General features: G+C 41.8%; 3 protein-coding genes across 5 annotated transcripts in view; 1 reads left to right on the top strand and 2 right to left on the bottom strand.

Annotated features, from left to right (window-relative positions):
- Positions 1 to 23,648: 23,648 nt before the first annotated feature.
- GTSF1 (gametocyte specific factor 1) lies at positions 23,649 to 41,195 on the bottom strand. Its single transcript, XM_035002470.1, has 9 exons — positions 41,108 to 41,195; positions 38,950 to 38,994; positions 33,034 to 33,134; positions 30,528 to 30,654; positions 29,998 to 30,081; positions 29,479 to 29,542; positions 28,181 to 28,275; positions 27,234 to 27,266; positions 23,649 to 24,676 (listed from the first exon to the last, which is right to left on the bottom strand). The coding sequence occupies exons 2-8, from the start codon at positions 38,963 to 38,965 to the stop codon at positions 27,250 to 27,252; spliced, it is 504 nt and encodes a 167-aa protein (XP_034858361.1). The 5' UTR covers positions 38,966 to 38,994; positions 41,108 to 41,195; the 3' UTR covers positions 23,649 to 24,676; positions 27,234 to 27,249.
- Positions 41,196 to 59,623: 18,428 nt separating this feature from the next.
- LOC118008461 (gametocyte-specific factor 1-like) lies at positions 59,624 to 60,278 on the bottom strand. Its single transcript, XM_035002003.1, has 2 exons — positions 60,186 to 60,278; positions 59,624 to 59,913 (listed from the first exon to the last, which is right to left on the bottom strand). The coding sequence occupies exons 1-2, from the start codon at positions 60,276 to 60,278 to the stop codon at positions 59,761 to 59,763; spliced, it is 246 nt and encodes an 81-aa protein (XP_034857894.1). The 3' UTR covers positions 59,624 to 59,760.
- Positions 60,279 to 65,732: 5,454 nt separating this feature from the next.
- The window catches only part of NCKAP1L (NCK associated protein 1 like), a 41,247-nt gene continuing 35,430 nt past the window's right edge, over positions 65,733 to 71,549 (top strand). For all 3 annotated transcript variants that reach the window (XM_035002468.1, XM_035002467.1, XM_035002469.1), the window contains exons 1-3: positions 65,733 to 65,888; positions 66,944 to 67,054; positions 67,990 to 68,082. In XM_035002468.1, the coding sequence (XP_034858359.1) occupies positions 65,787 to 65,888; positions 66,944 to 67,054; positions 67,990 to 68,082 (306 nt within the window). In that variant the 5' untranslated portion in view covers positions 65,733 to 65,786. The remainder of the gene's footprint in view (positions 65,889 to 66,943; positions 67,055 to 67,989; positions 68,083 to 71,549) is intronic.

Genomic DNA, 71,549 nt, shown 5'->3' with positions numbered 1-71,549 from the left:
TGGGATTGCAGGAAAAGAAGGGAATCAGGCCACATGACCCAGGTATATACAGAGGGTGGGGGTAGAGACACAGCTTCCTGGAGTTATTGTCTTTTCCTATAATAATAGCCTATGGTATTATTATATATACTGTATAGTATATACGATTATACATATCATAATACACACTATTCTGAGAGCTTTACATGTATGAACTCATTTACTTGGTACTGCGCCATGTGAGGGAGCTGCTGTAGATCTTTTTTTTTTTTTTAAAGATTTATTTATTTATTTGAGAGAGCGAGAATGAGAGAGAGAGAGAGTACATGAGAGGGGGGAGGGTTAGAGGGAGAAGCAGGCTTCTCGCCGAGCAGGGAGCCTGATGCGGGACTCGATCCCGGGACTCCAGGATCATGACCTGAGCCGAAGGCAGTTGCTCAACCAACTGAGCCACCCAGACGCCCTGTCTATCTGTTAAGATGAGGGAACCGAGGCACAGAGAGTTTAAGTCACTAGTTCCAGTATCCCTGGAAGAGCTGGGATTCAAACCCAAGCAATCTGGCTTCACTTTAGGAGAAACCAATCCACTGGCTTTGTCCGTGGAATACTTGAGCCTCACTGGCAGGGGCATAAGGAATGCCCAAGTGGCTTCTGGGGTGGTGATGCTCACGGAAGCTGCCAGTCAAATGTGACCCGTTATGGACCCTTGGGTATTTCCATGGATTCAGACTAAACACTCCCAGAGAGCCACTGGTCCATTTAAAAAAACCAAAAAGCAAAAAGCAAAAAATATATTGGTTGAGTGACACACAAATGATATGCGGGTTAGCACAGAAGCCAAATAAGTGTGACTGAAGGGTTGGGGGGTGGTGGTGGTGGTGGGGATGCAAAAAGGGGCCGGAAATAAGAGCTAGGGACAAGATGGAGTAATGAAGAAGAAACCACAGGGTGTGTGTGGAGGGACCTTCTTGAGCCCTTTTCCGGCCCTTGCTTATGTTCCAGGCATTTAAAAATAGTGATTTATTCTATCTACTGAGGTGGAGAAAAGAAGAGGAGGCTGAGAATTCTTCTAGCCCTGACAGCAGACAGGGGACACCCTGGGATGGATCCAGGTATTTGACTTGTAAGTTCCAGCTTGAGTACAACTCTGCCCTTCTCTGGCTCTCAGTTTTGTCTTTCCCAAACCAAAGGAATTGAATGAGATGGTCCCTGAGTTTCCATCTCCAACACATTCAGATTCCTATGTAAGAACTCAGTGGGGGAAAAAAAAGAACTCACTGGGGAAAACCAGCGTGGGGGCTGGAGTCCTTCTGTGTGTGTGGGTGGTGGTGGGGGGGGTGGGCAGGACTAAACAAACACTTGGTAACTAGGATGAGCTCAGGGCTCTCAGGGAAAGGCTCTGCAGGGGGTGATGGGAAGAAAGCCAGGCCAGGCGAGGCCAGACCCCAGAAAAGTGAATGGAAAATGGACTCACTCATTCATTCAACCGTGTACCTTCAGAAATTAAAACCTAGGAATCTGAGCTTCCCATCCAAGGAGGCTATAATGAGACTAGGAGCTCTAAATGTCTAGGAAGGGCAAACTTTCAGGTCCCTCCCCAATTTTTGAGGTATCGTGGGAAAAATTAGCTAAGTTACCAAGTACCAGGTACAGATCTAAGCATTATGTATATATTACCTCATTTAACCTCAAAATAATCTGAAGAGGCAGCACTTTATATCTTTCAAATCCCTTTCCCTCTTTCATCTTCCTAATAACCCTCTAAAGTTTACAAAGCCATTTGACTGATGAGGAATCTGAAAAAGCAGGAAAAGGCGAAATGAGATTTCTAATAGGACTTTTCTAACTGGTAAAGGTGGGACACCCTGGAAGGAGTTATGGGGATTCTCACTTCCTGTGAAGATCTTTTCTACTCTGGGTTTCAGGATTGGCTTAGCTGAAGGAAGGCGGGGTGCACTTTCCAGTCCTTGACAGGCTGGAGATGGGGTTATGCACCAATGTCACCTGATATGTTACTGGTTAGGAATGAGAAAATTGCACCCTGATACCTTAGATTTGTTCCTAAGAAGTCTTTAGAGATAGAAACAATCACAGAGTTGGGGAATTACTTTAAATCTGCCAAAGGAGCTTGAGAGGCCAGAGGCTGAATTCTGAGTGAAGTAGCTGCCCTTTGTTTCACCAGCTACTGGCTCGATAGCAGGATAGAAGGAAATTAGATATACAGAGGGACTTCCCTATTGTTTGGGTTGATAGGGGAATCTTGCCTCCTGTGCGTGATTGTAAAGTTAATAGATTCTTCCATCACCAGTCAGCAGGAGGTGGGGGTATGAGTGGTAGTGGTGGTGGAGAGGGGGGATGGTAGTGGAGATGGAGTGGTTCCTCTAGATGACCCCTGACCAGTTAGAAGAGCCTGAGATTTCTGAGGAAGAGGAGGAGGAAATTTGCCAAAAGGCCATTTGAGGGGAGGGTCCATGTGTTGGGCTCCAGCCTGGGGTGAACTCAGAGACATAAATCACACCTCCCAACTGCCCATTTCCGCTTTGAGCTCGGTTCCCAGCCAAAAGCCCAGCTATCCTGCCAGAGGAGACGGAGTGTGGGGATGGGGGAGGGACCAAGGAGCTGGGAGTCAGTGGCTGGGAATGGGAATCAGCTGGGAATGAGCATCTGGTCTCATCGTGAGGGCTGGTAGGGCAGGGAGCCCTTAACAGACTTTAACAGAGCTGGGTTGTAGATCCCTTATTCTACTTCGGACACACCCACAGCCACACCCAGTCTTCCGAATTCTCCTCTCCCACAAACCAAACAATTGTGACGGGCCTCAAGGCACTGACACCTACGTAGACCCACCCCCACTCTTTTCCCATCCAGCTGTTTCTCACTTTTGTCAGAAAACCCCAGATCTTCCGGTGAACTGCACTAGGAGAAAGAAGTAGGGGGTGAGAGAGAGAAGAGTATCCCGGATCTTCATTAAGATCTGGAAACATCCTCCTCTAGTGATTCAAAGGCCTGCCTTTCTCATCTCTTTGGCCCTTCCCCACAGGGGACAGGTCTGGCTGATCTTCCGTCTCACTTTAGGGGAACCTTCGGGTCTCCTGTCTTCTTGGTGTGCAGTGCCTCCAAACCAGGAGGTAGAGCAGGAGGCCTGACCCTGAGTATGCCTCTTGGGTGAGGTAGATGTTTGAGGGCAGGAAGTTGAGAAAGCAACTGAGACAATGGTGTTTTCCACTGGATGGGGGCCAGGTTGCTGGGTTCTGTCTGACCCTGAGAGCGCCTCCTACCTCTTCCTTTGGTCAGCTTTCCACACAGTGCTCATTTGTGGGGGGAGATAGGAGAGGCAGAGTTCCATGGGAGGAAGGGCCTTTTCCCTTCTGTCAGCCCTTTTCCAGGTGACTGTACTGGGTTGATGAGGGATTTGGGGGTATAAGTAACCTTGTCTAGCCTGGGACCGTCCCATCCATGCCTGGTGTTCTCTTCCGTGTAAAGGAGTTTGCCATGACCCTTCTATGGTATAGCATACATCTAAGGGAAACTATTATGAGGTGCCTAGCTGGCTCAGTCAGTAGAGCATGCAACTTTTTCTTTCTTTTTAAAGATTATTTATTTATTTATTTATTTGTCAGAGAGAGAGAGAGCACAAGCAGGGGGAGCGGCAGGCAGAGGGAGAGGGAGAAGCAGATTCCCTGCTGAGCAGAGAGCAGACATGGGGCTTGATCCCAGGACCCTGGGATCATGACCTGAGCCAACTGCAGATGCTCAACAGACTGAGCCACCCAGGTGCCCCTGGAATATACTTTTTCCTAGAAAAGGGGAGGGGGTGAGGCCACAGCTACCAGGGCCACTTAAATGAGGGATAAATTGACATTGAAGCTTCCTTCCTCCGTTACCTGTGAGGAGCAGAAAAAGCCTCTTCCCAATACAACCTCTGTCAGTCACTTGAGGCTCAATGATTCAGTGTTGTTTCACTATGTGCCCAATTTATCTTTAGTTTTCTCCTGTGATTTTAGGGTTTGGGATGCACTGTCCTCTGTATCATTCATCAAGGCCTGCATGCACTTCCCCAGCTATTCTAACTCTCAGTAATGCCCCACTCTTCTGAATTCTTGCACTCACAGTATGAACTTACACAGTCTAGCACTTAATTATGCAGGGTATTTATAAAGCCCTTGTGCAGTTTAGAAAGTGAATACATTTGGATGTATATATGATAGAAGCAATTGTAAATATCTTACAAGAGCATATTCCATAGAATTTTTAATGCTAATGTTTGCTTTTTGTTAATGTGCTTCTAATCTGCACAGGAAAAGTATATGTTATACTGGAAAGATGACCTGGGTTTGAATGCTGCCTCTCTCACTTACCAGTTATGTGACCTTGGCAAGTTCCTTAACATCCCTGAGTCCCAGTACCTTCATCCGTAAAGCAGAGCTCATACCTTCCTTGATTTGTTGGGAGAATGAAATGAATACAGTGTTTGTACAATTACCTGCCACAGTGCTTGGCTGCAAATAGTAAAACCTCATTCAGTCCAGCTGATGAATCTGAAATCTATTCAAAGTCTGATAAGCTCTTTGAATGAAATAGAATGTATTTTATTGGTCAGTTCTCAGCACAGATGTTACTTCCTCCAAGGAACTTTCCTTTTTTTTGTAATTGTATTTATTTATTTTTTATTCACATATAATGTATATTTTATTTCAGGGGTACAGGTCTGTGATTCATCAGTCTTACACAATTCACAGTGCTCACCATAGCACATACCCTCCCCAATGTCATCACCCAGCCACCCCATCCCCCCAACTCCCCTCCCTTCCCCTCCAGCAACCCTCAATTTGTTTCCTGAGATTAAGAGTCTCTTATGGTGGGGCGCCTGGGTGGCTCAGTCGTTGAGCATCTGCCTTCGGCTCAGGTCATGATCCCAGGGTCCTGAGATGAGCCCCGCATCAGGCTGCCTGCTCAGCGGGAAGCCTGCTTCTCCCTCTCCCACTCCCCCTCTCCCACTCTCCCTGCTTGTGTTCCCTCTCTCGCTGTGTCTCTCTCTGTCAAATAAATAAAATCTAAAAAAAAAAGTCTCTTATGGTTCGTCTCCCTTTGGTTTCATCTTGTTTCATTTTTCCCTCTCTTCCCCTATGATCCTCTGTCTTGTTCCTCAAATTCCTCATATCAGTGAGATCATATGATACTTGTCTTTCTCTGATTGACTTATTTCACTCAGCATAATACCCTCTAGTTCCATCCATGTCGTTGCAAATGGCAAGATTTCATCTTTTTGATGGCTGCATAATATTCCATTGTGTGTGTGTGTGTGTGTGTGTATAAATATATACCACATCTTCTTTCTCCATTCATCTGTTGATGGACATCCAGGCTCTTTCCATAGTTTGGCTATTGTGGACATTGCTGTTATAAATATTGGGGTGCATGTGCCCCTTCAGATCACTACATTTGTATCTTTGGGGTAAATACCCAGTAGTGCAATTGCTGGGTCGTACAGTAGCTCTATTTCCAAGAAGCTTTTCTTAATTCCCCCACCCAGTTTCTCAGGTCTAGTCACGGCACTATATCTTCTTGTTTAATTGTCTCCCCCACTAGGCACAGCTCTGTGAGATAAGGTCTTGTTAATGTCAGTTTTTCCATCGCCTAGCACATTGCTCAGATCAGTAAGTATTATTTGAATAAATTAAGCCTTTTACAAAAATCAATGGTAGGGGTACCTGGCTGGCTCAGTAGGTAGAGCATGTGACTCTTGAGCTCAGTGGTGTGAGTTTGAGCCCCACACTGGGGGTAGAATTTACTTAAAAAAAAAAAAAAGCAATAGTAAATATAACAGTGATATTACAAAATTAATTTCTGAACTCTGACAATTTTTTTAATAAGATAATCTTATAGCAAGATAACACTTCTTGCTATCGTGCTTTTGATGTACATGCAATTCTTTTTTTTTTTTTTTAAAGGTTTTATTTATTTATTTATTTGACAGAGAGAAACACAGCTAGAGAGGGAACACAAGCAGGGGGAGTGGGAGAGGGAGAAGCAGGCTTCCCGCCGAGCAGGGAGCCCGATGTGGGGCTCGATCCCAGGACCCTGGGATCATGACTGGAGCCGAAGGCTGACGCTTAACGACTGAGCCACCCAGGTGCCCTGATGTACATGCAAATCTTGAAATGTATCTGGAGACATGGTCCTACTGCCGGTTAACTTTGTTCACCTGACAGAACCATATTTTGTAGGTGTGGCAGAGACCACTGTTGCTCAGCATCCACTTTCCTCTTCTTTCTTTTAGTAATATGACCCCTCCCCCCTGCCACACACACACTGAATTTTAGCACAGTACGTGGCTGCCAGCTAGATACTACTCTGTCCAGCCTCTCTTATAGTAGGGGTGGCCACATAACTGAGTTCTGGTTAATGGAATGTGAATGAAGCAATGTGTGTAACTTCTGGGTCATGTTCTTAAAAAGGAAAGCTGATTGCCCTCTACTTCCTCCTTCTTCCTTTTGCTTGCTGAGACATGGTGACAAACTAAGCAGCTACCTTTGACCAAGGTATACAAGCCTTCTCCACCAGTCAAGGACTGTCTATACATGTCCTTCTGGTCTATTCCTTTATTTGAACTATTCTGTTTGTGGGTCTCTTTGTTATAGCAGCATGGCCTATGTTCTTTGAAAAAAGATTAAGGGTGTCTGGGTGGCTCAGGTGGTTAAGGGGTTGCCTTCAGCTCAGGTCATGATCTCAGGGTCCTGGGATCAAGCCCCACGTTGGGCTCCCTGCTCAGTGGGGAGTCTGCTTTTCCCTCTCCTTCTGCCCCCACCCCTGCTCGTACACTGTCTCTCAAATAAATGAATTAAATCTTTAAAGAAAAAAGAAAAAAGATTAAGATCACCATGAAATCATGAAATCTCAGCCTACTTGGAAGAATGTTTTCAAGAAGTTCCAAAATAAAATTGAACCAATTTCAAAGAAAATAGAATCTGCTGATGTCGTTTATTTAATGGCATTTTGTGAAAAACTATGGAATTTGCTCTATCATGAGCATATTCAAATTTCTTGCAGGTGTATAAACATCCTACCTCTTCTATTTAGCATAATATATTATTTATGATAACTTTGAAGCCCTAGACAGATTATGGGGTAGTCAGTCTCCGAGATGGTGTAGTGATCTTCAGCTCATGGTGTTCAGGCCCTTGCTATGTCCCCTTCCTACATGAATCATGGCTGGCCTGTGTAAGCAACACAGTACTGTAGAAGTGATGTGTGTAACCTCCAAGGCTAAGTCATAAAAAGACGTTGCAGTTTCCAACTTGGTCTATCTCTTGGATCACTTGCTCCGAGGGAAGCCAGTTGCTGGTCATGGGGATACTCCAAGCAGCTCTGTGGAGAGGAACTTGGGCCCTCCCCAAAAGCCAGCATTGACTTGCCAGACTTTGAGTTCATTCATGTGAGTCACCTCACAGTACAAGGTGGCCAACCCGAGCCAAGCTTTTAGAAAACTGCAGTCCCAGTTGACATCTTGACTGCAACTTCAAGAGAGACATCAAGCCAGAGCCATCTAGCTGAGCTGCTCTTGAGTTCCTGACCCACAGAAACTGTGTGAGACAATAAACGTTTATTTAAGTCACTACATTTTGGGGACAATTTGTTATAATAGATATAATTTGTTATAATAGATATCCAATGTAGATTATAAATTCCTGGAAAGTCGGATTTATGAGTTAAACCTATTTTACTTCAAGTTACTGCATGAACTACCTGCCTACTTCCGCCTTGGAGATTAGAGCATACTAAAATATCTGGTGAAATGTGAGAGGTGAAATGACATTCCCCTTGAAACTCAGCATAATGCATCTGAATGAGGAAAAACAAGATGTTAATCAATCTATTTTGACCATTTTTAATTTTCTGAGGGTAGTTAGGATTCCCCAGGGTGGAGGTGAGGACAAAGGAGTAGAACTCAGGTCTCAGGGTGAGTATTGGTATTTGTCATTCTGGAATCTCCCCAAATTCTCTGTTCTCAATTCTTAAGTGGAATATGTTCTTATGCCTGGGTATATAGGGAGGCTTTGGTAAATGGGGAGTTTCCAGTATTCTGTGGAAACTCACCTGGACAAAGGAAGTAAGACAATGCCTAGAGGGAAAGGAAAGGGTTGCCTCTCTTCACAGGATAAATTCAGGCACAGGTTCTTTCCCAGGGACCAGGGGAACACTGCACAGATAGCCAGAACCAACAGACTCAGCCCACTGTGAATCTGAATGGGCAGGAGCAGGCCTGAGTGAGGAAGGGCAGCTCTGTGGGCAATACAGCAATCGATCGGAGACAGACCTGCATTAGACCCAAACTCAACGTGTTTAATACAGAAGTCCCCCTTCATCTGCGGAAGACACATTCCAAGAACCCCCACTGGATACCTGAAACCAAGATGGTACTGAGCCCTATATACTGTATTTTTTCCTATACATACATACCAATGATAAAGTTGAACTTTTAAATTAGGCACAGTAAGGGGCGACTGGGTGGCTCAGTCATTAGGCGTCTGCCTTCGGCTCAGGTCATGATCCCAGGGTCCTGGGATCAAGCTCTGCATCAGGCTCCCTGTTGGGTGGGAAGCCTGCTTCTCCCTCTCCTGCTCCCCGCTGCTTGTGTTCCCTCTCTCGCTATGTCTCTGTCAAATAAATAAATAAATAAATAAATAAATAAATAAATAAAATCTTTAAAAAAAATTAGGCACAGTAAGAGATAGACAATAGTCTTAAAATAGGACAATTATAACAATATACTGTAATAAAAGTTATAAGTGTGGCCTCTCTCTCAAAATATCTTACTGTACCATACTCACCCTTCTTTTTTTTTTTTTTTTTAGATTTTATTTATTTAAGAGAGAGAGACAGATAGTGAGAGAGAGAGCGCAAGTGGGGAGGAGAGGGAGAAGCAGGCTCCCCACAGAGCAGGGAGCACGATGCGGGACTCGATCCCAGGACCCCGGGATCATGACCCGAGCCCAAGGCAGACGCTTAACCGACTGAGCCACCCAGGCGCCCCCACCCTTCTTCTTATGATGATGTGAGGCAATAAAATGCCTCCATGATGAGCTGAAGTGAGGTGCATGACATATGTTACTACTGACCTCCTGACATATTGTGAGACACTCATCTGCTTCTGGACCGTGGTTGACCGCAAGTAACTCAAACTGCAGAAAGTGAAACTGCAGATAAGCAGGGTGGGGGCGGGGCTACTGTACAATTGATGTCCCCCAGATGAGCATCACTTTATTTTTGACACAATAGTTCTAGATTCTTTTAGTTACAAGGTTGACTAGAGCCTCCAGCCTTCTAGGTACACAGATTAGGATGTCTGGACCTATGATCTTCCAATCCCTATGGTGGTGGATGCCCAGTGTGGGAATAGAGTTAGCAGGAGTAGGGACACTGGGAACTCAGAACTTTCACTTCCCCACCTCTTCTAGTACATGGTTCCCTTGTTTAGACAAAGCTTATGCCTGGGGTCACACAGGGTTCTGTGGGTGCGATACTGGTCACCCTCAAAAAGGGAAAGTAAATCACTTCTCAAAATTAAAGAGCAGATACTGAAGGAGGAAGATATTCTAGATACCATCTAGCCCAATGTCCTTATTTTACAGATAAGGAAACTCAGGCCCAGAGATATGAAATGACTTGCCCAAGGTCATACAGCTAATGTGGGATAGAATCCAGGTATTTTTTTTTTTTTACATGTAAGAAATCATCTTTATTGACTGGTGGATTTTTTTTTTTTTAATTTTCTTATTGTTATTTTAATCACCATACATCATTAGTTTTTGATGTAGTGTTCCATGATTCATTGTTTATGCGTAACACCCAGTGCACCATGCAGAACGTGCCCTCTTTAATACCCATCACTAGGCTAACCCATCCTCCCACCCCCCAGAATCCAGGTATCTTTATACTAAGGTCTTTCCATCAGGCCACACTGGCCTTCACTCTACTAATTCCCATTTATCCTACTAACTCCTGACTTCAAGTTCTGGGTCATATTCGGAAAGGTCCACTTTCATACTTTTTTTTCCAGTGGAGGGGTGAAGATGAAGAGCCTCTGCTACTGCTCTTAGAATCTTATCCCTTTTCCCTGTCTCCCTTTCTCCTGTTGCTCTCAGTGAGGAACTGAGTCTATTTCTCCATATCCAGGAGGGCTCTCAGAAGTTCTAGGCTCCATTCAGTTTGTGGCAGGGGAAGCTGATGGGCACAGTGCCCTGGGATGCCCTCTACTTTGGCAGGCTGATTGTATCCAACTGGTGGTCATGGCCTAGTGCCCACTGGCAGGGAGGGTGCCCACCCGTGCATTAACTTGGTGCCTGGCATCCAGAGATGCCAGATGGCTGGCTGGCTACCTATGCTGCATCTTCCCGGGTCTGCTGGTCCTGGTTTGTGTCATTTTTAGATTTGTAGATGTGTGGGAATTTTACAAGGGTGGTCTCTCCATGGATTTAAGATACTGGCATCTCCAGATTGGCAGGAAGGACACCTCACTGCCAGCCTAGAATCCGAACTAAACAGCACAGACCTGGACTTCAGAAAACTCCTTCACATGTCTTTGTGATTCACCTTTTCCTATCTTTCCCCCACCGTAGAGTTTTTTTGTATCCCCCCTTCCTAGCCTCGTATCGGAAGCTGATGATAGCTCTTGGGGGCCTGGCTGGCTCAGTGAGATGAGTGTGCTACTCTTGATCTCAGGATTGTGAGTCCGAGCCTCATGTTGGGTGTAGAGATTACGTAAAATAAGTAAATAAGGGGCGCCTGCCTGGCTCAGCCAGTACTCTTGGTTTCGTACCAGCTCAGGTCATGACCTCAGGGTCCTGGGATGGAGCCCTGAGTTGGGCTCCATGCTCAGGATTCTCTCTCCCTCCCTCTTCTCTCTCTCCCTCCCCCTCTGCCCCTCCCTCCACTCCCTCACTCCCTCACTCTCTCTCTCTCTCAAATAAATAAATAAAATCTTTAAAAATAAACAAAGAGCCAAACTTAAAAAAAAAAAAAGAAGCCGACAGGTCTGAAGTCAAAGTCTCCAAGAAAGGGAGGGAAGAGAAAGGGGGTGTAAATAGATTAGGGTAGGTGGGGACTGGCTTCTCTCCCTCAGGCTTCAGAAGACTCTGGAAGCTACCTATTGCCCAGTATTTTCCACTGCAGTTCCAGAGAGCCTTAGACTGTATCCCCACCTGCTGGACACCACGGAGATCAACAACCCTGTCTCCGCGTTTTCTTCGCAATGTACTAAAACTTCACTACTACTCCACTTTCATTCCAAGGTTAAATTCTTCCTTCTCAGAATTGGTTGGAACCACATTTTTCTCTCTTGGAAGACTGTATTTTCCGAAGACTGGATTCTAGGGAGAGCTGGGTACAATTTCCCCCATTCACTGTCCTCTCCCTATCAAAAAATCTCTCAGAGGCTGGATGAAGAGCCTCCCCTCCTTGCACCCGTTGTCCTAGGTGTGGGGTGGTTGAAATCTATGCCCTTCTTCACACCTGATAACTATGCCCACAAACAGAAAGCAGTAGATAGGTGGGGTTATACTTAGGCAAAGATCACACGGTCCCCGTTAGGCCTCAGGGGCATGGGGAAGGAAAAATAAAGAACTGCCCTTATTTGTCTCTATGCCCTCTACCTGATTGAGATACGGATGTGTGTGTGTGTGTGTGTGTATTTCCTCTCTACTGTTCTCTTCATACTCATGGCTGTTCTTCTCTTCCCATGCCCACTAGCAAAGACAACTCCTTTCAAACCCATTAGTGATCCTTGAGTCCGTGTTGGAGTACCTGGGCTATATCTTCAGAAGTGAAGGTCATTTATAAGTACTGACAGCTCTCAAATGGATCCTTTATTGGTAAAATGGGACAATGTCAATAAATACCCTTAAAACTGATTAGGACATACAATATTAATATCAATCCATGGAGGGTATAGGGCTAGGAAAACAAATGACATCAGATCCAGAAATCGACCCTCCTTTCCCAACTACATTGTGCTCTTCCCAGATTAAGTAAAAAGCAGTCATTTCTTTTTCATTTTTTGGATGTCTGACCTTGACTGAAAGGGTGCCCTTTGTCTTTCAAATTATTATTATTATTATTTTTAAAGATTTTATTTATTTATTTGTCAGAGAGAGAGACAGAACACAAGCAGGGGGAGAGGCAGGCAGAGGGAGAAGCAGGCTCCCTGCTGAGCAAGGAGCCCGATGTGGGACTCGATCCCAGGACCCGGGGATCATGACCTGAGCCGAAGGCAGCTGCTTAACCAACTGAGCCACCCAGGCGTCCCTCAAATTATTTTTTTTGAGAAAGAGTGTGCGTGGGTGCGCATGAGCTGGTGGGGGTGGGGGGGGTGATGAGAGAGGGGCAGAGGGAAAGAATCTCAAGTAGGCTCTGCACTGAGCATGGAGCCTGATGGAGGTCTCATCACACGACTTTGATATAATGACCTGAGCTGAAACCAAGAGTCCAATGCTTAACCAACTGAGCCACTTAGGCACCCCTCAAATTTATTAAAAGTTAGAAATCAGGGCACCTGGGTGGCGTGGTTGGTTAAGTGTGGGACTCTTGGTCCTGGTCCTGGTCTCAGGGTCATGTGATGAGCCCCCCATTGGGTTCCATGCTCAGCACAGAGTCTGCTTGAGTTTCTCTCCCTCTCCTTCCCCTTTTGCACCTCCTCCCACTGCCCCATGTGCTCTCTCTCTCTGCCAAATAAATAAATAAAAATTATTTATTTGACAAAGAGAGAGCACAAGCAGGGGGAGCAGCAGGCAGAGGAAGAGGGAGAAGCAGACTCCCCGCTGAGCGGGAAGCCCGATGCGGGACTCGATCCCAGGACCCTGGGATCATGACCTGAGCCTAAGGCAGATGCTTACCCTACTGAGCCACCTAGGCACCCCAATAAATAAAATCTTTAAAAAACATTTAAAAAGAAGAAATCAGGGAGTAAACACAATGTATGGAGATAATCTTGTGCTGCCTGTACTTCATGTCACCTGTGTATTAGGTACCCTCAGTTTAGTTATTACAGCTAAAATGCATTAAGTGCTTACTGTTAACACTGCTAAAAACTTTAGTGCATTTTTTCCCATTTATACCTTTAAATGATCTTATGATTCAGGTACTGTTCCTTTACTATCTTCATATTCTTAATCGTTACTATGCTATACTCTTTACTTTGTGATTAGCGTGTGGAGTTTTAAGGATCCATTAAGGACCTGGGTCCTTGAAAACTCAAATAGTGTCATTATCTTCCTTGTAAATTCCTAAAAAGCCTTTATTCAAGGCAATATGTGGTTTGAGAAACTTTATTGTACTTAAGAATGATATGAGGTGTATTGTGAAAAATAGGTTCCTGTGCGCTGCTTCCGGATATTCTGATTCAGGAAGTCTGGACCAAAGCCCAGGAATCTGCATTTTAAAATAAGCACCCAAGTAATTATGATGTAGGTGATATTTGGATTATGCTTTGAGAAACAGTGCCTTTGACTATAAATGGCTCGAGAATAGGGCTGTAACTATAACAAATCTTCATGTGTACATCCCATTTAATTTGCTGTATGTAGCAATAGATTTGACATCGGAGTTTGTATCATCCTTGGCTACGGACTAAACTCTGCTCACTCACGCTCATCTCATTTATTTTCTGCTCCAAGGAGAGGCAGCCCTGCGGCCTCCCTGTTAGATGCCCTTGGAAAAGAGGCTGTGTTATACGTTAAGAGGCTTTTTCTTTTGCTTATCTGAAATCTCTCTGGGCAGAGGTTTGGTGAAGACTGTATACTTTGACATACCGGCCCTGGTGATTCTGCAGTCTTCACTTGAGAGGCCTGAGAAGAAGCTGTCATTTTTCTCTACATTTTGAAATGCACAACGCAGGGGGGCGGGGTGAAGGGAGGAGAGCCGAGGGACTAAGCTCCAGTTGGTAAACAAGCTTTGAAACAAACTAAGAAAGCACATTAGCAGGGGAGAAATGAAGGGCTGCATGCGGAGCCTGTAACAACACAGCATTTTCTGAAGAAAGACAGCACCAGTCACTGCTGGGTGTCTCCTATTTTGAAGGAAGTAACTAAAAACAGTACTGGCAAACCCACCCTTGGCGACCATCTGAAGGTTTGCCTGGAAATTGTGTTCTGAAAAGAAGTTTACATCAGAGAAGCAAGAGAATGAAGGGCAAGTCTTAAAGTAAAAAAAATTAGGCCAAAAACGACAACAAGCTCCTCAAATAGCCCCAAGGAGGTTGCAGGGACGTGGGGAAAGCTCTATTTAATTTCTGGCCTACCTGACACAGCCCAGAGGCCACTTTTCAAACCCTTTTTATAACAAGCCTGGCTTTGGAGGTTGTGATGACTCTTTCTAGCTCCTAGAATGAATGATGGTTCTTTAAAGAATTTCTTTTCCCAGAGTCATGAGTCTGTCATGGTTTTGTCTCCCTCTCTGATTTCTTCCCATTCAGTTTTCCCTCCCTTCCCCTATGATTCTCTGCACTATTTCTTATGTTCCACATATGAGTGAAACGATATAATTGTCTTTCTCTGACTGACTTAAACAAACTAAGGGTTGCTGGAGGGGAGGTGGGTGGGGGATGGGGTGACTGCGTGATGGGCATTAAGGAGGGCAGATGATGTGATGAGCACTGGGTGTTATATGCAACTAATGAATCACCGAATGAACACTACATCAAAAACTAACGATGTACTGTATGTTGGCTAATTGAATTTAAATAAAAAAATAAAGAGATGATGTTCAAGGTTAAAAAAAAATAATTTCTTTTCCCCTTGACACCTGGGGGCAGATTAACCAAAACTCCAAATTGGAAAATTAGGGAACTCCCAAGTTGCTCTGGTGTTTTTTTGTTTTTTGTTTTTTTAAGATTTTATTTATTTATTTGACAGAGAAAGACACAGTGAGAAAGGGAACACAAGCAGGGGGAGTGGGAGAGGGGGAAACAGGCTTCCCGCTGAGCAGGGAGCCTGATGCGGGGCTCGATCTCAGGACCCCGGGATCATGACTTGAGCCGAAGGCAGATGCTTAACGACTGAGCCACCCGGGTGCCCCTCTGGTGTGGTTTTAACGCACTATATGTGATTCAGTATGGTGAAGGGAAAAAGGCTTCACTTTCTATGTTACTTTCTTCCCACTGCTTCTCTAGCCTCAGCTAGATGGCCTCAGAGAATATTTTAAGGTTGACAGGAACATTTTAGAGAATAATCAAAAGTAAAGCAAGCCCTAGAAATGCTTGTATAATCTTCCTCTTTAAACGTGTTTTTCTTTTTTTTTTTTTTAAAGATTTATTTATTTGAGAGAGTGAGAATGAGAGAGAGAGAGAGGGTACATGACGGGGGGAGGGTTAGAGGGAGAAGCAGACTCCCCGCCGAGCAGGGAGCCCGATGCGGGACTGATCCCGGGACTCCAGGATCATGACCTGAGCCCAAGGCAGTCGCTTAACCAACTGAGCCACCCAGGCGCCCCTAAACGTGTTTTTCAATTGAATAACAAAGAAAACAAAACTGTAGGGTTGGACCGAAACTTGGAGGTCATCTAGTTCAATTTTACTTTATGGGAGACAGGAATGAGGCCCAGAAAGTTTAACTGATGTGTCCAAGGTTGCAGGGCTGGTCTTAGATGGAAGATAAGTTTGTACTGACTCTTAGGTCAACGTTACCTCTCTCAACTGCTTTCATAGCCACTGTTCTCAAGTAGTTTTTGCCTGCCCCCTGCCCACTTAGTACTCAATACCGTAGCAACACATTTTAACTATTTTTTTAAAGAGGGGGCAGGTTGGCATGTGGAAATTTTTTCTTTGAACTTTGAAAGTAACTGATTTCCTTAAAAAAAAAAAAGTTGACCTAATCTTATTCAAAACTTCAACACACAGTAGAGCAAACTCTCAATACTTCAGGTACTGATTATCTAGTTTCCTTTTTCCTATCACTGCTGACCATGCATTTGGATATTTACATTGGTCAGTAGCTCTGTAAAAATCTGATACTATATATGTTGTGGGATTGTTTGTGGCAGCTTCCTGATCCCTGGATTGTAGTTACCATGCTATGTTCTCAAACTCAGTATTCCAGGGTCCATCAGAGGCTGCAGTTCCCTTGGTGGGTTAGTTCAGTAGTATTCTGGGAATCATTCCTAGAGGTGCCACCTTTGTCTACTTCTCCAGCAATTCAAATGATTTTGTAAGTACTTAATAATGCTCCGTATTGTTTCTTTTTTTTTTTTTTTTGAAGATTTTATTTATTTGACAGAGAGAGACACAGCGAGAGAGGAAACACAAGCAGGGGGAGTGGGAGAGGGAGAAGCAGGCCTCCCCCCTGAGCAGGGAGCCCAATGTGGGGCTTGATCCTAGGACTCTGGGATCATGACCTGAGCTGAAGGCAGACACTTAACGACTGAGCCACCCAGGTGCCCCTCTGTATTGTTTCTTTTGCTTAAAAATATTGAGAGTGGTTTGTTTCCTGTTCTAAACCTTGACTGATACAGGCATTTAGCAGATAGTTACAACACAACTCAATAAATGCAATTAAAAATAGTATGAACAGAGGACAGTAGGAGCCTAGATCAGAGAGCCTGGAATAGTTACCCAAGGAGCTAACATTTGAATTGGAAGTTGAAGGTGGAATATGCTAAGCAGAAGAGTGTTGGGACAGGGAGAAAACAGTGTATTTTAGAAAACAAGATGTGCCAAGGTACAGTGAAAGAGCACAGTGTTAGAGAGGTGGTGAGTTCACTATGGCTCAATTCTGAGCAGGGTCAGGAGGGAGTGGGGCTGGAACAAGTGTAAAATGCAGTAGGATTAGGAATACTGCCTGTAGGGGTAGCAGACCTGACTCCAATTCTGGTTCCTCCACATAGCAATTAAGTAACTATGGTCAAATCTCATATATTCTATGATTCTGTTTCTTTATCTACCAAATGGGGACCTAATAATATCTACTTCACGGGGTTATGTGGAATTAAGTATGACAATGCATGTAATGTACTTTTTGTCCAGCACTTGGCACATATCAAGTGCTCAGAAAGCTTTTGCTATTATCAGTAGGTAAACTGGGAACAGATTACTAAATATCTTGAACGCTGTGCTAAGGCAGGTGGAGGATAGACTGAAATGGGGAAAACCCTGTGGCTAAGACTACTCGGGAGGCTGCTGTGAAAGTCCAGGCAGGGATGATAATGGGAAATGAGGCAGTGGTGGTGGAGAGACAAGGAACTGGTTGGTGTCAGAAGTCATCTTTGGTACTGAAATGCCGGGATTTGGGGACTAACTGAATTTGAGGAGTCCTGAAAAGATCATTAACCTAGATTAGTCATGTATGAGGAAGAACAGGTCTGGGTGGGAGCTGAAGCCCAAGGCTCTCAGCATCTCCAAGTCCGCGGCCTGTCTGAGGAAAGTGGCCTTAATGATTCTCTTAGTTCTGCTCCCTTGCGCATTCAGGGAGCAGTGGGTTGTTTCTGGTGACGTGTGCGTGTAGGAGCCGTACCCTGTACTTCTTGAACGGGCAGCAGCTGTACCGCGGTTCCTAAGGGCTACAGAAGCAGCAAAGACTTCGGAGTCGTCTTGGGGAGCCGCTTCTGGAAGTCCAGGCTAGAGTTCGTTTCTTTAGCCTTCCCAATGACTCTGTGATCCGAAATAAGTCCCTTCCTGCTTAGACTAGCTCAGTGGGTATTTTCTACAACCAAACCTGGATCAATATGGGGGGACAGAGTGTGTATTTTTATTGATATATTTTTAAAGATTTTTTTTTTTAAAGATTTTATTTTTATTTTGAGAGAGAGAGCACAAGAGGGGGGAGCGGGAGAAGCAGACTCCCTGCTGAGCAGGGAGCCCGATGTGGGACTCGATCCCGGGACTCCAGGATCATGACCTGAGCCGAAGGCAGTCGCTTAACCAACTGAGCCACCCAGGCGCCCCTATTTTTAAAGATTTTAAGTAATCTCTACACCCAGTGTGGGGCTCAAACCCACAACCCAGTGATCAAGAGTCGCATGCTCCACTGATTGAGCCAGCCAGACACCCTATTTTTAAATTTATTCATTTATTTGGTGCACGGGGCTAGGAAAGGGTGTGTGTGTGTTTTAAAGAACAAATGTAACCTTATTTTTGTAGCTTAAACAGTTCAAGATTAAAGACTATTAATGAAAAGTATAACACACAAAGAAAAGAGTTAAGGAGAAATAAAATTAAGGTAAAGAGAAAAGAGCAAATAACGTATGGAAGACAGTGGAGGATAGAAGTGGTGTGACAGCCAGCCTCCAAGAGCCCCCCAGTGATCCTTGCCTCCTGGTATTCACGCTCCTGTGAAATCCCCTCCCACACTGAAAAGGGCTCAGCTGTGTACCAAAAGCATATTGTGGAAATGATGTCATATGACTTCTGAAGTTAGGTCACAAAAGAATTTACAGTTTCCATCTTGCTCTTAACTTACTCTGGAGGAAGGCAGTTGACATGTTGTGAAGGCACTGGAATTTTTTTTTTTTTTAAAGATTTTATTTATTTATTTGACAGAGAGACACAGCGAGAGAGGGAACACAAGTAAGGGGAGTGGGAGAGGGAGAAGCAGGCTCCCCGCAGAGCAGGGAGCCCGACGTGGGGCTGGATCCCAGGACCCTGGGATCATGACCTGAGCCGAAGGCAGTCGCTTAACCGACTGAGCCACCCAGGCACCCAGGCACTGGAATTTCTGCCAACAACCAACACTGATAGGCCAAGCAAGTAAGTGAGCCACCTTAGAAGCAAATCCTCCAGCCTCAGGCAAGTCTACAGAAAACAGCAGCACCAGCTGACATTTTGACTGCGATCACATGAAAACCCCAAGCCAGGATTACCCACCTAAGTCACTCCCGAATTCCTTACCCACAGAAACTGTGAGGGTAACAGATGTTTATTATTGTTTTAATCCACCATGCTTTGGGGAAATTTGTTATGCATCAACAGATAACTAGTACACTGGTATACAGTATAGGTAATGAGGATGAGGGTAGCTTTGGAGAGGAAGCGTACCCCTGAAATAAAGAGAAAGTGGGTGCTCTAAGAATTTAGTCTAGGGATGAGAAAAAGAGGAAGTTAGGTTTGATGACCAGTATTTTCCCCAGAGAATAAGAGGTAAAGCAATCTGCTGAAAGTAAGGATGGGAAGTAGGGACTATAAAGTTGAGAATAAAAAAAAGGGTGCAGTGGTCATCAGGTAAATCTGAAAAAGCCGAACAGAAATGAGTATCTGAGTTAAGAAATCATACATCTGCAGTGGAGTCAGTTGGCATACTTACGTGATTTTCTACCACCACGCTCAATAACCTAGCAGAAATTGAGTATAAGAGATGGTGGGTTTCACTTGACTTGGGAATTGGTGAAGCAGAGATAGTGAAAGAACAAAGGGGTCAAGAAAACTCAGGGTGCTGATTTAGTCCATTGAAGTGACTGACCATGAAGTCTAAGCTGACAGACATGGAAATGAGTTCAGGAGGAAACTCATAGCTTGGGAGAATGAGAGATTGAGTGCAAATTACCATTTAGGGAAGCAGGATGGGTCTAAAGCCAAAAGCAGTGAATTAGAAATTAGAAGTCCCAGGATAAGCTCACAGCCAATATTAACAAGCCATGGAGCCTCGGCAAAGATAACATTTTTGAGGCCTCTTACCTCCACCCTGGGTTAAAGTATGTAAAATGCCAAGTAAGAACAGTGGCTTGCATACAGTAAGCACTCTGTAACTATATACTAATTGTTGCTTATGTTTTAAAATTATATACTATTTAATACATACATATGAAGCATAATAAGATAAATACCAGGAGGGGCGCCTGGGTGGCTCAGTCAGTTAAACGACTGCTTTCAGCTTGGGTCATGATCCCAGGATCCTGGGATTGGGTCCCCGCGCTGGGCTCTCTGCTCAGCAGGGAGCCTGCTTCTCCCTCTCCCTCTGCCTGCTTGTGTGCTCTCTCTCTGTCAAATAAAATCTTTAAAAAAAAAAAAGGCTAAATACCATGAAAGCTACCATCCAACTTACGGAACAGAATATTAATACACTGTGTTTTTTCCTGGTCCCATCCCCCCGGCTTCTCCCCTGAAGATAACCACTGTCTTGAATTTTGCATTTATAATTTTTTTTTAATTTTTAAATTTTATTTATTTTTTTAAGATTTTATTTATTTGACAGAGAGAGACACAGTGAGAGAGGGAACACAAGCAGGGGGAGTGGGAGAGGGAGAAGCAGGCTTCCCGCTGAGCGGGGAGCCCGATGCGGGACTCGATCCCAGGACCCTGAGATCATGAACTGAACCGAAGGCAGACGCTTAATGACTGAGCCACCCAGGCGCCCCTATAATTTTTTTTTAAATGTTATGTCTCACATTTGTACAGGGCCTGTTTTTCTTTTAATTTTTTTTTAAACATATAACGTATTTGTTTCAGGGGTACAGGTCTGTGATTCATCTGTCTTACACAATTCACAGCGCTCACCACAGTACATACCCTCCCCAGTGTCCATCACCCAGCCACCTCATCCCTTCCAGCCCCCTCCACTCCAGCAGCCCTCAGTTTGTTTCCTGAGATTAAGAGTCTCTTATGGTTTGTCTCCCTCTCTGGTTTCGTCTTGTTTCATTCTTCCCTCCCTTCCCCTATTATCCTCTGTCTTGTTTCTCAATTCCTCAGATCAGTGAGATCATATGATACTTGTCTTTCTCTGATTGACTTATTTTGCTTAGCATAACACCCTCTAGTTCCATCCACGTCGTTGCAAATGGCAAGATTTCATTTTTTTGATGGCTGCATAATATTCCATTGTATGTATATACCACATCTTCTTTCTCCATTCATCTGTTGATGGACATCTAGGCTCTTTCCATAGTTTGGCTATTGTGGACATTGCTGTTATAAATATTGGGGTGCATGTGCCCCTTCGGATCACTACGTTTGTATCTTTGGGGTAAATACCCAGTAGTGCAATTGCTGGGTCGTAGGGTAGCTCTTATTTTCAACTTTTTTTTTTTTTTAAAGATTTTATTTATTTTTTAGAAAAGCGAGCGAGAGAGAAACAGCATGAGAGGGGAGAGGGTCAGAGGGAGAAGCAGGCTCGACTCGATCCCAGGACCTTGGGATCATGACCTGAGCCGAAGGCAGACGCTTAACCATTTGAGCCACCCAGGCGCCCCTATTTTCAACTTTTTAAGGAACCTCCATACTGTTTTCCAGAGTAGGGCTGTTTCTTCATATGTTAAGATGAAGCTTTGGATTATGTGCTCCCTAAGCTCCCTTCCAGCCCCAAGGGTATATGAGATATGATGGGTGGGCATCAAAGTTACATACCTAGTGGAACCATATAATAAATGCTTATTTTTCAAGGGTTTTATAGAGCTAAAACACTGACTCTTCTGTTGAAATCTCCAATTCAACAAAAGGGTATCTCAATGGAGTTTTTAATCTCAAGATCAAGACTTTCCATCACTTTCAATTTGCACCTCTGCTAGAAAGTTCTACTCTAGAGAAAACCAACACAAGGAGCTAAATAAGCTAAGCCCCTGACCCTGTCCAGTGAAAACCTGAAACCCAAGCCTGAGGAAATAGAACTGAAACAGTTGAACTAGGAAAACATATTTATTTCGGTGACAAGTATTTTAATAAAAATGAGGAGGCATGGCTGGGTTCATATGCAACTTTTCATATAACCTGGATTTATTTCCTCCATACAATTGTGTGTGTGCATATATAAAATAAAACTAAACTTGTCTTCTTCATGTTTCCTCAAAGATTCTTATGCTGTTTTAGTTTTTATATAAAACAATCTTTAAATAAGGTAAACACAAATGCAAATCTGCTGACCATATGGTTGATCTCCAGGGTTACTGTCGGCCTTAGGATGCTATTTTTCCTAGCTATAAACAATCTGAACTTTTATATTTGTCTCACCAGTTACCAAGTTTATAAGTTAAGTGAGTCGGACCAGGCAGTGGAATTGCTGTGTAAAGGGCAAATGCCCTGTTCATACACACCTGAGACTGGGTATGGGTAACAGGTTCACGTGTCTTCAGTGGCCTCTCAAGAGGCCATGGCTGTAAAGTAGGATGTGAATATGTTCTGAACCTTAATGGTACCAGGAAGACAGTGATCAAAAGAATGAGCAGTCACTACAGTATTTTTCTCATGGTATATAGGTAGTTTTCCTTATTCTACTCACGGAATTGGCACAAGAAAACAAATATTTTCTTAAAGGTTTCCTTTCCAAGGCCAGTCCTGCTTCAATCATTTTAAATTTAGTATACAAATCGCCTTGATTTTTATAACCTGTCTCTTTAAAAATGGCAATAATAAGCATAATGTTATCTCCTCAGTTTCTGCCTACTTTGGAGCTTAATATGAGCTGGGCACAGTAAAAACTACAGGACCCCAAGAATGCCAATATATGTATATCCATTTTGTTTGACATTAGGACTAACACAAGGAGCTACCACTCTGCCTCCACAATGAAAGAATACTGCAGTGCATTATTTGAAATTAAATCCAGATACTCTCCGTGTTTAGCTCAGGTACAGCTACCAGGAGAGCTCAGCATCATTTTAACCTACATGTGTTTATTCCTGGTGAGAACATTTGCAAATCACAATGGCACTTCCAGAACCCCTACAGAGAAAGGCAATCTTCCAAAAAAGCAAATCCTCTCCTTGGGGTAGAGTGTAGAGGCCCTGGATAAGATCGAAATGCAGGCCTCAAAGGCTCTCTGGGCTAAGCTTTTGAAACACCTCTGCTTTTAACCTTTACCCATTAACACTTGACTTTAACTGAAATTAAAGAATATTCAGCTGCTTACCTGTCCACATTCCAAAGGGAAGCATTCTCTGAAAAAAAGGGTCTTACAGGTAAGCTTCTCCTCCCCAATTCTGACGGACCTATAGTCACTTCTTTATTCTAGTTTTTGGGAATCTCCAAAAATCACCAGCAAACTAAATCCAGACTAGTGAATTCTAGGCCCAATAAATACCCCAAGCAGTCTCAGAAAGCTCCTGGACCAGACAAATTGGCTGCTTTAATCATTAGTTTACTGAAGAAACCACAGGATTTATTTTGTGAGCTAACAAAATTAACGCAGGTAGGCATTCTCCTACTCATACTCGAAATGGTTAGATGTTTTGTGATTTTGTGGTTTCTATTTAATTCCTTTGTTGAGTTGTATTCATGCACCTAATTCTTTGCAATGAGACTCACAACCTTGCTTGTTTTACCTAAACTAGGTAGGAGTTCTGGGTTACAAGTGTAGTATAAGAGTTTTGTTCTGTTATCACCCAAATGAAATCAAAAGGGTTTTGTATTTTCTAGTAATAAGACTATTAAATAACCTTAAGTTGGTGTATTGATTGATACACAAATAATCAGAATTAGTGGCATAATGGGTGTTTTCCCCCCTTCAATACATTATCACCCTCTCCAGAGGAAATGGTCTAGTTATTCTCTTAAGATCACACAGCTAGAAGCAGAAATACCATTGTACTGGGGCTATCTTGGACCCGTTTTTAGGGACCGCAACTAAATAAACAGCTCTGCTTCTATTAGGAGAGAATCCTGTTTCGTGTAAATATCATGAAAGAAGGCATTCCACAAGAGCCCACTCTTCCTTATCTGTTACTCACAAAAAATGTTACATGGATCATTTTTGAAATTATCACTATGCTTCATCCAAGTCCTTATCTATACCAGATCCCCAGTCCCTCTCCCTGCCAGACAGATTTAGAACCAAACCAAACCAAACCTGAAAAAAACCAACCAACCAACAAAAACACACACACACACACACAAATGCACAGATATAAACAAACAAAAAACTGGTCTGGGGAGATTATGAAGTTTCCTTGTAAGGGCCAACAAAATGCTAGGCTAGCCAGAGCCTTGGGTGTTTCAGAAATCTGACTTCTTATACACACATTCCAGGAGAGTCAGCAGGGCCATCACACATTTAAGCTTTGAAGCTTAATCAAATTTCACACATAGGTGGAAAGCCTCTCTCTTCTCCACACATACAATTGTTCCTCTCCTCCATTCCAATCTTCACTCCTACATAATCTACACCTGGCTTGACATTGACAGCTAGTACAATTTCTAGCTGGAATGTGGGAGAGAAACAAAAGAAACCTACTCTAGGTTGGAAATATTCAGGGAGCAAGGTGTTCTACAGATTCTAAACAAGATTGGGGTGTTTTGCTATCTAAATGCTACCAATGTCTTGAAGACTCTGGATAAGGAGATGCACTGATCAAAAAAGGACCATTCCTATAAATTTTAAAAGGAATCTGATCTATGTGTATCAGAGAACACAAATACACTGTTACTTTTTCCAACCCAAGTTTCTTGCCTGCTTTAGCTGGATCCTTTAAGATAACTTTAAATAATTATGTTTCATTAATGTGAAATGGGATGTGATTTCTGATCTTGGGGCTGCAGGTACTTAACCAAACTATCAAGCTATCTAGGTTGATGCTTTATTTGAAACAGTTCTGAGTTTGAGGGCTGTCTGCAGCCCTCGAACTCATTTGTTGCATCAAATGAGTGAAGACTCAAAGCATGGAGGAAAAAAAAAGGTACTTGTCAGTTTGAAAGTCACAGACAGTTTATGTTTCTATAATTAGATTAGGAGGAAAAAACCACGAAGAACCCACTGGTAGCAGGAAGAAGCAAGAGTCTTCTAGAGTCTGGCATCTGCAAGGAAATGAAAGAAAAAAAAGAGTTCTTAGTTCCTTTCAGTGACAAAAACACCAACTACATCTGATAATAGGCCACACAACTACAACCTGATTAACATCTCTTGGTCAGCTGGAAGGATCTGATATTGTTAATGGCAGAACACCAAGTACCTTCTGACCCTTAGCTCTTCAGTACCACTTAGCACACAGAAACTTGTTAATTGAATCAAAAACATTCTACATAGAGCTCACTGTATACTGCTTGTATCCACAGTTTCATGAGTGAGCAGAAAATCAGAATTGACTATCCATACAATTGACCTCTCCAGACAATTCTGGATTAATTTCAATTAACTTATATTGATCTTTTTCTCTTCTCATATGTTCTATCTATTCATTAATTCAGTAATATTTTTTGAGCTGTTACAACATACATTGGGGGAATAAAAATTAATATGGTATCACCTGCTTTGAGATACTTATCTAGTAAAAAGTAGATTTGTTGATAAAAACACAAGATAAAGCATATCAAGTGCAAGGTGAACAAACCCTCTTCATGTATATGCATTCAAGAAAATCTCCACCCACACTTAAGTTCCTTAAGGGGATAAGTCCTATCTTCTATTTCTTTTGTATCTTTCCAAAGAAGCTAGAGAATTCTGTAACAACCGGCATTCAAAAAATGATACTTTATTAAGAGGATAAAAAGGTTTGTGGCTGTTTAAGGATTGTTACCTAACCTAGGATAATTTTTCTCTCCTGATTCCTCAGGGGTTATAAAGAAAAATACATTTTTAGCATGTAAGGGGTTTAATAGCAAAGAGTTAAGCTCACAAGGAGAGAAGGTATCTAGTCTTAGGTGTCAGAGATAGAAGCTTCTCCTAGGCTTTCACCTTAATTCTTTTTTTTAAAGATTTATTTATTTGAGAGAGAGAGAGAGAGAGAGAGAGAAAGAGAGACCATGCACACACGTGCGAGCGGGGACAGGGGCAGAGGGAGAGGGAAGCTGACTCCCCGCTGCGCAGGGAGCCTGAAGCGGGGTGATCCCAGGACCCTGAGACCATGACCTGAGCCAAAATCAAGAGCTGGCTGTTTAACTGACTGAGCCACCTAGAGTAACTTTTTTTTTTCTTGTAATCTCTACACCCAATGTGGGGCTCAAACTCACGACCCCAAGATTAAGAGTCGCATGCTCTCCCAACTGAGCCAGCCAGATGCCCCTGGACCATTTTTATTATGTAGCAATCCGTACTGTATGAGAACCAAGCATCTTGTGCAGTGTGTCAGAAGGATTCAAAGTTCACCATTCATCCAGGTGGTGTGTGTTTTCCTGACACACCCCAGTGCTGTTGTGTCTCATTCCCTTCTGGGGCCAAATCCAATTTTCTGGTTTCCACATGTATTTAACAATTTGACATCAAAACCTACCAAGAGGGGCACCTGGGTGGCTCAGGCGTTAAGCGTCTGCCTTCGGCTCAGGTCATGATCCCAGGACCCTGGGTTCGAGCCCCACATCGGGCTCCCTGCTCAGCGGGAAGCCTGCTTCTCCCTCTCCCACTCCCCCTGCTTGTGTTCCCTCTCTCACTGTGTCTCTCTCTGTCAAGTAAATAAATAAAATCTTAAACAAAACAAAACAAAACAAAAACTTACCAAGAAAAATCGCTAGCACCTAGAAGCAACACATAAATATTATCGTCCATAGCTAAGGGGTGTTTGCTTTTGGAATCTCTTTTCTGCTTCTCACCAGAAGAAACATCAGTTTTGGCACAAAATGAACCCTAACTCACAGGAGATCCATCTGCTTCACTGTCCAGAGAAAGCGAATGAACTGGAAGGCAAGAGGCCAATTACTCACTCTTAAAGAAATATTCACAGAGGGCCTACTATCTGCAAGACAGTGGGGATATAGTCTCATTCCTAGCTTAATAATATTCCTTTTGGCAGGAGCAATATGGCTGGGCAACCTCAGCCAAAACAGCATTTGAAGAATCAAATTTGGCTCTGCCATAGGCATATAGGGTTACCTCAGGAAAGGCTTCATCTGTAAAAAGTAAAATATTTTAGTCTGTTCATAGAGATTTTGTGAGATTCTGCTAAATCAAATATTCAGATAAGATCAACAGTGCAAGCTTCTTAGAGACCCCAAACTTTTAACTGCTCATTAAAAAGAGTATGAATTTTTTGCTGAGTGTTAAACTGTACTGCACAGGGAAAGAATCGCAGAGCAGTGAAGCACAGCTGTCTGATTAATCTCAGTCCATTAAAAAGGCATGATAGATCTCGAATGCAACTTTGCTAAAAAAAAAAAAGAAAAAGAAAAAAGGAAAAAGGCAATGTGTACTAACGTTAGGGAAAGCAACATGGCATGTTAACAGGATTCTAATTTAACAAGTAAATGCCTATTCATTAGCGTGTAGAGCCATAACAGAAGCTATATACTTAAAAAATACAGGCACACACAAAGCTTTAATTTGGTACCATAATCTGAAGGAAAATTGGACCCAAATTGCTTTATGTCCAGTTAAATCTTGCTACCATCTGAAGAGAGAGTGAAATAAAACTGAAACACTTACTTGATGAGCTATTCAGTTACTGTGCATTTCCATCTATAGAGTAGAAATATTTCAAAATAAATACACCATGACAATTGAAATTCACTCCTTCCCCTGTTCTTACTAAACACAAATGACTTATTATTCTTGGGGTATACTGAATTACAATATAAAAGTGGAAGAATTTAAAATTAGTGATTGGATTCTATTCAAGAGCATGGGAAAAGAATAGTATATTACCTCTCTAGCCTTCAGGCATATGATGTGGTGAATTCATTTTTTTGGGAAATGCAAGTATCCAAAGGGAAATGTTTTAAAGGGAATCCTCTAGCCACCTAAAAAATTAGCTCAAATAGTAGCAAAGACTGACATCAAGGGAATCTGAATTTGGGGGCAACATTAGGAAAGTCTGTATTAAATAAAAATGATAGTATCTTGGGTGTTCCCTATGTGGGAATTTATCAGGGTGATATGATATGAATTTAGTACCTATTTACTCGGCACGGTTTCTGATGTCTAGGGAAGACATCAGAATACTATTCTTATGCTAGTTCCTATAACTTATTACTTTCGTTTTCTTTCTACTCATTTCCTTTTAGGTCTCTGCAATCCAATTTCTACTGATATTATGCCTTGAGTGTCAGGGATGACTTCCTCCTGCGCAGTGTCAGTAGCCTTTTTATTGGTCTCCAAATTTACCCAAGGTATTTGATGTCAGTGGTCATCCCAACTTGAAAATATTCTTTTGGTTTCTGCGATCTTGTACTTTCTTATTCATGATTTCCTGTTACTAACCAGGGCCGGGCCTAGGGTGTAGGGAGTGAGGTGCTCAGAATGCAAAATTTAAGGAGGCACTCAGGGTCATGTGAGTGTAATGTGTTCACACTGACTATGTCCCTGAATAATCAAGACCAACTGTATTTAGCACAACGAAAAGAGTAAAAACATTTTGCCTTTATTTCACTTACTGTTTTTCCATGGCAGAACATATGGCAGAGACTTGGGAACACGCATGCCTGAAGCCAGGTTACTCTTAGGTTCCATAACTATGTTGCTTGCAGGGCTGCAAAAACAAAGACAAATCTGCGTATGCCAGCATATCTGTATTCTTTAGGCAGGCACACACAAGACAATCAAAATGTGTGTTTTGTAATTTGGGAGGAAACAGCAAACTACATTCTGAAATGTAAACACATTTCCATCAAAACATTCTTGCAATTAGAATGATTACTACTTCTCTGAAAAGCTCACTGTTCTGTACAAGCATTAAGATGGGTCTAACCATTTTCATTTTCCAGAAATTGAGATAAACAGCAATGCCATCTACTGTTCAGTTATATGACAGGCTCATCAACTCACTCAATAAATGTAAGAGAGAAAATAAAATGCCAAGACAACCAAACCAAAGGCAACAAATCTCATAGAACTGAGGTAAAATTAAAATTGTACTATTAAGATTCATCTTTAAGTTTTTCTATTTTAGTGCACACACAAAATAAGGTACATGTACAATTACTAACTTATCTTAGGAGCTAAGAAAAATTGACAAGCATTCTATTTGGGGAAAAATGAAGTCTAACATCTCATTCCTTCATTTTCTAATCCATAAATATTCTCATTTCTGAATATCTGAAACTTGATCTTCTAAGGTTTGAAGATGAAGCAGTAATGAGAAATCTCATAGATTTAAATTAGATAAAGGGGTGCCTGGGTGGCTCGGTCAGTTAAGTGGTTAAGCGTCTGACTCTTGATCTCAGCTCAGGTTTTGATCTCAGGGTTACGAGTTCAAGCCCCACACTTAGATACAAATTAGATACAAAATCAGTGGAAAGGAGAGATGCATTTTCTTCCCTACCCAATAGGTACTCTGGCTTGCCCAATTTCAAATCAAGAACTTTCAGGATTATTTTTCCTTAGACACTAATTACCCAGAGTGGTGTCACTGGAGAATTTTTTCCAAGTATTAAAATAATGCCAGCTCAGCAAAAAACCCAACTTAGACGTAAGAATGTCTGGTACCACGGTCTCCCTTGCTAGACTGTAAGCTAGTATTTTTGTGTTCCCATAGTGATTAACACAAAGCATGTGACCTTTTTATGAATCGAGGAATAAATAAGGAAAATAACCCACCAAAACTATCTAGACTAAGTTACCACCAAGTAACATCATTAAGGAAAGAGATCAAATCATGCTTTGGTGGCTTCTTTTGGTAACAGGTCACTTGGATTTTGGGAGGCAGTGCTGGGAATGAGCCCATTTCACTTACCTGTTGTTGCCACAGTAGTTGGCTGTGCCCCAGACAAATGGGGTGCTGGTCTGTTCCCAAAGATCTGCCAAAGAAAGAACACAGTTTGTGACACTCCTGTAAAACACCAGTTTATGCTAGTTGAATCTGTAAGGTGGGAAATAATACACCTAAGTTTAGAGAAATTTAAAGATTGATCAAGTACCCTGCTGAAGTGACACAGTAGCAGGAATTTAATTGAAGGATATAAACACAAGCAACCTAAATAATAATAAACATGCCCAGTAACAACCAAACACAGATGGTACAACACAATTTATGGAAAAAAACAGATGTAAAGAAGTGCTTTTTCCAGTCAAGAGGGATAGGCTGTTCCACGTGTCTGCACAGTGATACGAATGTGCTTGTTTTGAGGCCCAATAACAATAATAAGGCGTTCCGAACATGGTATGTTCCTAAAAAAGAAAAATCTTCCTTCTGTCTAAAGCAAATGACTTGCGATTTAGACATTGTGAAGAAAAAGATGTAGAGACACTTCACCTTTATCCCAGTCCTCATCGCAAGGAGGGCACTGCCATGTGCTCTCAGCCAGAGTCTCTTGTCCAAGGTTCCTGGTTTGGTTGACTGCAAGATAACAAAGATTCTGATGTAAAAAGGGGACATCGTCAGGTTATTATGTTTAAAGGGGTTAGTGGCTTAAAAGGTTTCAGGGTAGCCTAATAGGTCTTTGTTTCTGAAAAACAGATGCTACGAAAGCTAAGCAGAGGTCTTATCCCCTTGCAGAAGAAAAAGAAGCTGAAACAAAGATTGTTTGTCTTTGTTTATGACAATAAAAGGATTTTTATTTTTACATTAATTACTGGTAAGATGGATCAGGTTGTTCAAAAGAGAAAGCAGTCCGATAAACACAGCCTGACAACCTTTTATTGATGAGATAAAATACTCAAGGGCAGAAAGATACTATTCTGAAATGATGAAAGCCAAAAATCAAGAAATCAAGGTGACAACGGAGCATAATACAAATCTGAAGGGGCTAACCTCTAGGACTGAAACCTTTTAGCTAGTCTTACCAACATCCTGCTCAATACAACTTTTATCGTCACAGCTTGAGATATGATGACTGATTTCGGCCCGAGGAACCTGGTGGCGAGCATTGAAGGGACAAGTAGCCAATTTGTTTGCGACATCAGGATGATTCTGTGGAACAAAAATTAAAAGGTCTATCAATTCTCTGATTCTCTTCAGGTTCAAAGGGAGTGGCTTAGCCTTATTCTATAAATGACTCCCCTAAAATCTCTCAATAAACTTGTGGATTAACTATGGTAGGTAAACTCATGGTAGAAAATTAAGAGGGAATGAATTATTTCTCCTCACACAGACTGTACAGATGACCTCAAACTCATCAAAATGTAAGCTGCTTTCTTATGCTCATAGAGACGGGCAACACCGATACTGGGTTTACAGTGGTTTACAGGGGAGTAAACAGTGGATTGAGGATTGGGTATTTGAACCATATTTCCCAAGGTCCCAAGACTGGCAGCACAGCCTGTCGTGGTGGAGCTCTCTGGATGTCTCCGAAGGGGGATATTCAGGGAACAGTACCACGAAGACATACTCTTAGCCTGCACTGCGGTAGCGCGCCTGCTATTGCCACGCAGTAGTGCTGGAAAAGAGCGGTGGGCAGGGAGCCGCAGAAGAACCCGACCAGTGAGTTTCAGATTAACACAGGAATGCTTATTTCAAGTGACGATGCCTGAAATGAGGCTGTGAACAACTGGGCCTTCATTTCAGCTATTTCACTAAGGAAAAGCCCAAATGTGAGAGTCTGCTCTGCGGATCAAGTTCTCTGTTTTAAAACAAAACAAAAAAACCAAAGGGTTTATCGTATATCAAATCCTAGAGTAAGCTACCAGGAATTAAGAAGCTGATTTATTAGAAGCAAAACATTGATCACAAATAATATTCAAAAAAGTAAAAATAATGTGAAGTGGAAGGACGCTAAGAAAAAATAGAGGATGAAGAAAATTATGAGGGCAGTTATCTTCATGATTTTCGTAAGGGATACTGAGCATTCCAATGCAAAGATTTTTGTGGTCAAAGATGAAGAGCATTAGAAGAGGGGAATTAAAGGGGTGCCTGGGTGGCTCAGTTGGTTAAACGTCTGACTCTTGATTTCAGCTCAGGTCATGATCTCAGGGTCATGAGATGGAGCCCTGGGTTGGGCTCTGACCTGGGCATGGAGACTGCTCAAGATTATCTCTCTCTCTCTCTCTCCCTCTCCCTCTGCCCCACACTCCTCCCCGAATGCACGGGCTTTCTCACTCTCTTAAAAAAAAAAAAAAAAAAGGGGGAGTTAAAGACAATGTGTCTTTTTATTGCTTAGTTTCCTTTCCCAACCTTTATCCTTAGGGACATGTTTGCAATCCTAGGGAAGCAAGTCGTGGTGGTATCTGCTGGTCCACATTATCCAGGTTCAACTTTAAGGGATCTTTGCTCTAGAGATTTAAAAGAGCTGCAGAAATGATCAACAAAGGCATGATAATCATGTCATGAGGACTGCAAGAGAAACACCCTTTAAAGGATGTTAATGCATACATGAATTGTATGCAGTTTGGATTAAATACCAAAAATGCTGTCTAAGCATAAATCCTGCAGACCTTTGGCCTTTTTTTTTTTTTTTTTAAATTTTTTTTAATATTAGAGTACCTTTTTTTTTTTTTTTGATTTTATTTATTTGACAGAGAGAGACACAGCGAGAGAGGGAACACAAGCAGGGGGAGTGGGAGAGGGAGAAGCAGGCTTCCCGCTGAGCGGGGAGCCCGATGCGATGCGGGGCTCGATCCCAGGACCGATGTGATGCGGGGCTCGATCCCAGGACCCTGAGATCATGACCTGAGCCGAAGGCAGACGCTTAACGACTGAGCCACCCAGGCGCCCCGACCTTTGGCCTTTGTATCCGACATCTGTATTCTAACAATCCTTTCCAAGTGCCTCAATTAGTATGCCAGCATTAAAGTAGTTTATATCTAAGACTACAAAAGAGTGACCAGAGAAAAAAACTCAAACTCTGATTAGTTGTCCCCCACCAAAAGATGCTTCAACCAAAGACTGAAACTTGGAGAAACTGTTATTTTTAGGAATAATCTTTTCTTAGGCTAACCTCTAGCTGTTCAACTTCTCTAAAATTTCCAAACAAAAAGAAATCAGAATTAAGTGTATTATGGCACTCAATCCTTATCAGGACAATGAACACATCAAATTCACAAGGCAAGAGGGATTTCTCATTGCTAGCAAAAATTAGTTTTTCCTCTGTTTTATGAAGTGTGAGAAGAGTATATAGAGGGCGCTTTGTCACTAGTTAGGGAGAAAAAAAAACAAAAACAAGAAAAAGCTATGTACTCAAGAAATAAACTCCTTTCTGTAAATGTTGGTATTTAACACAAACGCAGATTACTAAAACAAGTCCGGCATTAAATTAAAACATTTTTGCTAAAATTATATGATATTCACAAAATTTGGCTTTTTAAAGGAACTCAAGAGGTCATTACAAGGCAAATTATGAAAATAATGCCTTACCTTTCTGCACTTGATAAGATGATAAGGAAACCTGCAGGCCCTGATTTGGTGGTTTTTATCATAGGGGCATTGTAATAGCTTTTCAGGGTCCAGGGAATCGACTGAAAGAGAGAAGAGTAGGATAAACATAAAGCTTAAGCTTTAAACCTTTGTAAAACTACAGTATTCCAGGCACACTGGATTTTTAAACAGAATCTATAAGAGTAGAACATGACAGTCTAACAACAACTTGGAATTAAAAAAAAAAAGGGTGACTAAACATTTAAACATGAAAATGTAACTCCGGGAAGATAAAACTGTATTACCACCAAATCTTTGTAAGTACAGCAAAACAAGCTGTCATGGGATAGGATCTTAGTTCATATCTGGTTGTACATAAATTTGTTTTATACTAAGGGCAACCATGAAAATGAAAACAACAATAAAGTTAAATGAAAACAACAATAAAGTTAAATGAAATGATACCCTTTTTTCCCTTCTAGACGTGCTAATTCAGGGTCATTTTTATATCTAGCTAGCCTAAGCAAAGCCTCTTAACCAGTATGCTAAAGTTCGAATGGATGGTGTGCCAATATACCAGTGTGGGGTACCTCTGCACATGCTCCCCCATCCCCTACCAGTCACTTCTAGGGCAAGTTGAGGGCAGTTACTCCCCTTTGCCAGCATTCTTGCCTATTGACTAGTATGTTATGGCATGAAAAAAGTTCATAAGGACTGCTCTAGATCAGTTATAAGCTCTATGGAAGCTTGATAGGTGATTTCTTTTTCATCTGTCTGCTTGGATTTACTACTATAAGTAGTTCCTAATCTTGGTTACTCTAGATACCTCTCAAAAGAAACCAATACCTTTATCAGATAGGTGGTTTTACTTTTCATAGTTTGGCACACAGATGAGAAAAAAATCAGAGAATTCTTTAATCTAGTGATTATCAAATTGGGCAGATAAAAAAAATAATCTGCAAAAACAGAACGTCCTAAATTTAAGACAACTGCAGACATATGGAGCTCCTCTGTGAAAGAAAGCCCCTAACCTAGACCATGCTATTTAAAACTTCTCTTAGAAGACTATATTTTCAGGCGCCTGGGTGGCTCAGTTGGTTAAGCGACTGCCTTCGGCTCAGGTCATGATCCCAGAGTCCTGGGATAGAGTCCCACATCGGGCTCCCCCCGCTCTGTGGGGAGCCTGCTTCTCCCCTTCCCTCTGTCTGCCACTCCCCCTGCTTGTGCTCTCTGTCAAATTAAAAAAAAAAAAAAAAAAAAAAAAAGACTATACTTTCAGGAATCATCTCTACATAGTTACTTAAGAAGTTTCTCTAAATGTGTAAAGCTACCCGTAGGCTTTACAAATTTTAGCAAGCTTGATTAATGAAGGGAAATTAAAAGGGTTAAGCACATTCTGAGTGTATTAGAAGGAGGACAAGAGGCAACCTAATAAAATGCTGTTACCATCATTGAAGGCAATGATAAAAGTGAAATAAGATAAACAATTCACATTTGATAAGGAGCTTATAAACCAGGAGACTGCTATGAAAATCAGAAGCCAGGGGCGCCTGGGTGGCTCAGTTGGTTAAGCAACTGCCTTCGGCTCAGGTCATGGTCCCAGGGTCCTGGGATCGAGTCCCATATCGGGCTCTCCTCTCTGCGGGAAGCCTGCTTCTCCCTCTCCCACTCCCCCTGCTTGTGTTCCCTCTCTCGCTGTGTCTCTCTCTGTCAAATAAATAAATAAAATCTTTAAAAAAAAAAAAAATCAGAAGCCAGTGGGGAATTGAAACAGACAGTTTCACTGGAAGAGTGGTAAACATGCAAAAAATTGCTAACCATGATCGTGATGCAAATGAGCCAGAAAGGTGACTTGAAGGACAGAATGAATAGGAAGGAAAAGTCTTAGAGGACAGGCAAGTTTATTGGACCAGGCTCATCCTGACCAGCAATCTTTTCATATTTCTGAAGCTTCAGGACACCCAGGGAGAGTTTACAGATAAAATTCTTATTAGTTTCCCTTCATTTAATCCATTCCATCATGAGCAAATGTTAGGTCATGTCAGCAGCTGACAGACTAGACATACCTTATGATTCATACACATTATACTGCCTATACAGTGACATATATCAGAGTTGATAATGACGACTTCCTATCACAATGGTTTTACTTCCTGGCCTCTGGTAACTTAGGTTAGCTCTAAACTGGTTTTCCAGATTTAAAAAATTTTATTTTACTTTTAATTAAAAAAATTTTAATGGTGATAAAAATATGTAACATAAAATTTACCACCTTAACCAATTTTAAGTGTATAATTAGGTAGTGTTAAGTATATTCACACTGTTATGCAACCAGTTTCCAGAATTTTTCATCTTGCAAAACTGAAACTCGATACCCATTAAGCAATAATTCCCTATTCTCTCCTCTTCCCAATCCCTGGCAACCACTAATTCTACTTTTTGTTTCTATGAGTCTATTCCAGATACTTCAGATAAGTAAAATCATAGTGTATGTCTTTTTTTGGACTTATTTCATTTAGCATAATGTTCTCAAGGTTCATCCATATTGTAGCATGTGACAGGATTTCCTGTACCTATTTTGCTATTTTTTTTAAGTTTTTATTTATATTTTTTAGTAATCTCTACCCCCAATGTGGGGCTTGAGCTCATGACCCTGAGATCAAGAGTTGTATGCTCTTCCAACTGAGCCAGCCAGGTGCCCCACTTGTTTTTTCTTTTTTTTAACTTAATATATCCTGGAGCTCCTATGTCAGGATATAAAAAGAATATAAAGCAAACAAACAAACAAAAAACCCAAAACCAAACCAAACCCAAACAGGAATATTTCAGTGCTGCATACGGATTTGCCATAGATTCTTTTTTTTTTAAATTATTTTATTTATTCATTTGAAAGGGAGAGAGACAGAGAGAGCACGAGCAGGGGGGAGAGGCAGAGGCAGAGAGAGAAACAGGCTCCCCGCGGAGCCGGGAGCCTGACGCGGGCCCGATCCCAGGACCCGGAGATCATGAACCGAGCCGAAGGCAGACGCTCAACCATCTGAGCCACCCAGGTGCCCCATAGATTCTTTTTTTTTTTTTTTTTTAAGATTTTTAAAAAAAAATTATTCATTTGAGACACAGAGATACAGAGAGAGAGAGCATGAGCAGGGGGAGAAGCAGGGAGCCCGATGTGGGGCTCGATCCCAGGGGGGATCATGACCTGAGCTGAAGGCAGACGCTTAACCATCTGCGCCACCCAGACACCCCTGCCATAGATTCTTAATCATTTCTCTTACTGATGGACATTTAGGTCATTTCCAGTTTTTTATTATTATATAAAATGCTGTGACTAACAATCTGGTATATACTTCTTTGTGTACGAGGAGTATTTCACTTGGGCAGATACCTAAGAGTGCTGCATTGAAGTATATGTGCATTTAAAGTAACAAATACTTTATACTTGTAATAAATACTATCAAACTGCTCATCAAAAATTTTATCTGGCTTTTTGGCAACATAACTTAATTTGGAAAACAGAGTAGGCCCTGTGGACAAGCTCTCTCCAAAAGCATAGACTCAGATGTTTTTCTTTTTAAACTATTTTTTTAAAATTATTATGTTATGTTAATCACCATACATTACATCATTAGTTTTTGATGTAGTGTTCCATGATTCATTGTTTGTGCATAACACCCAGTGCTCCATGCAGAATGTGCCCTCTTTAATACCCATCACTGGGCTAACCCATCCTCCCACCCCCCTCCCCTCTAGATCCCTCAGTTTGTTTTTCAGAGTCCATAGTCTCTCATGGTTCGTCTCCCCCTCCGATTTCCCTCCCTTCATTCTTCCCTTCCTGCTATCTTTTTTTTTTTTTCAACATATAATGTATTATTTGTTTCAGAGATACAGGTCTGTGATTCAACAGTCTTACACAATTCACAGCGCTCACCATAGCACATACCCTCCCCCATGTCTATCACCCAGCCACCCCATCCATCCCACCCCCCACCACTCCAGCAAACCTCAGTTTGTTTCCTGAGATTAAGAATTCCTCACATCAGTGAGGTCATATGATACATGTCTTTCTCTGATTGACTTATTTTGCTTAGCATAATACCCAGATGTTTCTCACTCCTGGGTAGGGGCCTGAAACCCACGGTGAGAAATGGAGGAAACTTCATAGAAATAGGGAACTAGACTTGACAAAAGTATCATCAGTTAAGAGGTACAGCCCCAAACAGAAGCTGGAGATCTTTAGATTAGATTAAGGTTATAGTTTAAGGTCAATTTGGGAAGAAGGTCAAGTATATCCTAAGGCAGTGTTAAGTTACTTGGGGTCTGTGCTAAAATGCAGATTCTGATTCAATAGGTCTGGGATGGGGCCCAGAGATTGTGCATTTCTAACAACTCCCAGGTGATATTTTTCTAAGAAAAAAATTATGGCTGAAAAAAGTAAAGAATGAGAGACATAAAGGGGAGCTGTTGCTTTCTAATTTAATAGAGAGTAGTAAGCTTCCAAGAATAAATATAAATCTACCTATCTCACATGGAATTCCAGGTTTACATTAAAATATCTTTTTAAAAAATATTTTATTTATTTATTTGAGAGAGAGAGAGCACACAAGAGGGGCAGACAGAGAGGGAGAAGCAGGCTCCCCAACAAGCAGAGAGCCCAACGTGGGGCTCAATCCCAGGGGATCCTTGGGGATCATGACCTGAGCTGAAGGCAGACACCAAACCAACTGAGCCACCCAGGCACTCCTACATTAAAATATCTTTAAAAAAATTAAGGAGGTAGGGGAGAGAACCCTAAGGAAGACCAAGGAGAATCAGTCTTCTAGATCAATGATTCTCAAAGTGTGGTCCTCAGATCAGCAGCCTCAACTGAGAACATATTAGAACTGCAAATTCTTGGGTCCCAGACCTTCTGAATCAGAAAGTCTGGGGGTAAACAACAACGACAAAACACACAAAAAAAACCCCAAACCAAACAAACAAAAAGAAATTCTGGGGTAAGTCCAGCAACCTGAGTTTTAACGAGCTCCCTGGGTGATCTTGCTGCATGCTCAAGTTTGAGAACCTCTGATATAGATATTTAATGAAGACTATTTCCATGTAGTTTCTATATATCGATGATTAAGATTCTATTGGACCCTTCCTTGAAGGTAGAATGGGACTAAAAAATATCCTTTAGTTGGAACTTATTAACTCCAAAGAGACTCTGAACAATACAGCAAAGTAAGAAACAAAGTAGGCCCTGTTGACAAGTTTCATCCACTCATTGATGCAGATGTTCCTTAAACTTGGTCAGGGCTTAGAAACCATAGTGCCTTATGGTATCAAGTGTGGCATTACATATGAACAACATATGACTCTGTCTCTAACTATGTAACCTTGGGCAAATCATTAATTTAGGTTCTATTTTCTCCCATGTAAAATCCAAACATTAAATGAAATGATTTTTGGGGTCTCTTTTGTTTCTACATTTGTATGATTCTAGATGCTAGCTCCCTTCTGACTTCTTGGGCCATCTAAGGTTCCTGGATCACTTGAGAAATAAGAATTCTTCCCAGGATTTCTTTAACCCCAAGAACTCAATGTGTATCAGCATTATTATGAATATCATATTGTCTCTCAAAATAGAAAACAGAGGTTACTATCCCCTTGTCCTTAATAGGAGAAACTGAAGCCCTCCAAAATTATGTTTCATTTAATAAAAATATAGTTTAACACAGATGTCCCAACTGTAGCCTTTCCAAAGCTTGATAATTTCAAGTGTCTTATTTCAAATTTGGGAACTTCTCTACTACCACACAGACATCCTCAGCAGTTGAGGGAGAAATGTGAATCTTTCCCAAAACACTAAAGGTCTTGTCAGACATAAAACTATATGTAAAGAATTTAACTTATTCTCTAAAAGCAATAAGAAATACATACTGTAAGTTTCTTCCATGCTGGAAATGAAGAAGCTGAATCCAAGCGCTGAGGGGGGAAAAAAAAAGCAGTGGTTCAGTAAACAGGACTACTAATTTAAAGTGTATTCAGGTGATAAGATAGTCTACTTTAAGTGCCATTTCAACAACCTGTCACTGTTTACCATCCATTAGGGTTTGATGCTATTTAACATTAAAGGGGGCAAGTCAAGACCACAAGAGAATTACTATTTAAACTTTAGGATAAACGTAAGAATAGGGTACTATTTTATTTATTTATTTATTTTAAAGATTTTATTTATTTATATGACAGAGAGAGACACAGCTAGAGAGGGAACACAAGCAGGGGGAGTGGGAGAGGCAGAAGCAGGCTTCCCGCGGAGCAGGGAGCCCGATGCAGGGCTTGATCCCAGCACCCTGGGACCATGACCTGAGCCGAAGGCAGACGCCCAACGACTGAGCCACCCAGGCGCCCCAAATAGGGTACTATTTTAAAACTCTCCTCTCAAGTTCTTAAAAATACAGGATGGGCAGGCTGCCAGTCTTGCTCTCCCCTGGGACCTGGGAATGCTGAAAGTCTAGGTCCACCAGTATGCACTTAATCCATCCCATAAGCCCAGAGACATTCTAGCTTACTATTTTTTTAAAAAAAAGATTTATTTATTTGAGAGAGAGCGAGAGCATGAGCAGGGGGGAGGAGGCAGAGGGAGAGGGAGAAGCAGACTCCCCGCTGAGCAGGGAGCGTGATACAGGGCCCCATCCCAGGACTCTTAGATCATAACCTGGGTCGAAGGCAGTCGCCTGACTGAGCCACCCAGGCGCCCCTAGCTTACTATTTCTATGACTTTTCTAAACGTGATCAGGAAGCGTCACACCTACTGCAGTGATGCTTCACCTCCCCTCTCCTCCACCAATCCCCTATACTAAAATGGATAGACTTGGTTAAGTTTCTCTAGTTAGTACTCACTCCCTCTAAGCACTGAGGGAAAACTTCTGAGTGTTAGGATTTAAGAAATATCCATTTTATGGATAACACAGTAATAAAAGAACAAGTCTAACAGAAATGTGGAAGATTAAGACAAGAAATGATTCTGTAGTTTGAATCCTCTTCTACCAAAGATCTCCCCCTATTTAGCACTGTGATTAAATAAACTAATCATTATGGGAAAAAACTAAATTTATATAAAACCATTCTCATAGGAAACTTCTAAAAATTAGCTAGATTTACAGCTGTTGCCTCTAGAGCAAGCTCTCCTTTGGCCCTTCATACAGTTCCACACCCCTTCCCCCCATTCTATGACATAAGCAGCCTTGGAATCTATGGTAGGAAGTACAAGTGATCAGCTGAAACTCTAGTTTGGTAATTTGCTCCACAGCCCATTTGTTAATGGCATTTACTAACGAAACTGTTGTAAAAAAATATTTTTCATATCTGGATTAAGAAATTCTGAACTTCCTTTTGACAAGTTTTACTTATACATAGTTAACTTCACACCTTTTTTTTTTTTTTTTATAAAAAATAAGACGTTTGGAAGGAAGAACCAAGTACTATGTTCCTTGATTTTAGGGTGTTTAGAGAAACAATCAGCGCCAGATTCAGCAACTTATGGAAAGCCACCCTAAACTCTGGGGGCACAAAGACTAATTACAGTAAATTTAGAACAGTGGAATCCATAGCTTCATCATTCAGCCGTGTCCACTGAAGTCTCCTCCGTACCAAACTGTTAACAGGCGATTCTTTACCTTTTCCCTAGTACTAGACCGCGGTGAAACGGACAAATTACGCGAAACAGTCAAGTTTGGGGGCTGGATGTAGGCTGAAGCAACTGGTTAAACTCGTAACAGAGCTGGGGTCTCAGTAAAACAACCGTTTTTCTTTAAACAAAACAACAATCAGAGTAGATTTAAGCGATGGGACTGAACAGGAGAAGGTGGGGAAGGTGGTTAACTTAAAACAACGTAGACAAAGGAGGTAGGGAGGCCCTCGAGGGGACACACGGTGGCGGGACTACGCGGAGCCAAAAGAGCAGCACTGAGAACCCACAAGGCCCAAGGCTACGGGCAGGCGGAAACGGGAAGCCATTAGATGGTGAAAGTATCCCAGGACACTAAAGGTGAGTTTTTTGCGGAGGCCCCAAGCCAGACGAGGACGCCTTCCCTACCTCGGTCGAGACACGTTCCCACAGCCGCCTTCTCCCCACACCCGCGCCGCAGCAACGCTCACTTCCGCCCCTGACGTTAGGGGGTGGGGCCTCCACTTCCTGTGACGCTGGTCGCGGCTCCGCAGGAGTGTGTCTTCCTTGCGCCAGGCCTGCCAGGCCTCCCCGGCCGCCGCGCGCTGGCCACTTCTCACTCTTCAGGCTCCCCGTCCTCGGGCCATTGTCGTCTTTCAGCCCATTCTCGTCGGGTCTCCGGAACGATAGTGGCCTTGCGGGGGTGAAACTGTGGGTGGAACTCGCACTGCCTTCCCTGCGCCTTGTGGCGGCCATCTTAGGAAAGAGAATGAGTGTTGAGATACGGGCCCTGGGCGGGGGAATGGGACTGGCTCGGGTGGGCTGCAGGCTGCAAGGAAGCCTTTGTGGAAGTTGTCCAGCCAGAAGTGTAGTTTGGATTCTGAGGGAACGGAAGAGGAAAAGAGTAAAGGAGATAAGTCTGTAGAAGGGCCAAAACAAAACACCGAGGGGAATCTAGTTTTTGTTCAGCAAGCATTGTAGAATCTTAAAATTCAAACGTCAGTTATAGTACGTGAGGATGCTTGGTAGGAAGGATGCCCTAGTTGGATTAAACGGAGTCTTAGAGTTGAGGTGAGAGCTCAATGCTCAATAAAAAGAGTTGGAGACGTAAATAGGGCCAGAAAGTTGTAACTTGATAAATGGAAACCCAAATATAGATTGTGAGCCTCGTTCTGGAAACTGTCACACACACACTACGTGCAAGCAGTAGTTCTTGTCCCTGAGGTGCTTAGAAAAATAGGCCTGAAGTGGATGAAAGGTAAAATGGCAGTCTAACATGCCAAAAATATGGTCATGACTGGAAATTTACATTAGGAAGAAATCACTGGAGCCCAATGTGACCTGGGAAGGATTTATGGAAAAAAGGGACTGTGGCTTTTGAAGGTTAGACAGAAAAAAAGGAAGGTGTTGATACTACAGGTGGATCTGGTGATACTACTTTCAAAACCAAGAAATAAAAATATGCTATGACAAAAATTTTTGTACTGTCCAGGTGTAGGGGGCAGTATGGGAGATTAGTCTGAGTGCTCAATTATTGGGACTTTTGGAGCATTTCAGTGGTTTATAGATCCTAAATGACTTAGGAGAACTTATCCAGATAGCAAGAATTGAATGTGACTTTAGTGAAAAGGATCATGGAGGTGGGACATTTTATTTTTATGAGACTACTTAGTAAACATAGATTGTTACCTGATTTTTTTTTAAAGATTTTATTTGAGAGAGTGCATATGCAAGAGCATGGCGGGGGGGGGGGGAGAGGCAGAGGTAGAGGAGAAGCAGACTCCACTGAGCAGGGAGCCAGCCTTGCTGTGGGGCTCTGCTGGGTTCCAAGATCGTGGGATCATGACCTGAGCCAAAGACAGACGCAAAACAGACTGAGGCACCCTTACCTAGTTTTTGTTTTGTTTTGTTTTTTAAAGATTATCAGCCCTTGGGCTGAGGAGAGTGTGACTCATAGTCTTTGGCTCATATTAAGACCCTAAAAAGAAATGTTGTTAGATGCCCCACCCAAGCCTTTCTTGTAGGCTAGTGGTTTTTTTTTTTTTTTTAAGATTTTATTTATTTGAGAGAGAGAGAATGAGAGACAGAGAGCATGAGAGGGAGGAGGGTCAGAGGGAGAAGCAGACTCCCCACTGAGCAGGGAACCCGATGCGGGACTCGATCTTGGGACTCCAGGATCATGACCTGAGCCGAAGGCAGTCGCTCAACCAACTGAGCCACCCAGGCGCCCTAGACTAGTGGTTTTTAATCTTGTCTGTACATTAGAATCATCTGGGGAGCTTTTAAGACATACTATGCCAAGTTCTCTTTCCAGACCAATTAATCAGAAAGGGCTGGGCATGGTTATTTTTAAAAAGCTACCCAGATGATTCTAATATGAAGTCAGGGCTGAGAACCACTGACCTAGGCACTGTTTTGAATTTAGGAAATGTATTCTTTCACCTGAGTGGCCTGGATAATTCCTATGAAGGAGGAGCAAGCTGTTAAAGTGCTTCTTGAAAGATAATAGCTAAGAATGAAAGCTTCATTGCAAGCTTAGCACAAAACATTTTAGAGAAAGCTGCTGTTTTGGTAAATCAGTTTCAGATCATTAGGAATATCTTAAAGTAACCTTTCTGAAATTCTAAACCTCTGAATTTATCACATTCATGCAGATCGGTGCGGCCAATGTGATTTGAAGTGAAATGTGATTTTTCAGGCTTTAAATTGCAGTAAGCTGGTGAAATTGTTGACAGTTACTGTGACCCATAAGTACTTTTCAGATACCTGCAGATAAATTTCTGAGGAAGAGCTAGGGCTTGAGAGGATGGAGGGGGTGGGTACAAAACCAGAACCCAAGTCAGGCTTCACTGCATTCAGTAATGCCTTGTCAGGGTGACAGGATCCTCAGCTGAGAAGGCTGTTCCATTTAGCACGAGTGAACAAGCCCACCAACTTTTATTTTATTTTTTAAAGAGTTTATTTATTTATTTGAGAGAGAGAGCATGAGCAGAGGGACGGGCAGAGGGAGAGGGACCAGCAGACTCAGGGAGTCTGACACAGGGCCCCATCCCAGGGTCCTGGGATCATGACATGAGCCAAAGGCAGATGCTTAACTGACTGAGCCACCCAGGCACCCCATGTCTACCAACTTTTAAATAAATAAACAACCCCAAACTGTCTTTCAGTGGAGGTTTTAAAATAAAAATGCGCCACACATCTTTTCTTTCTATTCTTAAATGCTTTGTTCATTCATCTCCAACCCAGAAAGTTCCTGGTTTATCTATGATCCCTGCTGAGCTTTCTTTCAGCCTGGCTTTTCAGCCAGGTTGAATATATTTGAAAAGGGAAAAAACAATGAGAGACCAAGGCATTTATAAAGAGTCAGTCTAGGAGCTAGTCAGGATTAATACCCTAAACTGAATCTGATCCTTGCTGGTTCTATCTGAAGATATGCTAGCATTTATCCCTAAATTATAGATTATATTTTTGAATTAATAATTTTAAGTTAAAAACAGAGACTCTGGACTAATGAGTAAAAAGACCAGTGCCCAAGGGATTAAAAAAAATCTTCAAAAAAAAAAAGATTTCTTTGAGAGAGAGAGTGTGGGGAGGGGCAGAGGGAGAGAATCTTCAAGCAGAGTCCCTGCTGACCCATGAAATCATGACCTGAGCCAAAACCAAGAGTCTGGTACTTAACCAACTGAGCCCCCAGGTGTCCCCAGCCCCCCCCCCCCCCCCGGCCCAGATCTTTGTTAGAAAATGAGTTTTCCCAGCTTTTAGGATAGAAGGAATTCCAGTAGTCCTTGAGATTCCTTAGGGATTTTCAGTGTTTTAGATAGCCAATAAAACTTAAGCTTAGCTCACCAGAAGACTAAAATATTAAATTTCTTTATTTCTGGCTTGAATGTTATCAACAAAGTTCTGATTCTCTCATCTAATTATAAATTCTGATTGGTAGTTAAGTGCATAATTAAAAATAGGAAAATTGGGGGCACCTGGGTGGCTCAGTCGTTAAGTGTCTGCCGTCGGCTCAGGTCATGATCCCGGGGTCCTGGGTTTGAGCCCCACATCAGGCTCCCTGCTCAGCGGGAAGCCTGCTTCTCCCTTTCCCACTGCCCCTGCTTGTGTTCCCTCTCTCGCTGTGTCTCTGTCAAATAAATAAAATCTAAAGGAAAAAAAGGAAAATTATTCAATAAACACAGTTGTAAAATATTTCAAAATGAAAGATCTAGGGCATCATAATGGGTAGCGTTACTGATGAAAATAGATTGGGAAGTATTGCTTTAGAGGAGGGTGAAAAGTTGATACTGGTTACAATTTTTCAAGCAAAGCAGCAGGGAGAGGTGCTGCCTTCAGGGAGCCAAAGAAAATAAATTTATGTTTAAAAAAGAGTCCCTATTGGGAGTTTGGAATGAATAGCCAACATTTAGCTCTAGAAACACAAAATAATACAGGATGAATGAAAAAACTAAGTGATTTTTAAAAATTTATACTTTAAAAAAGATTAAAAATTTATACTTAAAATTATTTCTGTCTCTTAATATGTACATGTTATGTACCTGGGTAATCCAAGTCACCTGTTACAGTTACCAGTGGGCTTGAGAAATCTGTTCTCTGTGTTTTTCCTTAACTTCTAGCTAGTTCCTTTTTCCAGGAGTCAACAACAAATAGCCCCTCACTCTCTGGTGCTGGTATCTAAAATGTAAATTGTTAAGTCAAAGTTTTCAAATCATTGTTAGTATCACGTTGGCAAGGCTTTATGAACAAATAGGTGAGGAAATGGAACTTCCTGAAAGAAGGTTGTTGAAAAGATGGTACAATGGCAGAATTATACTAAAGAAATTATACCTACTAAAAATTATGCAAAGGACTAGTCTTGCAGAGAACACTTATAAAATTATAAAACTGCCATTCTTAAAAAATGTCAAGGGGTGCCTGTGTGGCTCAGTTGGTTAGGCCTCTATTTTTTTTTTTAAGATTTTATTTATTAGGGCACCTGGGTGGCTCAGTCGTTTGGCTCAGGTCATGATCCCAGGGTCCTGGGATTGAGCCTCGCATCGGGTGCTGCTCGGCAGGAAGCCTGCCTCTCCCTCTCCCACTCCCCCTGCTTGTGTTCCCTCTCTTGCCGTGTCTCTCTCTGCCAAATAAATATTTGGCAGAGAGAGAGCAGGAGAGCGGCAGAGGGAGAGGAGAAACAGGCCCCCGGCTGAGCATGGAGCCCGATGCAGGGCCCAATCCCAGGACCCTGGGATTATGACCTGAGTCCAAGGCAGTCGCTTAACCAACTGAGCCACCTAGGCACCCCAAGCCTCTGATTCTTGATCTCAGCTCAGGTCTTGATCTCAGGGTGATGAATTCAAGCCCGCTTTGGGCTCCACACTGGGCATGGAGCCTACTTAAAAAAGAGAAAACAACAACAACAGCAACAAAACAAAAACAGGGGGGCGGAGCAAGATGGTGGAGGAGTAGGAGACCCGGATTTTGTCTCCTCTCAGGAATTCAGCTGGATAGGGATCAAACCATTCTGAACACCTACGAACTCAACAGGGGATCGAAGAAAAGAAGAGCTATAACTCTCTGAACAGAAAAGTGACCACTTTCTGGAAGGTAGGACGTGCGGAGAACTGAATCAGAGGCGATATTCGGGAGGATACATGGCAGGGGAGGGGCCTCCGTCAGCCGCTTCTGGCAAGCGATAGAGCCGCGGAGCACAAAATCGGAACTTTTAAAAGTCTGCTCCGCTGTGGGATGTCACTCCAGTGGCTAAGCAGGGGGTGGAACCCTTGCGGGACAGTGTGGTCTCAGGATCCTCGGGGTCACAGAAAGACCGGGGGTGCCTGAGTGCGGCAGAGCTCCCAGGTTTCGGAGCAGAGAAGCCGGCTGCAGAGATGGAGCCCAGGCATGGGCTCTCAGCTTGGGGTTGCCCTAAACCGTGATCCGTGGCACAGTCGGGCCACTGCTCCTCCAGCAGGGACCCAAAAAGCGGCAGATCCGGGGAGACTCACCTTCCTCCCCCGGGGAGGAGACGCGCGGGAGTGCACCGCAGGGATTTGCTGGGTTTGGAGACTCCACCTGGGGTCGGGTGCCAGAGATAGAAACGCGCGGTCACAGGCTGGGTGAGCACGGAGTGCGGCCGGAGACCGGGGAGACGGGAGTGACTGACGGCTTTTCTCTGGGGGCGCACTGAGGAGCGGGGCCCTAAGTTCTCGGCTCCTCCGGGGCAGAGATTGGGAGGCCGCCATTTTCACTCTCCGCCTCCAAAGCTGTACGGAAAGCTTGCAGGGAATAAAAGCTCCGGAGAGCAAACCCGAGCAGATTACTTAGCCGGGAGGGGGCAAGGGCGGGGCAATTCCGCCTCCGGCAGAGACATTTGAGAACCACAGCAACAGGCCCCTCCCCAGAAGATCAGCGAGAACAGCCAGCCAAGACCAAGTTTACCGATCAATGAGAACGGCAGAACTCCAGCGCTAGGGGAATACTGCACATAGAATTCATGGCTTTTTTTACCATGATTCTTTAGTCTTTCAAAGTTAATTTTTTTTAAACTGTCTTTTCTTTTCTTTTTTTTTTTTTGAACTTTCTTTTTCCCTTTTTCAACCAACATCTTATCAATACCTTTTTTAAAAAAACATTTTTATTTTTCATTTTTAGAGTCATATTCTATCCCTTCATAGTAGTTACCTGTATTTTTGGCATATATATATAAGTTGTTCTCTCTTTAAAATTTTGAGATAGTTTCTTCTAATAGATCAAAATATACCCTAAATCTCTAGTGTATGGTTTTTCTACTCCCCTGCCTGATCACATTCTCTGCCTTTTTTTTTCTTTTTTTCTTTTTTTTTTAAAATCCTCTTCTTTCTTTTTTCAAACAACTTATCAATTCCTTTTATAAATTTTTTTATAATTTCCATCTTTACAGTCATATTCCATCCCTTCATCATATCAACCCTTATTTTTGTATATATATAAGTTTTTCTTTCTTTAAAATTTTGGGAGGCACTTTCTTCTTTTTTTTTTTTAAAGATTTATTTATTTATTCGAGAGAGCAAGAAAGTACATGAGAGGGGGGAGGGTTAGAGGTTGAAGCAGGCTCCCCGCCGAGCAGGGAGCCCGATGCGGGACTCGATTCAGGGACTCCAGGATCATGACCTGAGCCGAAGGCAGTCGCTCAACCAACTGAGCCACCCAGGCGCCCGGGAGGCACTTTCTTCTAACAGACCAAATACACCCAAAATCTAGTGTGTGGCAGTGATCTATATACCAGCCTGATCATATTTGATCACATTCTGTTTTTTTTTTTTTTTTTGGTTTTGTTCTGTTTTTGTTTATTTTTATCTTTATCTTTTTTTTTCTTTTTCTTTTTTCTCTCTTTCCCTTTCTTTTCCCACTGCTTCAGGTCTTTTCTGATTTGTTTAGAGTATATTTTCTGGGAACGTTGTTACCCTGTTAGCATTTTGTTCTCTCATTAATCTATTCTCCTCTGAACAAAATGACAAGATGGAAAAAATCACCTCAACAAAAAGAACAAGAGGTAGTACCGACTGACAGGGACCTACTCAATATGGACATTAGTACGATGTCAGATCTAGAGTTCAGAATTATCACTTTAAAGATACTAGCTGGGCTTGAAGATAAAAGCATGGAAGTTATTAGAGAAACCCTTTCTGGAGAAGTAAAAGAACTAAAATCTAACCAAGTCGAAATCAAAAAGGCTATTAATGAGGTGCAATCAAATATGGAGGCGCTAACTGCTAGGATAAATGAGGCAGAAGAGAGAATCAGTGATATAGAAGACCAAATGATGGAAAATAAAGAAGCTGAGAAAAAGAGATAAACAACTACTGGATCACGAGGGCAGAATTCAAGAGATAAGCGATACCATAAGATGAAACAACATTAGAATAATTGGGATCCCAGAAGAAGAAGAAAGAGAGAGAGGGGCAGAAGGTATAATGGAGCAAATTGTAGCAGAGAACTTCCCTAATTTGGGGAAGGAAACAGGCATCAAAATCCAGGAAGCACAGAGAACCCCTCTCAAAATCAATAAAAATAGGTCAACACCCTGACATCTAATAGTAAAACTTACGAGTCTCGGAGACAAAGAGAAAATCCTGAAAGCAGGTCGGGAGAAGAGATATGTAACCTACAATGGTAGAAACATTAGATTGGCAACAGACCTATCCACAGAGACCTGGCAGGCCAGAAAGGACTGGCAGGATATATTCAGAGCACTAAATGAGAAAAATATGCAGCCAAGAATACTATATCCAGCTAGGCTGTCATTGAAAATAGAAGGAGAGATAAAAAGCTTCCAGTACAAACAAAAACTAAAGGAATTTGCAAACACAAAACCAGCCCTACAAGAAATCTTGAAAGGGGTCCTCTAAGCAAAGAGAGAGCCTAAAAGCAACATAGACCAGAAAGGAACACAGACAATATACAGTAACAGTCACCTTACAGGCAATACAATGGCACTAAATTCCTATCTTTCAATAGTTACCCTGAATGTAAATGGGCTCAATGCCCCAATCAAAAGACACAGGCTATCAGATTGGATTAAAAAACAAGACCCATCAATATGCTGTCTGCAAGAGACTCATTTTAGACCCAAAGACACCCCCAGATTGAAAGTGAGGGGGTGGAAAACAATTTACCATGCTAATGGACCCCAAAAGAAAGCTGGGGTGGCAATCCTTATATCAGACAAATTAGATTTTAAACCAAAGACTGTAATAAGAGATGAGGAAGGACACTATATCCTACTTAAAGGGTCTATCCAACAAGAAGATCTAACAATTGTAAATATCTATGCCCCTAACATGGGAGCAGCCAATTATATAAGGCAATTAATAACAAAAGCAAAGAAACACATTTACAACAATACAATGATAGTGGGGGACTTTAACACCCCCCTCCCTGAAATGGACAGATCGTCTAAGCAAAAGATCAACAAGGAAATAAAGACTTTAAATGACACACTGGACCAAATGGACTTCACAGACATATTCAGAACATTCCATCCCAAAGCAACGGAGTACATATTCTTCTCTAGTGCCCATGGAACGTTCTCCAGAATCTATCACATCCTAGTCATAAATCAGGTCTCAACTGGTACCAAAAGATTGGGACATTCCCTGCCTATTTTCAGACCACAATGCTTTGAAACTAGAACTCAAACACAAGAGGAAAGTCAGAAAGAACTCAAATACATGGAGGCTAAAGAGCATCCTACTAAAGAATGAATGGGTCAACCAGGAAATTAAAGAAGAATTAAAAAAATTCATGGAAACCAATGAAAATGAAAACACAACTATTCAAAATCTTTGGGATGCAGCAAAGGCAGTCCTAAGAGGAAAGTATATAGCAATACAAGCCTTTCTCAAGAAACAAGAAAGGTCTCAAGTACACAACCTAACACTACACCTAAAGGAGCTGGAGAAAGAACAGCAAATAAAGCCTAAACCCAGCAGGAGAAGAGAAATAATAAAGATCAGAGCAGAAATCAATGAAATAGAAACTAAAAGAACAGTAGAACAGATCAACGAAACTAGGAGCTCGTTCTTTGAAAGAATTAACAAGATGGATAAACCCCTGGCCAGACTTATCAAAAAGAAAAGAGAAAGGACCCAAATCAACAAAATCATGAATGAAAGAGGAGAGATCACAACCAACACCAAAGAAATACAAACAATTATAAAAACATATTATGAGCAACTCTATGCCAGCAAATTAGATAACCTGGAAGAAATGGATGCATTCCTAGAGATGTATCAACTACCAAAACTGAACCAGGAAGAAATAGAAAACCTGAACAGACCTATAACCACAAAGGAAATTGAAGCAGTCATCAAAAATCTCCCAAAAAACAAAAGCCCAGGGCCAGATGGCTTCCCAGGGGAATTCTACCAAACATTTCAAGAAGAATTAATACCTATTCTTCTGAAACTGTTCCAAAAAATAGAAATGGAAGGAAAACTTCCAAACTCATTTTATGAGGCCACCATTACCTTTATCCCAAAACCAAAGACCCCATCAAGAAGGAGAATTACAGACCAATATCCCTCATGAACATGGATGCAAAAATTCTCACCAAAATACTAGCCAATAGGATCCAACAGTACATTAAAAGGATTATTTACCACAACCAAGTGGGATTTATCCCTGGGCTGCAAGTTGGTTCAACATCCGCAAATCAATCAACGTGATACAATACATTAACAAAAGAAAGAACAAGAACCATATGATCCTCTCAATAGATGCAGAAAAAGCATTTGACAAAGTACAGCATCCTTTCTTGATCAAAACTCTTCAGAGTATAGACATAGAGGGTACATACCTCAATATCATAAAAGCCATCTATGAAAAACCTACAGCGAATATCATTCTCAATGGGGAAAAACTGAGAGCTTTCCCCCTAAGGTCAGGAACGCGGCAGGGATGTCCACTATCACCACTGCTATTCAACATAGTATTAGAAGTCCTAGCCACAGCAATCAGACAACAAAAAGAAATAAAAGGCATCCAAATCGGCAAAGAAGAAGTGAAACTCTCACTCTTTGCAGGTGATATGATACTTTTTGTGGAAAACCCCAAAGACTCCACCCCAAAACTGCTAGAACTCATACAGGAATTCAGTAAAGTGGCAGGATATAAAATCAATGCACAGAAGTCAGTGGCATTCCTATACACCAACAACAAGACAGAACAAAGAGAAAATAAGGAGTTGATCCCATTTACAATTGCACCCCAAACCATAAGATACCTAGGCATAAATCTAACCAAAGAGGCAAAGGATCTATACTCAGAAAACTATAAAATACTCATGAAAGAAATTGAGGAAGACACAAAGAAATGGAAAAACGTTCCATGCTCATGGATTGGAAGAACAAATATTGTGAAGATGTCAATGCTACCTAGAGCAATCTACACATTCAATGCAATCCCCATTAAAATACCATCCACTTTTTTCAAAGAAATGGAACAAATAATCCCAAAATTTGTATGGAACCAGAAAAGACCCTGAATAGCCAGAGGAATGTTGAAAAAGAAAAGCAAAGCTGGCGGCATCACAATTCCGGACTTCCAGCTCTATTACAAAGCTGTCATCATCAAGACAGTATGGTACTGGCCCCAAAACAGACACATAGATCAATGGAACAGAATAGAGAGCCCAGAAATGGACCCTCAACTCTATGGTCAACTCATCTTTGACAAAGCAGGAAAGAATGTCCAATGGCAAAAAGACAGTCTCTTCAACAAATGGTGTTGGGAAAATTGGATAGCCACATGCAGAAGAATGAAACTGGACCATTTCCTTACACCACACACAAAAATAGACTCCAAATGGTTGAAAGACCTAAATGTGAGACAGGAGTCCATCAAAATCCTAAAGGAGAACACAGGCAGCAACCTCTTCGACCTCAGCCGCAGCAACTTCTTCCTAGAAACATCGCCAAAGGCAAGGGAAGCAAGGGCAAAAATGAACTATTGGGACTTCATCAAGATAAAAAGCTTTTGCAAAGCAAAGGAAACAGTCAACAAAACCAAAAGACAACTGACAGAATGGGAGAAGATATTTGCAAATGACATATCAGATAAAGGGCTAGTATCCAAAATCTATAAAGAACTTATCAAACTCAACACCCAAAGAACAAAGAATCCAATCAAGACATGGGCAGAAGACATGAACAGACATTTTTCCAAAGAGGACATCCAAATGGCCAACAGACGCATGAAAAAGTGCTCAGTATCAGCATCAGGGAAATCCAAATGAAAACCTCAATGAGATACCACCTCACACCAGTCAGAATGGCTAAAATTAACAAGTCAGGAAATGGCAGATGTTGGCGGGGATGCGGAGAAAGGGGAACCCTCCTACACTGTTGGTGGGAATGCAAGCTGGTGCAACCACTCTGGAAAACAGTATGGAGGTTCCTCAAAAGATTGAAAATAGAGCTACCATATGACCGAGCAATTGCACTACTGGGTATTTACCCCAAAGATACAAAAGTAGGGATCCGAAAGGGTATGTGCACCCCGATGTTTATAGCAGCAATGTCCACAATAGCCAAACTATGGAAAGAGCCAAGATGTCCATCGACAGATGAATGGAAAAAGAAGAAGTGGTATATATATACAATGGAATATTATGCAGCCATCAAAAGGAATGAGATCTTGCCATTTGCAACGACGTGGATAGAACTGGAGGGTATTATGCTGAGTGAAATAAGTCAAACAGAGAAAGACATGTATCATATGACCTCACTGATATGAGGAATTCTTAATCTCAGGAAACAAACTGAGGGTTGCTGGAGTGGGGGGTGGGGTGGGAGGGGGTGACTGGGTGATAGACACTGGGGAGGGTATGTGCTCTGGTAAGCACTGTGAATTGTGCAAGACTGTTGAATCTCAGATCTGTACCTCTGAAACAAATAATGCAATATATGTTAAGGAAAAAAAAAGAAGAAGATAGCAGGAGGGGAAGAATGAAGGGAGGGAAATCGGAGGGGTAGACGAACCATGAGAGACGATGGACTCTGAAAAACAAACATGGTTCTAGAGGGGAGGGTGTGGGAGGATGGGTTAGCCTGGTGATGGGTATTGAGGAGGGCACGTTCTGCATGGAGCACTGGGTGTTATGCACAAACAATGAATCATGGAACACTACATCTAAAACTAATGATGTAATGTATGGGGATTAACATAACAATAAAAAAACCAAAAACAAAGAAAAAAATGTCAAATGTTTAAACCCAAGGGTCATTTTTTTCTGTAAAGTTTTCTAACCTCTGAGATTAAGTTCTTATGTTTTCTTGAACCTCCTTCCACCCTCCTTCACTCCTAGCACTTAAAACTGTGCTCAGGCCAGTGGTTCTCAAAGTGTGGTCCCAGACCACAGCATGAATATCACTTGGGAACTTGAGAAAATGCCAATTCTTAGACTTTACTACAGTCCTACTGAATCAGAAACTCAGGGGTGAAATGTACCATCATCTGTTTTAACAAGGCCTTCAAGTGATTTTATTTTAATTTTTTTAAAGATTTTATTTATTTATTTGTCGGAGAGAGAGCACAAGCAGAGGGAGCGGCAGGCAGAGGGAGAAGCAGGCTCCCTGCTGAGCAAGGAGCCCAATGTGACTTGATCCCAGGATCCTGGGATCATGACCTGAGCTGAAGGTAGACACTTAACCGACTAAACCACCTTGGTGTCCCAGCCTTCAAGTGATTTTAATACCCACTAAAGTTTGAGAGCCGTTGCCTTATACTATAGTTGTCAACATTGCTCCTTTATAATGGACCATGGCCACTATAATTTTTTTTTTTTTTGGCCACTATAATTCTTAAAGAGACTAAAATATTGGAGGTTTTTTTCTTTCCTCATTTTATACCACAGCTGCTTGGGAAGCCCGTACAAAAAGGTCATGTGATATGGACCAACAATAGGATAAAGCTGGGGAACCAATGAGTTATATTTGGTACGTTATCTATGATATGAGTAATGGGCCCTAGCAATTTTTCTCCCATAGTTCATTCTGTGAATGTAAAAGTGTAAATCTTAAACTTGATCATAGTGAAGAAACTTTATAGCTAGAATGTCTTATTACTATTCCAGAAAAATATAATTTAAATTGCCTTGGTAGGACTTTTTTGGTGAAGATGAGTGCATTTGGTTACCAAGGTTTTTGAAAGGTTGATTTATTCAGTATAAATATTTAGGCCAGGGTACTGATTCTCTTTTTACCCCATGTCTATATAGATTCTTCACATTCAGCAACTTTGATTTTTTTTGTGTGTGTGGGTGGGCACAGGACTATTACATAGTCAAGATCATGCCTCTCCTAAAGCATCTTAGAGTTTATTAATAGTAAATCAGAATGAAGGGCTTAAATGGAGACATAAACCATCTGTTATGGGAGTATGGAAGGAATAGTTTAGACTTTGGGAATCTAGGCAGGCCTTGAGGCAATAACTTTGAAACTTTGTTTTTTAAAAAAACTAAGTATTTTCTGTAAGTTTTTTTTTTTTTAAAGCTTTGACCAAATGTTATGTCAAAGGCCAAAAAAAAAAGTGGTATTTTAGTTACTGTTGTGCCTTCTTTTAGGGGCTCAGAACTTTTTTTTTTTTTTTAAATATTATTTGAGAGCAAGAGAGAGGAGGGGAGGGAGAGTCTTAAGCACTGAGTGTGGAGCCCAACTTTGGGCTTGATCTCACCACCCTGAGACCACGACCTGAGTCGAAATCAAGAGTTGGACGTTTAAGTGGCTGCACCACCCAGGTACCCCTCAAAACTTCTTAAAGTGAACTATGAGTAGATCTGGCATCCATATTTTGAATGACTACTGCCTAATTATTGATGTTTTATCCCTAAGACTAGGATGGCCAACCTGGTTTTTTGTTTATCTCAGGATAATTAACATTCCCCCTTTCATCTCAAGAGTATCCTGGTTTGAAGGAAAAATTATGTAGTTACCCCAATTTTTTTTTCTTTAAAGATTTTGTTTATTTATTTAATAGAGAGAGAGAGAGACAGCGAGAGAGGGAACACAAGCAGAGGGAGTGGGAGAGGGAGAAGCAGGCTTCCCGCGGAGCAGGGAGCCCGATGCGGGGCTCGATCCCAGGACCCTGGGATCATGACCTGAGCTGAAGGCAGTCGCCTAACCAACTGAGCCACCCAAGAGCCCCTGTAGTCACCCCAATTAAGACTACATGGCTTTTTAGGGGAAGATTCCATATACTGAAAATATGAGAGAGGAAGACATCTTTATCTTTGGGCCGTTTTTCCTAACCTTTTAATTTTCATATACTTTGGTATTAATATACCAAAGTGTAATTTAAAAAATTCAAAATATGTGTAAGGCCTTAGTCAAGAGATAAAAATCTTGTTTATATTATGTAAATCTAAGGGAGCAAGTCAGTAGCCCTCCTTTGTACAAAGTATACTAGAATGTGTTAGATACTCAAAGTATCTGGTTTTTCTCCCTTCTGTTTTCTGCTTTAATTGAAGGGGGAAAAAAAAACATTTGAAAAGGATCTAGAAAATACTTAGGTAGGGATAAGACTTCTTTTTTTTTTTTTTTAAGATTTTATTTATTTATTTGACAGAGAGAGAGATCGCGAGAGCAGGAACACAAGCAGGGGGAGTGGGAGAGGGAGAAGCAGGCTTCCCGCTGAGAAGGGAGCCCAATGCGGGGCTTGATCCCAGGACCCTGGGATCACGACCTGAGCCCAAGGCAGACGCTTAACGACTGAGCCACCCAGGCGCCCCGGGATAAGACTTCTAAGGGCAAAAGATATCCATTTGATTATAACTTCGACCCTTAATTTTAAGTCTAAATATACCTGAACCAATTGGTAAACTAGCAACAAACCAAGGTCATTATTTTAAAATTAACTAGCTGAAAAAAAAAATTACAGCTTAAGAGGAACAAATTTTGGCCTGTTATAAATTGGGTCTGGGTTCAGTTTAAGTACCAAGTATGTGAATATCTACTACGTGCATAGCACCAGGCTAGTGGTATATGGTATAGCAAATATAAAGTAGCATGTGATTCTGACTTCTTTTGGGAAGGTTTGTGGTATGATTGAGGCTGGATGCCTGGAAGGTTTAAATGTGGTGAGGATTAAGAATTAGACTTAAAAAAAACAAAACAAAACAAAACTAGAAAGGGCTTTCAATGGTTTAAGGGCAAGGGATGACATTTTAAAATGAACAGAGTAAAAAGAATAAGGTGTATTTAAGATGGGAGTAAACAGACTTCTAAGAGTTAAGAGAGGAAATTTGGAGACATGCTCCAAACTCAGCTTGTCATAAAAACTGTAGCTTTTGTTCTGTTCCGTTTTTTAAAGTAAGCTCCACACCCAACGTGGGGCTTGAACTCACGACCCCGAGATCAAGAGTCACATGCTCTACTGACTGTGCCAGCCAGGTGCCCCCAAAACTGTATCTTTTAAGCATGGAAGATGTGTACAAAACTGATTGAAGAAGGTTGATCTGATTGTCATATAGTACATGAATTGGAGGAGGAGAAAAATAATTGGAGGATAAAGAACCTGATTAAGGAATTAGCGTAGCACACATGGTAGCTGTATTTCCTCTACTAATAAGGGAAATAGGCACATAAGCCCTCTGGTCTTTCATTTGACAAATGAGGATATGAAAACAAGGAAGAATAAAAATATCCAATGAAGCTTGTCATAGGAAAAATATTCTTTATTTAAATAAATAAAAACATGTTAAGATGCCAACAATGACTGGAGTTGTTACCTAAAACAGTTAAGATTTCCCTGAAGTTTAAAAAAAGACAATAAATTTTCTTTCTGCTGGCTCTTTAATCCACAGCTTCTCCATCAGTTTTTCTGACCTATGGGTAGAAAAAGAACGTTAAGGTAATGTCATTTTGAAAGTGTTTTTATGGAAGACCTAAGCTTGATGTGCATTAGTTGCATTTCAAATAGAGTTCTAGATAGCTTTTTCTCCACAGTCTGACTTAAAGCCACTGGGACTTTCCCTGCTTTCTATTGTGGGGGAAGAAGGACTTAGAATAGAAAATAGGTTTAATTATTTATTTATTTATATATTTTTAAAGATTTTTTATTTATTTGACAGAGAGAGACACAGCAAGAGAAGGAACACAAGTAGAGAGAGTGGGAGAGGGAGAAGCAGGTTCTCCGCTGAGCAGGGAGCCCGATGTGGGGCTCGATCCCAGGACCCTGGGATCATGACCTGAGCCGAAGGCAGATGCTTAACCGACTGAGCCATGCAGGCACCCCAATAGGTTTATTTTTTAAAGAATAAAAGTTTGTCTAAGAATCTTTGAAGATTTAGAATACATTAGTGGTATTAGTTAAAACTATGTTAAAAAACTATGTTTAAAAAAGTTACTCTACCTTTTCTCCAGGACTTATAGTTGTTAGGATGTTTGCCATCCATAGTCTCTTTTTTTATGTCTCTTGAGTCACTGTAGATGACGATCAGAAAAGGAAAGTTAGTTGAAGAATAGAACTAGAGATTTGGTCTAGATAACCAGCTCTAGGAGATTTAAATTACGTTATCAAAAAAGGTTGATATTATTAAAGGTCAGAGTAGGAATTATTGATTTTGTGCAAGCTTCTGTATTATATAGTTCCTTTGTACTTCCTGTCCCCCTGTGTATATGGTGGTAACTCCATTGATGGCTTCTCTAACCCTTCGATGTGCCCTTCAAGTTTGTTAGGTTGAGGATCCTTGTTAGTGTATTTCATGTATAGTGTACTAATTATTTTCCCTTCCAAATTTTAGGAATTGGTTTTTTATTCCTTGAAAATCTTACATAGAATTGAGAACCTTGTGTAATCAAGTCCTTAATGGATTAAAGTCCTAAGTGAGACTTCGGGAGGGAATGGAAGTACTCAGAGCCCATGAGTACAGATCTTTCAAAATTCATAATTGAAGTTTACGCATTTGCCATGCCTATGACCTAGTGGCCAGCTCACTTTAAAAGTCAAACTTAAGGGGCACCTGGGTGGCTCAGTTCGTTAAGCGTCTGCCTTCAGCTCAGGTCATGATCCCAGGGTCCTGGGATCGAGCCCCACATTGGGCTCCCTGCTCGGCGGGAAGCCTGCTTCTCCCTCTCCCACTCCCCCTGCTTGTGTTCCCTCTCTCGCTGTGTCTCCCTCTGTCAAATAAATAAATACAATCTAAAAAAAAAAAAAAAAAAGTCAAACTTAAAGGTATTTTGCTCTCTATTCCAATAACTTCTATAAGATGATTTATCTTACCTTTCACAGACCAGCATTTTTGGAGCAAATGTCTTAAGAACAAATGAAGGAGAATGATGGGTGTTATCTAGAAAGAAAGAGAGGATGGAGACGTGATACAAGGCCTGAGCATTTTTATATTGTTGCAGAGCAAGCCATTGGCGGCAGAGATTTGAATCTCCCTTCCATAGTTGTTGCTGGGAATTGGCTGCTTTGCCAGGGACTGCATTCTTACCAACTTGACGTTAGGTATGGTCATATGACTAGTTTTTGCCAATGGAATGTGACTGGAAGTATTTTCTTCGGGGCCAAGATGCTTAAGGGGCACCTGTACCTCCATTCTCTTTTTGTGGCAGTTTGGGAAGCCAAGTGTGGAAGGTGACAGTCACAAGATGAAAAGAGCCTGTGTTCTCAAGGCACCATCCCCACTGAATACTTGCACTGGGCTTTTATACAAGGAAACATCTGTTGTATTAAACCATGATATCAATACAATTTGAACTTTATCTGTTAAAGGAACTTGCATTACTCTATTATATTCTCTTTTATAACGTGCTACATTTTATTTTTTTAAAACAAACATTATTTTTTTAAAGATTTTTATGTATTTGACAGAGATAGAGAGAGAGAGAGAGAGAGAACACAAGCAGGGGGAGCGACAGAGGGAGAGGGAGAAGCAGGCTCCCTACTGAGCAGGGAGCCTGATGTGGGGCTCGATCCCAGGACCCCGGGATCATGACCTGAGCTAAAGGCAGTCACTTAACCAACTGAGCCACCCAGGTGCCCTAACGTGCTACATTTTAGAGAAAGGATATCACTTAAGATAGGATAAACCCAAACCTTTCAGAATACAAGTTTCAGTTTATACCAAATACTTTTGTTCCGTGGAAAGTGACCAGATATTGGTAAGATAAGATTCTTTAAACTGTTATAAGTGATTTTAGGTTTTAATTAGACTCCTTTTTGCTGGATTGCCTCTTCAGAGACAGATGAAATTCTCAGATTTGTTTGATTGTTTTGAAGGATTTTGTGGGAGGAGTATTAAGACTTAATTTATCCAGGACTACAGTACTTAATTAGCTACGAAGGACTTGGGGTCCAAGCCTTCATTTATGACTGTTCACTGATTCACCCTTGCTCACCTATGTTCCAGACATCAGGGTCAAGGATCTGATTGGCAGTATTAGAAAGTTGTTCATTTGGTTCCAAACTTGGAGAGAGAAACTTTGGAAGATTAAATGGCTCTGAAATAAAGCAGACCAGAAGTTATAGAAGCAGAGTAGAAACTTCCTTTTGTTTTTCATTCCTCTCATTTGGCTAGTTATGAAATATGGAGGGTAGGGGGCAATAGCCCTTGATGTCACTTATCTGCCCCCCCAAATTAAAAAAAACTTACCATCATCTATAGCAGTTCTATTGACACAGTTAGCCTCATGTTCCTTGAGCCTTTTGATTGGGACCACATGGCAAGCATTATATTTGCAGTTAGCCATCTTTTTAGCTATCTTCGGATTTTTCTAAAAGAGAAAAAGCTCTCGTTAAATGGCCATTATACAATGCCTGTATTCCACCCTCCATTCCTTTCTGGAAATGCTTAAGACAAACCATTTCCAACATTAAGAACTGCTAAGTGCTATGTATAGTCAGAAGCTTGTTCTTAAAAAAACAAAACAAAACAAAACAAAACAAAACAAAACAACAACAACAAAAAACCTTTAACTTTTTATATTCTGAGTTTATTTTTCTCCCTCCAGTGACTTAACTTTTTTTTTTAATCAGGAAAACTTACCTTTCTACATGATGCCAGATGGTACTGTAACCTGCTGGCTGGCATCCTGTGGTTTGGGTCATAAGGACATATTTCTAAGTCTTCTGGCTCCATGAGGCCTAAATAGTAGGAACCATGGGTTGGCAAAGAAAATATTGACATTTAAGATCAGGTAGTTTTGACATAGGCCTACTTTCTGTTCTCAAAAGAATAGTGAGAGATATGGGTATCTTCCTATGAAAGTTTGTGATGACTAAAGCAATAGCCTGGTCAGTTAGGTAATAGAACTTCACTGCTTATATGCCTTGGAAAACCAAAAATTAACATTTGTACATATATTTTAGTCGTATAGGTTGTTTTGAATAGAATTCTTTGCCCTCAAATAGAGTATTAAACAGGCAGGGCTCCTTGGAAAGCTCACAGTACTGGGGTATGATGAAGTTTAACACCATCAGCTTGAGTGTTGAGAAAGCAAGGCTAGGGCAGCTGGCTCCTTTACTGTTCAGCATTGCTCCCTCCCATCTCTTTGCCAAATCTATCTAAATTAAGCTCTTTGTTAGAGAAGGATGCTACTTGTCAGATCAGCACAGCCACTTTTGGGGAGAGGGTATCAGAAGAATGAACAGTACCATGTTCAAGTTCAGGCTACTTTATAATTATGTGAGAATGCCAGTCTGAAATCTCTAAAGTTGTAGGTATTAACATTTGAAGACTCCTAGAAGTGAACTAAGAATATACTGTCTCAAATCTGCCACATTTTACTGCCAATAGGAGGCCTACTTTCCCTTATGGCTAGCTGTCTTTAGCTATCCTAGCAGATATTCACTTCAAGGATTCCCAAGTTTCCAGGCAACAGCTATAACTGAGATTTCTGCAAAGCAGGGACAGCATAGTCTGATAGGAGGGAAAAAGATCAAGGCAGACTGGCATAAGCAGTAAGGATAGAAAAGTGCCTAGAATAGCCCATTTCAATTCTGCTTTGCATCATGCCTAGGGCATAGACAAAGGGCACAGAGCTAGACTGTTAAATGTCAAATTTTCCTGAGGGCATTTAGATGATTAAGTCCAGGGATTTAAACTCAGGTACCTTTCAGGAACACAAGACAGGGTGGCTCTTTAAAGCTTACACTGCATATTAGTGATAATATTAGAGCCACAAACACTTATTATAAAGTGAATTGGCTTTCTGGAAAATAAAGGTTGCAGTATAATCCAATATTGTGTGGTTATCTTTAGATTCTTAAAGATAATAGAAGAAGAGCTTTAATACTGATGCCTAATTATTGCTAGCTGAATATCCCATGTTGGGAGGCTAAGATTATAATGGAGGCCATTTGGTTTAATACATGTTAGACTTGGCAAGAGGATTCCAGCCTCGATGCTACCTTGACAGTTAAACCGAGTCTAAAGGCTCTTGAAACCTACCTTATTCTTGAAGGAGTGTCTCTCAGGAATCTGAAGGGAAATGTCTGAATCTGAAGAGGCAAACAATCCTTCTGTAGGTCAAAACAAGGCAAATAGCTGAGGTCTGGGGAGAGGGAAAGCGAAGTACCTTTGTCAAGTGATGTGAATCAACTTTCTGTTCAAGCTACTCAATTCTTCTTCTCCCACCATATGGTCTATGGTTTCTCAGAGGTTTGGAAGTTTTTGATGTCATAGTTAAGTCTCAAAGAGGTGGATTTCAATCTTGGTTGTGCAGGAGAATCACTGAGTAGTTTTAAAGTGACAGATCTTCCAGAACTATTGGATCAGAATCTTCACAAATGGGGTCCGGCTAACTGTGGCTTTAAAGGAGTTCCCCAGGGGATTCTGATTTGTAGCCAGGGTTACGAGACCCTGCTCTGAGGTAATTAAGCCATCCTCAGGAGGGTTCTTTCAGTTTCCAGGAAGAACTGCTGCATGATCTTTCCAGTGAAGTTTCTCTAAAGACTACTAGTTGGAATGATGAGTCCCATCTTTAAACCTGGCCTTTTTCTTTATGGGGTGCCAAGTAGAATTTCACAAAAGTGACATAAGCTTACTACATACTAAAAAACCCCAAATTTTACTTTCTTTTTGGCATTCTTAATCCAGCATACCGGGCCTTGAGCTGAATGTTGACAAACACCATATCATCTACCCACTTCTACAGGTATATGAGAGATTACCACTGTTTTATAGATTAGGAAGCCAACTCAGTGGTGATAGATACCCTAAAGTTACAAAGCTAGTACATGTTTGGGTGACATGATTAATATTATTTGAGGTAATACATATAAAGCCCTTAAAGTATGTGGTACATAGTAAGTAACTAGGTCATCACGTCACATGTCGTAACTTATTTAATACACGCAATATCTGCATGCGATAGGAAAGATTCTCAATATCCTCTCCACTTTGCAGGCAGGGAAACTGGATCAGAGCTGCGAAATGATAGAGTTGGGATGTGGACTCAAGGTTTCTGGCTCCAGACCTGGGCTCTTTGCCTCTAAGTCATAAGGCTTAGTCCACTGGACTCAACAATATTCAAGCCCCAAATTCTGTCTGATGCCAAAATGTAGGCTTTTCTCATATACCAAGTACAAGGAAACGAGTGTTTCCAGGTTCCAGCAATCTCACAGTTCAGCTGAGGTGGCAGGATAATGTGAAATAGGCATATCAAGGTGGGACCTAATTTAGATGTGAAATACGTGGTAGAGACCAAATACTGTTGGAGTTCAGCAAGGGCTCGACTTAGGACTCTTTGAGCCAGATCCAGAAGATTGACTAGGATTTGGGTCAGCAAGAGGGAAAGCATACATACTTAAGTGAGAAAGGCAGAAATGAACATGGCACCTGCGCAGTAGACTACTAGGTTTGTCCCTGCTAGGTTGGGGAGTATATATTAGGGAACAGGAACAAACTAGATCAGCTTTGTAGGGAGAGTCTTCCACAAAATTTTCAGGAGGATAAGAAATGCGAGTGAAAAATATCCAGTAGAACTATACTAACCTGTTAAGAAGGCTGTGGCTGTACTAGGGCTCAGCTTCCTACGAGTTGGTGCCTCACTACCTGCTCTTAATCTCCCCCATCAGTGTGAAAGACCAGTAGAAATCCTGCAAATGCCTGTAGTAGAACCTGGGTTTCTTTGATAACAGCAGGTGATTCAAATCTTTGGGGCCAATAGTACCTTATGCCAGACCTCTAACCTTCTAGGGACTCTATCCAGTAAATAAACTGAAAGGCAGATTCTATTTTCCGAAAGTGTAAAGTTTCCATTAGAGATGTTTGAAATTTCATGTGTTAAGCACTGCCGTCTTCTTGCTTCTTTAAAAAATATATTCTCGGGCGCCTGGGTGGCTCAGTTGGTTAAGCGACTGCCTTCGGCTCAGGTCATGATCCTGGAGTCCCGGGATCAAGTCCCACATCAGGCTCCCTGCTCGGCAGGGAGTCTGCTTCTCCCTCTGACCCTCCCCCCTCTCATGTGCTCTCTCTATCTCATTCTCTCTCTCAAATCAATAAATAAAATCTTAAAAAAATATATATATATTCTCTTGGGAACAAACATATTAAGTTTATGTATTTAAGCTTATTTAAGTTTCTGTATATAATAATGCTAATCAGCTCCCTCCATCCCTCCACCCCAGGGTTTACTGGGATAATGTAAGAGCCCTGGATATGGAAAATGAGAATGATTGAAAAGCGGAGAAAAGGTATTGGATAGGAAGTAGATATGAAGACAAATCAATGTAGAATTTTTTTGAGGACATTCTGCTTCTTGCCTTGAAAGAAACTTGAAAGTGAGTCTGTTTTCTTGAGTTAGGGAGCTAAGGCCCGGTTAGAATGGCAAGAATATTTTAGTGCTAAAATTCATTCAGTCTTCTAAGATTTAAAGTCTACTATTAGGGTGCCTGGGTGGCTCAGTCGTTAAGTGTCTGCCTTAGGCTCAAGTCGTGGTCCCAGGGTCCTGGGGTTGAGCCCCACATTGGGCTCCCTGCTCAGTGGGAAGCCTGCTTCTCCCTCTCCCACTCCCCCTTCTTGTATTCCCTCTTTTGCTGTCTGTCTCTCTGTCAAATAAATAAATAAAATCTTAGAAAAAAATAAAGTCTACTATTAATTTCCTCTTGTTAATCTCAGTTAATTTGGTTCTTCATGGGGCCTATTTCCCAAGTTAGTCTTTTTTTTTTTTTTTTTAAGATTTTATTTATTTATTTGACAGAGAGAGATATAGCGAAGAGGGAACACAAGCAGGGAGAGGGAGAAGCAGGCCCCCTGCCGAGCAGGGAGCCTGATGCGGGGCTCGATCCCAGGACCCTGGGATCATGACCTGAGCCGAAGGCAGACGCTTAATGGCTGAGCCACCCAGGTGCCCCTTCCCAAGTTAGTCTTAATAATTCAACAAATAAATCAGCATATTTACTGAGTGGTTACTGGGTCCAAGAGATTAGTGTTTCTCAACATGTATCTGACGGAACATTTGTCTCAAAACCTTCCAGGGTACTTACAAATGCATTTTTCTAGGCCCCACTGCAGACTTCCTAATCCTGAATCTCAGGGGATAGGGATTGATCTCAATTTCTTAAGCACCTTTAAGAAGGTGGACTAGAGGGGTGCCTGGGTGGTTCAGTCAGTTAAGTGTCTGCCTTCAGCTCAGGCTCAGGTCATGATCTCAGGGTCCTGGGATTGAGCCCCACATCCGGCTCCCTGCTCAACGGGGAGTCTGCTTCTCCCTCTCCCTCTGCCCCCCTCCCTCCTGTTCATGCTCTCTCTCTCTCAAAAAAAAAAAAAATCTTAAAAAAAAAAGAACTATTGTACTAGAGCTGTGGTTCTCAAACTTAAGAATGCACTGGAATTACCTGGAAGGCTTTTTGAAACAGAGTGCTGGACCCTACCTCAGAGTTTTGGAGTCAGTCGGTCTGGGGTGGGTCCTGAGAATTTGCATGTCTAACAAGTTTCAAGGTGATGCTGATATGACTACACTTTAAGAATCACTGTACTAGAGTATTATGAAAGATATAAAAAAATATTAGATACAATTCCTGTCATTAGAGGCTTATGATGTAGTAGGGGGAAATAAGATATATACCTAAAAATATAGTGAAGAATATGGTGTTCTGTATAATATTTGACACTAGATGGGGTAATGAGGAAGAGTTGGGATTTAATCTGGGCCCTAAAAGATGGATAGACCTAAGGTTCAGCTGAGAATAACAGGCATTCTTGATGGGGTTATATAAAAGCGGAAGTAGTGTAAAGGTGTATGGGAGTGGGGAGGGTCGATCCTTTTTTGTCTAGTGTTGAGCTTTTTATAGGACACTAGTGAAGGGTTAAGGCCAAAAAGGTTGGTACCAGACTGTGGAAGAGACTTGAGAGCCTGTCCCTCTCCCCTGCCTCCACCCGCTTTGCAGTCTTACCAAAAGTGCTGCACCGCTAAAAAGAGGAAATGTCTCCTGCTGAGTGTGCAAGAGGAAGCACAAGAAAATTCTGAAGGTCTGTGAGCCGTAATGATTGCTTTCACCCATGAGCCAATTGTAGAGGCAACAGGAAGACCAGCGCACCAACCAGGCTGGGTCCCTCCGCCCAGGGGGTGTCACCACCCAAGCTGAAAGTGTTTGGGGAGATTAGACATTGCTGTCCGGATACTCCGCTCTCTCGGTGGCCATCATGTCTTTGACCTCTGCCTACCAGCATAAATTAGCCGAGAAGCTCACTATCCTGAATGATCGAGGTCAGGGGGTTCTCATCCGCATGTATAACATCAAGAAGGTAAGCATGAGCAACTGGACTTGTACCACTTATTCCAGCAAGAGTAGGACAGGGGACCCTGAGGCCGGCAGTTCCAGGGGTTAGACTCCCTCTTCTTTCCCCGCTGGTTTTAACTGGCCTTCAGTCACTCGGATTACATAGGCCAGCCAGTGCCGGGAGGCAGAAGGGGAGGCTTTTTCTAGGTATGAATCTTGCTCCAGTGAGAGTGTCTGCTTTCTGCTGGGTATATGGGGGTAGGAAATAATTTTGTTCTGAGTCACTTGAATAAAGGTCTGGGGTCTAGAATTCTGGGTCTCATTGTTTATTGCTGATCCCCCATACTCTGAATATATACAAAGTGGGGTCTATGGCAAAAACTTTTCCATGGAAGTACTTCCCTCCAAGGAAAAAGTAGATATGATATTTCAATAAAATATGGGTAGATGCCTTCTGAGGTACTCAGTGTCTGAGAGTTCATGCTGTAGTTGTGTGTGTGTGCTTAGGGTAGGAACTGTGGAATTGAGAGATGCTGGGGACAAGATCAGGCTAGGGGGTGAAGGGCTGGGCCTAGGGAAGTGAAGAGATAAAGATGGGCAAGTGTGGGGAGTTTCTGAAAGAGAAAATAGGGAGAGGGAACTTTTGCGCATTTTGTAATAAAACAAAATGTAATAAAACATGGTTTCTCTGACCCCATGTCCCCCACAAACACGCTTTGGGATGAGATACTTACATATGGACATTGTGACACACTCACCCATGAAATCTAACCCCCAAGCAGCTGCTTTTCTCACTCCTTCCGGCTTCAGCTGAGGGGTGGGGAGAGAGCTTCCTCTTTGTACTGGGGCTGAGCAGACACTGAACTCCTCTTGGTAAGACAAGATACCCAGGTTGTTCAGCTCTACTGATAGTTGGCTTCATGCCCTGAAGCTTGTTTCTCATCTGCTGTTATGCTTTTGTAATTAATTCCCAGATTCCCTTTCCATAAGAGAGACCGTGTGTAAATGAATGCAGCAGGAAGAAGTATGTTTGGAGGGATGGGAGAAAGGGTTAAAATACAGTGTGTTTTATTGGTGCAGACTTGTTCAGACCCCAAATCCAAGCCACCTTTCTTACTGGAAAAGTCCATGGAATCTTCTCTCAAGTACATCAACAAGAAATTTCCCAACATAGATGTCCGAAACAGCACGGTGAGAACATGGTGCCCTCTGCCCCTTTCTCTGAAATAACTTTACACTTGGGTGGCTTAAACTGTCCTCTTTTGACTGCCTTTCTTTGAAGTTGGCAAGGGATGGAGTAGCCTTCTTTTAGTTTTCCTGCGCTCAATCACAGAGCTTCAGGTTCTTGTAGTCTTGAGAATTCTGAGATAAGATGGGATTCTCTCAGGGTAGGTTAGAATAAAGCATTGCCTCTTTCTCCATTGCAAGATTCACGATAACACCTTGTCCTTGTAGAGGAAGACAGTTTGATCAACCCAGCAGGGTGAATATATTTTCTGCTGTTCCTATTTCCAACTTAGTGTTTCCTTGCTAATTATCTTAGTTATGCATCTCATGAACTATCCTTTACTTCTCCCCTATTAAATGTTAGCCCTAGATTTCTTACCATTGTACCTGTAGCATCTTCTCACTCTGCCTCTTTTGACTTTAATATAAATGGTAAGCTTCCTTGATTGAAAGGGACCTTGAAATTTCCTCTCATTTAGCATTCTGTATCTAGTCAGGATCACATGCATCATTCTTTCTAGAGAATCTCCACTGTTTAAGACCTTCAAAGTATTGGATATTTTCCAACTTTGCCAGTGTATTTCAAGCCTCTTCAAGACGTTTTAGGTAGGGGTGCTTGGGTGGCTCAGTCGGTTGAGTGTCTGCTTTTCACTCAGGTCTTGATCCCAGGTCCTGGGATTGAGCCCTGCATCAGGCTCCCTGCTCAGCGGGGAGCCTGCTTCTCCCTCTCCCTCTGCCATTTCCCCTGCTTGTGCTCTCTCTCTGTCAAATAAATAAATAAAATCTTAAAAAAAAAAAAAAAAGAATGTTTTAGGTATAACTCCTATTCTTCTTGGGTTACTTTGATCAATTGTCTTCTTATTTTGTGTTTTAAAATTTTTGTTTTGTGTTTCTCTCAGCAACATTTAGGACCAGTACATCGGGAAAAATCTGAGATAATTAGATTTCTCACCAACTACTACCAGTCATTTGTGGATGTCATGGAATTTCGGGTGAGCTCTCCCAGCCCAGGTCCCCAGTGTAGGCATTATTCTTCAGAGGTTATTCCTTCTTTTGTAGATGTTCATTTTTTAAAAAAGATTCTATTTATGTATTTAGCACACGAGTGGGGGGAGGGGCAGAGGAAGAGGAAGAGAGAGCATCTCAAGCAGGAGCCCAATGTGGGACTCCATCTCACGACCCTGAGATTATGACTTGAGCTGAAATCAAGAGTCGGATGCTTAACCAACTGAGCCACCCAGATGCCCCTAGTAGATGTTCATTTATGTTGCAAGTTACACAATAGTGTCTGATATAATTATATTTCATTTAAAAGGATACGTAGGCTTATACACATAGTATGTACATAGGAAAGATTTGGAACATTATACATGAAACTGTTAGAAATAACTACCTTTGGGGTGAATTATGATCAGCTTTAATTTATTAAACTATACTTTTTAAAAAAAGATTTTTACTTATTGATTTGACAGAGAGAGAGAGAGACAACGGGAGAGGGAACACAAGCAGGGGGAGTGGGAGAGGAAGAAGCAGGCTTCCCACGGAGCAGGGAGCCTGATGTGGGGCTCTATCCCAGGACCCTGGGATCACGACCTGAGCCAAAGGCAGACGCTCAACGACTGAGCCAGCCAGGCGCCCCTAAACTATACATTTTAAATATTATTAAGTATTCACGTATTTTAAGTATGATTCCCCAATATTTTATTACAAATCTACTGAAAAATTTCAGGAGTATTACAATGAATATTCTTCTACTCTTCTCCTGGAGTTCCTAATCATTAGTATTTTGCCATGTTTGCTTATCTTTATTTTTTTTCTGAACCATTTGAGTTAGTTGCAGATATTATGACATTTCCCTTCCTAAATACTTTAGCATATATCTAAGAACAAGAATATTTTCTTACATAACCCTAAAGCAATTATTTCACTCAGAAAATGTAACATTGTTACAATATTATTAGTTTTAATGTATAGCCCATGTTCACATTCTCATGGATAATACATTGAATACATTGTCATGTCTCTGTAGTCTTTAGAATAGTTCCCAGCCTTTTTTTTGGTCTTCCATGACACTGACCTTTTTGAAGAGTCCAAACTAGTTATTTTTCAGAATATTCTTCAATTTGGTTTTGTCTGATTTGTTATTTGTCTGGTTGTAATATTTGGTAGCAATACTATATAGATGGTATTTTTATTTGAGTTTTTTTTTTTAAAGATTTTATTTATTTATTTGACAGAGAGAGAGACACAGTGAAAGAGGGAACACAAGCAGAGGGAGGGGGAGAGGGAGAAGCAGGCTTCCCGCGGAGCAGGGAGCCCGACGTGGGGCTCGATCCCAGGACCCTGGGATCATGACCTGAGCCAAAGGCAGACGCTTAACGACTGAGACACTCAGGCGCCCCTTTATTTGAGTTTTAAATAATGAGCAGGAACTATTTTTGTAAATGTAAACCAACTGTAAGAATTATTTGGTATAATGTTTTTGAAGGGCAAATTGATAATGTGTTTCAAAAGTCTTAAAAACACATACTTTTTAATGTATCAATTTTACTTCTAGAAATTATTCTTTCTTTTTTCCCTAGAAATTTTTCTTCTTTTTAAAAAAGATTTTATTTATTTATTTGACAGAGAGACACAGCGAGAGAGGGAACACAAGCAGAGGGAGTGGGAGAGGGAGAAGCGGGAACGCTGAGCAGGGAGCCCGATGTGGGACTCGATCCCAGGACCTGGAATCATGACCTGAGCCGAAGGCAGATGCTTAACGACTGAGCCACCCAGGCGCCCCCGTAGAAATTATTCTTAAGGAAATAATCAGAAGTGCAAAGATATGTAAAAGAATGTACTCTTGGGGTGCCTGGGTGACTCAGTCGGTTAAGCGTCTGCCTTCGGCTCAGTTCATGATCCTGGGGTCCTGGGATCGAGCCCCACGTCGGGCTCCCTGCTTAGCGGGGAGCCTGCTTCTCCTTCTCCCTCTGCCTGCCTCTCTGCGTACTTGTGCTCTCTCTAGCTCTCTGTCAAATAAATGAATAAAATCTTAAAAAAAAAAAAAAAAAAGAATGTACTCTTAAAAGAAAAGAGTGTATTCTGTTGCATTAAGATAGTGACAAGTTGAGGGGTACCTGAGTGGCGTCGTCGGTTGGGCGTCCGACTCTTGATTTTGGCTCAGGTCATGATTTCATGGGTCCTGGGATTGAGCCTGGCTTTGGTTCCATCCTCAGCAGGGAGTTGGCTTGGGGATTCGCCCCCTCTGCCCCTCCCCGCACCCGTGCATGTGCACGCACGCGCGCCCACACACATTCTCTCTCTCTTGAATAAATAAATAAATCTTAAAAAAAATAGCGACAAGTTGATAATTGATGTATCCAATATATAAAGATTTGGTTAAAAGTTCAGAGTACATGCCTATAAATGAATATACAGCTGTGAAAGATGTTAATATATATTTATGTTAATCGGCATAGAAAAATGTTCAGGGGCGCCTGGGTGGCTCAGTCATTAAGCGTCTGCCTTCGGCTCAGGTCATGGTCCCAGGGTCCTGGGATCGAGCCCCGCATCGGGCTCTCTGCTCAGTGGGAAGCCTGCTTCTCCCTCTCCCACTCCCCCTGCTTGTGTTTCCTCTCGCTGTGTCTATCTCTGTCAAATGAATAAATAAAATCTTTAAAAAAAAAAAAAAGGAAAAATGGTCTTAACATGTTCTTTAATGTAAAAGCAAATTATAATACAGTAAGACATTAGATGTCCCTAATATAGCATATATTTACTTGGATAAACATGCATATAAATAAAATTTGAACTTCTGATGGGTGGGATTTTGAGAGGTTTTAAAAACTAATTAAAATTATGCCTGTTTGTATTTTCTAATTTTTCTGCAGTTAGCATGTATTATTTATGAATTTAAGAAATAACACAAATGTGAGCCATCTGAGCAATCCACGTTTGTGATGGTATCAGTATTTCTTCAGTGATGCAAGAATATGAAACCCTGCTTTGGGCGCCCTGTGTCTACCCAAAGGGGCTAATCCAAGCCACTCAACACACAATGAAGAGAGAAGTGGGGCCATGGAAAACTGTAAAATCTGAAAGAGGGTCAGGTCAGAAGTTATTAATCTTGGAGTTGAGAGTAGTGGTGAGGAAGAAGGTAGGCACTGGTGGGGGTGGTTAAAAGAATGCTGGATGCATATAAAGCAGCCTCTCACTAGGAAAGGTTGGAGTCCAAAGGGGATTTTAAGAAACTGCTGGGTGCTGCATTGGTAAAGTTGGGAGCCCAGGGTGTATGGTATGGCTCATTTAGGGCAAGAAGGATAATAGAGACACTGAGGTGTTGTGCACTGTAAGGTAGATAGGCTCTGAATCAGACAGACCTCAAATCTCAGCTTTAACACTTACCAGATGTATGACTTTAGACAAGAATCCCAGTTTCTTTATCTGTAAAATGGGGAAATAAGATTTCCTATGTGAG

The sequence above is a fragment of the Mirounga leonina genome, unplaced genomic scaffold (assembly GCF_011800145.1).
Source record: "Mirounga leonina isolate KUSES-001 unplaced genomic scaffold, KU_Mleo_1.0 Mir_126, whole genome shotgun sequence".
Taxonomy (NCBI): domain Eukaryota; kingdom Metazoa; phylum Chordata; class Mammalia; order Carnivora; family Phocidae; genus Mirounga; species Mirounga leonina.
This window is presented reverse-complemented; position numbering and strand designations above follow the sequence as displayed.

Excerpts from the sequence above, each read along its gene's own strand:
- GTSF1 (XM_035002470.1), bottom strand. Across the intron at positions 29,543-29,997 it reads CGATGAGGACTGGGATAAAG|ATCTTTGGGAACAGACCAGC; the intron begins GTGAAGTGTCTC and ends TTTCTTTGGCAG. Across the intron at positions 28,276-29,478 it reads AACTACTGTGGCAACAACAG|CCCTGCAAGCAACATAGTTA; the intron begins GTAAGTGAAATG and ends TTGTTTTTGCAG.
- LOC118008461 (XM_035002003.1), bottom strand. The coding sequence starts at position 60,278 with ATGGAGCCAGAAGACTTAGAAATATGTCCTTATGACCCAAACCACAGG. Across the intron at positions 59,914-60,185 it reads ATCTGGCATCATGTAGAAAG|AAAAATCCGAAGATAGCTAA; the intron begins GTAAGTTTTCCT and ends TTTCTCTTTTAG.